The sequence below is a fragment of the Xyrauchen texanus genome, chromosome 1, assembly GCF_025860055.1.
Source record: "Xyrauchen texanus isolate HMW12.3.18 chromosome 1, RBS_HiC_50CHRs, whole genome shotgun sequence".
Classification (NCBI taxonomy): Eukaryota; Metazoa; Chordata; class Actinopteri; order Cypriniformes; family Catostomidae; genus Xyrauchen; species Xyrauchen texanus.
The window spans coordinates 27,211,686-27,281,282 of record NC_068276.1 but is presented as its reverse complement, the minus strand read 5'-3'; the positions used below and the strand labels follow the sequence as shown (position 1 = coordinate 27,281,282).

Sequence of the window (69,597 nt, the reverse complement as noted above, 5' to 3'; positions counted from 1 at the left end):
GATGGAGGGAACAAGACATTGTGTCCCTCCTGCCACATCGCTGGACTACCCGCTGAAATGGCCAGGACGTTCTCTCTCGGCTCCTCAGCACAAGACCTGTTCACACGCCAGATACTTTATACCCGTATGTGCAGGGGAGTGGCATGCAAATACAACTTGCCAATTCCTACTGGCCTTTTATCAAAGATCAGAAGGTGTCTCGGGCTCCCAAGAGTGATCCATAGTGTCACCATCGACACAATGTCTCGTTTTCTCCATCAGGGAACAGAGGTTATGGAAGTAACCGGGGTGTTCTGTAGATAGACTGTGGGCAGTGGAAACACTGGCTTAGTGTCTAGTCTTGCTACACATTCAGGGTTAACTTTGCATTCATTGTAATCTGTTCTTAGTCTGTCACTCAATGGCTCCCTGTCTGCATCACTATTTCCCTCCCTCAATCCCTAATCTGTTGATCCTTTTTATAGGCTACTAAGAATACAAATGTCTCTGTCATCAATTCTACTCTGTAAACAGGCTGATGAAGTCAACTGTATACATACACGTGTTTTTGAATCTGCATTTGAATCCTTTGGTGAACTTTTTGTAATTGAATGATTCTCTGTGAACATACTGTAGCATAACATTTTATTTATAATGTGCATGATTGTTCGCTGCAGTTATGACATCAGAGCTGTTTGACCTCAGGTAGCCCTCAATCTGTCTTCAAGTTGGAGAAACAAGCAGACAGATGACCACGTCCCCTTGCACTAGGCCACTGATATAGCATTAGATCTTTTTGGATGTAATTTAACTGTAGAGGGATAAATCATTTTATAGTTGGCTTTATATATAAAACATCTGACTCTGTAGATGTTGATGTGGTGGTACAGGATATAATATCTTTTAAAGGCTATAGAACAATGCTGGTGTAACAAAACATGTCACCCCAGAAGTGAACAGACCCAAAACAGACATTCTTCTCCATCTAAGCAGACAAGACTACAAAGTATAACAGCCCTTTATTGCACTCATCTCTTTGCTTTTTCAATGTTTTTCCAGAATATATACTTGTAAATGTCTGTTATTGTATAATTAGGCACAATAGTAGTAGTCTATTATTCTAATAAGTAGTCATGTCCTTTGCAATTTAATGTTGATACTGAGAATTTGTGGTCATTTTATCTTACTTCCAAGCGATTATATAACATGGAATTATGTAATGTATCACATATGATTAGTTATTTAAACCTGGCGTATGTCAGATTGTGTTCGCATTCAAGAGAGTTTACACGTGACTAGGGACATGCAGCATCCTGTATGCATGAATGAATCAAAGGCATCAGTGTTTTTGAGAGCTTCTACAGCTGAAATTTGTGATTTTGCTCATGATCTATAGACACAGTATTCCACAGTATTCCATTATGTTTTATATTCCCAGTATTGTGAACATTAGGAAGGTCTATTATTAACTTCTTCATCACTCTTGTTGTTCAGTGTTAAATTGCACACAAACTCTGACTCATCTAGCTGTTAAAGACCAACAAGAGAATTTCTCTGACAGTGACCTAGATGATCATGATCCAGAGAAGCTAAAAGCAGAGTTCTTCTAGATGATAACTGTTTTTCATCTTGTGCCAACAGCTATGCCTTTCTCAATATTAATGTGTGGAGAATTCGGGCTAGCTCACGTACATTTTTAAAATTGCTCTGATATGCAGGAGATACAAAAGTGCATTGAAAAATTAATTTGTTCTGTCAAAAGAATGGTGATAGGCCTTTGCACTTTAAGTTTATTTGGAGGTTCAGAATGTACATTGATGGGTGGGCATGCCTTTGTTACTCACATGCTGGCTTACTTTCTCAGGGACAAACTAACACTTCCAGCTCAGCTCTGCTGTGATGTTGCACACACCCAAAGACAAACCTCCTTGTCACAGCATAAGGAAGAAGCAGGGTAACTCCCTATACTAGTCATATTTTTTATCCAAGTTCCGAATGTAATTTATGCTAAAAATCAAAATATCGTAAAAATAATTTGTGAATAAAGCATCCCATGTGTTTAAGAGACAAAAACGTCACTTCTGGGGAAATTGCATTTTAGAACCCGCAGACCAAATGCTATGAAAAACGCAATGTTTGCTAGCACTTAGCAGCAGATATCTTATGTCTGGGAGTGAAAGCTTGTCAGTAAGTTCTGGGAGGTAATAGTTGCCAATCATTTTGATGACATTGGAATTTCAGAACAACCAGAGCAACTTTTGACATGCTAGGTGATGATATTGATGATATTCTCTAAACTAATTATGTATTCACATGGCTTGTTGAAGCAAAGCCATGTGACTTTTTTATGTGCATCTACAGTATATTACTAATTAAATTCTAAAGAAAAAGTAAATGTGTTTCCACCTTAGTTTGTGCGTTTCTAGTTTACGCCTGCTTATTGAATAAAAAATTATCCACCTTGAGTTTTTTATGTGCATTTCGTAATTGTATTCACATATTTTATGCAATATCCCACAATTCACAAAAAAATATGTGGATGAAAACCCAGCTAATATCTCATGAATATATATATATATTTTTAATACATTTAGAGTACAGTTAGAGATCAGCTAGGAATCATCATTGGGGATCATCATGGAAATGTCAAAACTTTTTGTTCAGTATGTCTGTTGACACTTATCCTGCATTTTATTTTTGCACTTTTTTGATAAGTGATCAGATAGAAAAGACCGAAATGATGGGGGAACAGAAAATGACAAGCCAGATTTGAAGTCACGTTGTCTACATGAGCGCTGCAGGCAAAGTCCGTCTTATGGCAAGTCAGTCCTCTCAGCAGCCATCTTGTGAACAGCTATTTACTCTGTAAAGCATAAAAAGTACAGCTTCTCTCATTCATTTTAATACAAGCGCTCCGTCTTGGGCTAAACTGTTTCTGCTACAGCTCAGTGTGTCAAGGCACATGCACTAACCACTAGGTCACAGTTCTGACAACTTTAACAAGACAATTGTACTTTTCTCTTTCTGTAACAAAAAAACGAGTGCTTTAGGGCTTAATGAGTTCAGCATTTTGAATCATAAAACTTTTAGATTTGCATTAAAGCAGGTAGAACCTAAACACTGTACTTGTACCTGAACACATCTTTTCCCCATCCGGCAATAGCTGTGAAGAGCCTTGGTCCCAAGTCTCTGGCAGGGTTGATGGGATAGCCACAGTTCAGCGCCATGGAAACTCCAATAGCCAGAATGCTCAGGCCAACAAGCAGAGGCTCCATTCCTTTAGGTGCCCCAATATTTTTCTTATCTACTATGGCTAATATGCAGAGGACCAGGGCCCCAGTGCCAATCACCTGTGTAAATAGAGACTAATGATTAGCACAAGCACAACATTCTCTCTTTGTATGTATGTACACTTCCTCGTGCTACCTCATGCACAGAGCACAAGTACATTGCCTCTGCATGTGTGTCAAGCGCAAGGAAGTGTAATCGAGCACCCAGGAGACTGTAGATGTATATATATATTTATAGTAAAACAGGACTTATATTTTGGTCTGTTCTCACCCAAAACCCAAAATCATATTTCATCAGAAGACATAGATTAAACCACTAGAGTCGTATGGATTACCTTTATGCTACATTTATGTCCTTATTGAAGCTTGAATGTTTGACTTGGATTGTACAGATTTATTCACATCAAATCTCAATTAAAATATCTTTGTTTGTGTGAGTTGGCAAAGGGTGATTGAATGATAAGAGAATTATAATTTTTTGGTGAACTATCCCTTTAAAGTTCTTTAACTTGATAGTGTCTTAAAGACATTTGTCAAGCATGTTTACATAGAAAAACAAATGAAAAACAACAGCTTTCAATGTGTCAAAGCCCTTAGAGGAACACTAGTCTCAGGGCTATAAACATGTGCTCACACTTTCAGGATGGAGACATTGTAGGCCTTAAGTTTTAAAAGAGTTTTAACAGTGGAGCACTATTTCATTTAAAATGTAAATCACCGTTGAGATCATCTGATCATATGGTAATCCCATATTTAGATTAATGAAGGACTGGGCTTCCCTCACCTGATCAATGAATCCATTAAGCAATGAAAGATCATCTCGTGGATATGAGGCAAAGATACCTGCTGTGGCATTTGCACCAGTTACAATCAGAGCTCCATCAGCAAAATTAGCAAAGGCACCTATGGACAAGAGACTCTTTTTTTGTGGTTGTATATATTATGCAATAAACCTTGAAAACATTAACTTGATTGCAGTGAGGTCAGGGTTTGTACTTCAACTCGTGTGTGTGTGTGTGCGCGTGTGTGCGTGTGCGTGTGTTTGTGTGTGTGAGAGAGTGAGAGAGTGAGAGTGAGAGAGTGAGAGTGAGAGAGAGAGAGAGAGAGAGAGAGAGACTAATTAAAGTCAGTAAGTAAAAGTGAGGTCAGTATTACAGAGGGGAATCAGAATTTAACCCACTTAAGCAGCTATCACTTATCTTTATTTTCTCAAAAGCACAGAGGTGGGTTGTAACATGCTACATTTACTTTTACTTGAGTAAATTTTTGGAGAAAATGCACTTTTAAGAGTAGGTTTAATAGTGAGTAATTTGTACTCTTACTCAAGTAAATTTCAAATAAAAAATACTTATACTTAATTAAAATGAACAACAATCCTTTCATTACATTATTTGTTTTAATTAAATAAGTTTTAATAAATGCATCATTTATTGAGAGATTTTTGAATGGGACTTTTACGACTGCACTCTGTCACTCGAGTCGAGTTCAATACAGACTGCGCTCAAAACAAGCGCTCAAAACAAACACTTTCTTTCATCGCTCAATGCCTTCATTTTACACCAAGCTGATATTTCAAGATTATCATAGCAGCTACAACTTAAGAGAACTCATTGCAGTGAGTTTTGTCGATTGTGATAACGTGTGGTGATGGTCATTCTCAGGGTGATTTTGTAACTATGAGCTCTTGACCTCAGTCTCTAAATCTTAAGTATACATTTTTATATCTGTGCTGAAATATATCAGTGCCTACTGTATAAATCCATGTAAACATCCGCAACAAGTGTAAATACATTTTGCTCTGCCTATCATGCCTATGCGTGAATACTGGAGTGCATCTCTGCGCATGCACAATGCACAACAAGTTTGCATTTGACAGATGGGGTGCGTTTTCTCATGGACAACAGAGAACAAACTCTGAAATGAACTTAAATAAGCCTAAGACACTTCCAAATTGATAAGGTGCAGTTTACTGTTACTGTACAGAACTAATGATCTGTACAGAATAACTATTTCTACACTGAAAATACTATAACTACTGAAATAAGAGTCCATACAGGACTTTAAAAAACTGTAAAATAGCAGATGTAGCTATTAATAAAGCATGATCAATTCAGTTCACTTCAACATTGCTATGGGAAATGTACTTTCCTTGAGGACCTAAATGATACCCTTGTACAATAACACCAATCTTCTGATTGGCAATTACATTTGAGCCCCGCCCCTTTAGGTTCTCATCAGGTGTATCATTACTTCAGATTTTCTTCCTTTAAGACTAGGAGAACTCGACTTTATCTAGGTAACCCTCTACTGCTTCACGGTCGAGATACACAATCCAGCAAATGCCTATTCTCTGCGAGATGCTAACAGGACGACTCGTCACCTGTACTCCTAGCGCCTGCTGCAAGAATGCTTACTGCTTCCCTGTGTGTTCTGGTGAAGTTTTCTCCACCTCGCCATCGAAGACTCTCTTGGTGAACAGGTTTTCTGTTGCAAACAACATGGCACTCCAGCAAGATACAAATCCACCCCCTTTCTGTCTGGTAGCTCTCTCTCTCTTGGTCTCTGGCGTGGTTGTGGTTGCTCTCTATCACTCTCCCCAGTGGTTACTGCAATTATAAACTGATGTTAGTCATTATCGGGCTCAGGTGTATGCACCCTTAACACTTTCTCTCTCTCTGAACGAACACTCGACCACGCCCCCACTGAAACATATACCCACTGCCTGACTACAGTCTGTCTATCCCCCATTCTGGAAAGGAAGTCCGTGACAGCCAGCTGCGCTCCCGGAGTGGATCACCTCAAACTTAAATAGCTGAAGAGCCAGATACCACCGGGTGATCCTCGTGTTGTTATCATGCGGTGGAGCCATTGGTGTGGGGCGTGATCTGAATAGAGGGTAAAGGCCTGCATCAGCAGGTAGTAGAGGACAGTAAGGACCACCCACTTGATGGCAAGACACTCCTTCTCAATGGTGCTGTTCTTAGTCTCCCTCAGCGAGAGCTTGAAACTAATGTACAGCACCGGGCGCTCCTCCCCCTCCGCCACCTGCAAGAGCACTGCCCCAGCCCACTGTCTGAAGTGTCTGTCTGTAAAATGAAAGGGAGAAAGAAATTGGGTGAATGTAAAAGTGGCCCAAAAGGGAGCTCCGGGTCTGGAGCTCCCTTTTTAGTGAGATCAGTCAGCGCGCTGGTAACATCCGAATACTTAGGCACAAACCTTCTATAATAGCCAGCCAGCCCCAGGAAATGTCTTGCCCCCTTTTTGGTCTTTGGTCTTGGGCAGGTCGCAAATACCGCAGTTTTATTATTTTGGGGACACACCTGTCCTTGGCCCAAGTGGAACCCCAGATACCATACCACCACCTGTCCAATTGAGTGCGGTCTGAGGATTCGGTCCATTCATTGAAACGTAGCAGGGGATCCAAACAAACCAAACGGAAGTGTCACATATTGGTGTAACCCAAATAGTGTGGAGAAGGCAATTTTTTTTCACGGGATATTGGCGTTAAGGGGATCTGCCAATAACCCTTTGTCAAATCCAGTGTTGAATAAAAGCGAGCGGTGCCCAACCGATCGAGCAACTCATCAACACGTGGCATTGGGAAGGCATTGAATTTAGACTCTGTGTTGACTTTTCCTATAATTCCTATAAACTATTGCTCTTAGAGACTAGAACAACTGGACTGGACCAATCGCTGTGGGATTCCTCTATTACCCCCATATCAAGTATTGCATCCAATGCTTCCAGAAGTTTTTTTTTTTTGTGTTCGGGCAGTTGGTACCACTTCCTCCAGCTCAGTCTCGATGTGGTGCTGGATGAGGTTTGTCAAGACCGGCAGATGAGAAAACACATTTGCTAATTATTTTTGTAACATGGCAACCTCTGTGACTTGATACGGTGAGAGATGGTCTCTACAAGTGACCGGGGCGATATGATTGGGTTTTGTTTTCACCTACATTCTGAGCTCTTCCCTCACTGGAACTACCATAGCCAAAGTCACAGGGACCACCTCCCTACACAATTTCAGGAGGTTGAGATGGTATACTTGACATGTGCCCCCTCTATCGGTTCGTTTCACCTCATACTTAAGATCTCCCACTCATCGTGTGACCTCAAATGGACCTTGCCACTCGGCGAGTAGTTTAGAACTCAATGTGGGGATTAATACGAGCACTTTATCTCCTGGTGCAACTTCCCACAGCCGAGTGCCCCATTACAGTCGGCCCTGACGTTCCTGAGCTTCTCCTGTGTTAGTTGAACCAGGGTGTGGAGTTTTGTTCTAAGATCAAGAATGTACTGAATTTCACTTTTACTGGTTGAAGGTCCCTCCTCCCAAGTTTCCCATATGATGTTGAGCATGCCGCGTGGGTGCCGCCCATACAGCAGCTCGAATGGGGAAAACCCTGTGGAGGCTTGCTGGACCTCTCGCACTGCAAACAACAAAGGCTCGAGCCATCTATCCCAATTTCTAGCATCTTTGTGTATGAACTTACAAATCATATTTTTCAGGGTTTTATTAAATCGCTCCACCAACCCATCTATCTGCGGCTGGTAAACACTGGTGTGAATCGATTTGATCCCCAATAATTCGTAGAGTTCGTGGAGTGTCCATTACATAAATGTCGTGCCATGATCAGTGAGGATTTCTTTCGGAATCCCCACTCAGGAGATTATTTTGAAGAGTGCATCAACAACACTGCATGCTGAGATGTTGAGCAGAGGCACTTCTTCTGGATTTCGCATTGCATAGTCCACCAGAACTAATACAAAGCGATGTCCATGTGTCGTCCGTTCTAATGGCCCGACGAGGTCCATGCCAATTCTTTCAAATGGACCTTGATTAATGGAAGGGGGTGCAATGGCGCTCTTGGGGTGGCTGGTGGATTCACCATCTGACATTCTCGGTATGCCGCACACAAACTGTTTCGTCTCTCAACTGCTCTAGAGAGAAATTCCTTTCGGAAAATCCTCTAAGGGCGGGAGGGCCCTCACGTCACCCTGACGTGGAGCTGACAAAGACGGTCCCGGCTCAGCCTCCCCTGCCAAAGCATCGCACATCCACCCTCTGGTATGCTGAAAAATTGTCCTCCACCAGTTGGACGGCCTCCTCCAGTGATGCCGGGCGGTTGCACTAGACCCACTCTGCCGTTCCTTTTGGTAGCCGACGGATCAGCTGCACCAGCATCATCTGGTTGTTCACTCCCTCGATATCGCTGTCCTCCTAATTACCTGCCATTTCTTGACACTGCTTCAGTTCCCGCTCCATTTTAAACCAACTTGGTTCTGTTTGGTGGTATTGAATGCCCACCTCCGACATTGGAGCTGGCCAGTCATAGTGAAGATTTGGGGTTGGCTCCTGGGATGGCCAATGAAGCGAACTTTCAGACAGCACTTTTTTTAAAGGTCATTGAAGTACACTTATATATTATTAAAAAATGTATTTCTTGTACTCTCTAATTTTCAAATAAGCTATAGTTTTTGTAATGCAAAAAGAAAACTTCATGGACATGGACAAATGGTGTGTCCTGACAAGACAAATGTCTGGCAGCAGGCTGGTCTTTGCAAAATACGTTTGTGAGGTTTTACATGTGGTATCTATCTCTTCGTAAGTCCTCTCTGTTTAGAGCACTTTTTATATATCCAACGGGTATAACAGGCTACCAGTTATAATTAATACAGTCACCAATATGTAAGCTGTGCTTACAACACCCCCTCTGAAATCTCTCAAGTACTCCCTATAAAATAAAATCTACTTTCCAAACAGGGTAAAATCACATTGTGTGATCTATAAAGATTCCCAGACTATATTAGCCCCCATATGATATTACCCATGTGGGGTTATTCATTATACTGTGTATATATACACTTAAGGCATATGTACAAGTCATTGACCTGCAGGCCTGTGACTCTTTCAACATGTCCGTATTTAAGTGTTTTACCACTGGGGGTATGACGTCACATTGTGTGGCTTGACGGGTTTCTGTTCCCCATAGCAATGTAGAAGTGAACTGAATCGAAAGGTAACGTCTCTGGTAACCTCAGTTCCCTGAGATAAAGGGAACGTGACAATGCAAAATCTGACCGAACAACTACTTCAGTGATTTGAGGAAAGAGTAATGCCCACTGTCTGTCTGTCAGAAAATCTGAAGTAATGATGCTTGAGCACCTGCTTATATGTCTGATGCGCACCTAAAGGGGCGGGCTCAAACATCATTGCCAATCAGAAGATTGCCATTGTTGTTCAAGGATTTCAATGAGGTCACTGAGGAAAGTACTTTCCCCATATCATGGACTCATTCCCTTGAGTGAATTTCTGTATTTTGTGGAACCCAAAAGATGTTAGACAGAATGTTAGAGACTGACAGTGTCAGTCACCATTTTCTTTTAAAATATGAAGGAAAAAACATGCAGTGAAATTAAATAGTGACTATAAGGTTAAAATTCTGTCTGACATCTTAATTGTGTTGCATTGAAGAATGAAAGTCATACAGGTTTGGAAAACATGGGTGTGAATTATGAAGGAATTTACAATAATAATAATAATTATTATTGTTATTAAATATTATTATTATTATTACTCTTTAATACTTGTTAAATGTGTATTATGTAATGAAATATTGGGGAGTAAACGTCTGTTATGTAACACAACAAGTAACTAGTTATGTGCTACTTGAGTATTCTTTTAATTGGATACTTTTTTACTCTTACTCAAGCAATTATTAACATTATTACTTTTACTTGAGTAATTATTTTTGTCAAGTAATTGAACAGTACAGTTTTTGGCTACTCTACCCACCTCTGCAAAGGCATTAGTACTTTAGGAGACTGCCTCTGGTATAAAAGAGTTCTTGGAAGATATAACATAGAAGTGCCCAGAAAACTTACCATAATACAAACAGTAGACTGCACAAGACCCAGCAAAGGCACCTAAAAATTGGGCTGCCACATAGACAGGGAATTTTTTTATTGGGAGTTTCCCCAGGACAACCATAGCCAGAGAAACAGCTGGATTCACGTGTCCTCCTGCAAAGAGATGTGTATGTGACAGCAATTGAGAAACTGAATTGACTCCGCTATCTGAACTTAGCCTGGATGCCTCATTGATTTAAAAAGGGTACTATGTCCAAACCTATTTGAGTGGTAGACTTTTTATGACAGGAAGCTGGTTCTCTTGCTAAGGTTCCACTTGTGTGTGTTTTTGTTGTTTTTTGTACAGATTATTTATTCATCTAACACTCATGTTTATATGCTTTCTCTGTGTATTATGTAGCAGGGGCTTTATCTACGATGAGGCAAAGGAGACAGTGCCTCCTCAAAATGACTAAAAAGGCAAAATAATCAATGCGACAATGTTCACCCTGTCAATGCAACCATAACCTCCTATCATGTTTGCACAAATATGTCTGAATGGTTCATAATAGACTAATGCAGACTTAACAACTCGGACATAACCACTTTCTCATATGTTCTCTTATATACAGAATTTCCAAACCGGAGCGGCCGGCTCCATGAAACTGCTTCTGCAAAGCAGCTGCACTGGCACCATGTACTTGCAAAACAGCTCTACGACTGCTCATATGTTCTATTATCTAAACTTTTCACCCGGAGCGGTCCATCGTGTGAGCCGCCTCCGTGAACGGGCGCTGCCCTGGCTCATGCCTCTCGAATTCTATCCCAGCTCCATTCGAACATGAGGGGAACAAAGTTGATTTATCATCATTCCAATGCTCCCCAGCGTTTCAATTAGGTTCTCCCGTCAGCCTCAGTAGCTCGCTGCGCAGCCCATTTAGGGTGCAATCCATTCATGATCGTTCTGCCCTCAAAATGCCATCTGGAGTGCAATTTATCCCATTTGCAACACAGGGGCAATCATGCAACAGGGAATTCCTTTCAATCAACGATACTCTAATTACAACTTCTTTTCAAACCAACACATATATTTTAATGTGAACTCGCTGCCACGCAGCATTCGCTCTGAACATTACACAGCATACCGCAGTTTTACACAGCCTCTGTCTGAACAGACATGAGCCAAATTCAGCTCCACAAGAGGCAGATCATGCGCCGTGCCCCAACTCATTCATTATCATTCCAAAAATTTGCCTTGCCTCTCAAACTTCCACTCATCCCTACACTATAACATGACTTCCCCTCCTCCACCTTGCATTATACTCCAATTTTTCAGTTTCTGTAGAATTATTACAAGTCATCAATATAAACCATTTGTTTCATCCTCATCAATCGAGACAAGTCACCCCGTGCCATTTATACCGAGTCATGAAATGATGCGCATTACATTGGAAAGCAAAGCTACAAAGCTCCAAACTATACGCTTAAGTTAATAAACATCAGACCATGGTATTCATCTGGACACTCAGTTTCAGGTGCATTCTCATTTCATGACTAACTTTAATTGATGTTGTTCGTATGCTCACACAAGCATGTTTCCTAACATCATTTCACACATTCCTGACATTTAACCTAGCAAACAATTACATCCAGGTATCTGCAGATGCATTGTTTTCCATGTTACCATATTTTCTAATGGTTCAATATATCCCTAAGCAGCACAAATGTGCTGTCCAGGTGCCACAACAGCAGCGTCTTTCTAGCCATGCAATAAACCCCTACTACACTGCAAAAAGCACACAAGCACCACTACTGGTCACGTGCCACAATCACAGCATGTCTTTCAGATGCATCTCAGCCTCCATTGCTCTGTAACCCATATTATGCCACTCATACAAAACGAACCATCACTCACCTAGCAACTGATAACAATCTGGCCTTTTCAGATCTTCCCTAAACAGCTCACCATAAGCCTGACTCTTCGCACCAATCAATTTAATTCGAACATAGCCTACCATATTTCTTCATGTCGAATGACACGCTCAACCCATTTGTACACCAGAGTGAGTTTTTTGTTTCTTTGGAGTGTAACCTTTTTCTTCCTGTTAAACACTGCACTCGAAGAATCATCCCATTCATACTACCATTGTACACCATGCAAGCCACACCTGCGGATCCAGCCGCTCGCAGCTTCAAGTGAGCTCAGTAAATTCAGTATAAACATTCTCACATGAATCATATGCTCTCCCATTGAATGCCATGTGATCCCGCACCTGAGGATTCAGCCCGTTCATTTCACAATGCCATGCAAGCATGTATCCTGACATTGCCTCACATACGTTCCAGACGCCATAGTTTTTTCCCATGCAACCTATTCTCTCTGCGAACATTGATCCCTCTACCCCTTCCTATCCATGGGCCACTACAGCGGATACCCACGTGAGGCTGCCTCCAGTGGAGAACCCTGCTCCAGACCTATTCCCCTCTTCACTTTTTACCCCTCCTTTGTATCATTCTAATCTCTCCTACTCCGGATCCATTTCCTGCACAAGGCTGCATCTGTAAGCGAACTTCATCCCAAATCCCTCCTCAGCTAACCACAATTAAAGTAGAAAATATTCTAGCTCAAAAAATATTTTACTGACTCTTTCTTGTTTTCCTTCAGAGATCCATAGCCTTGACCCTAGAAGCAATATAATTCGCTAAATATAATTTGAAAGGCTAAGCATTCTACCCTCCGTGAGATGTACCGGCATGTGGAAAAACAACGGAAAACCTACTTTAAACATCAGTGGTGTTTCAAATGCCTTTAACCAAATGGAACTGAACATGAATTTACATTTGACAAAAAACACAAACTCAGAGTTGGGACTTTGCCTCCTCATTTCAGAAGTCATGCCATTGTTTTGTACTGGCAGTGTCGACCATTAATGCTCATCCATCCACCCATACAGTCTTTCTCCCTCTGTGTAATCCAGACTTCTCTTCACAAACACAGTCCACAAAAACCAGATGAGGAAGTCAATTGGAATTGGGTCTGATATAATCTGGCTAAATCTTCTGAGATCACCGCAGGGTTTAGGAGTAACACTGCTTTGACATACGAGCGCTCAGGCCTGCAGAAATGTCTTTCACACCACCTAACACTCAGCACCGGCTTTAATGCTATAATGCTAACCAACTTATTCATGCATAAATGCACTATTCTGACTACTTTTGAACTGCAGAAACCTGGCTTTCACATAGAGTATATGCTCTATTCTCAATAATATAGTAATAACCTTCCCTTATAATATAGTGAAACAAGGTCTTCTTATGCTCAAGACTCATCACCGCAGCCAATTCAGTTGCACGTTTTAGTGAAGGCCTCTTTAAAAGAAAGATTCCACATTCAATACAATTTCAACTCAATCAACAGCATTTTTTGGCACAATTAAAAAAGGCACTAACAATGAAATTGAAAGGGCCAGTTCATAAACACCAAAATAAATATTATTTCAACAATATAGCCACAAGATGTAAACATTATACATGTTAACATGATTTTAGTGTGACATAATTTCTTACTAACCTATGCACAGTCATATCCAATACTAGGATTACAGAGTTTTGTTGAAGTTGTAATATTGTGTATAACTTTACATATATAAGGTTAGTAAGAGATTGTATCACACTAAAATCATGTTAACCTGTATTTTGCTTACAACTTGTGTCTATACTTGTGTCTTAAACTGTAAATGGTGTTCAAAACTAAAATTTGGGAGAATTTTGTCAATTTAGTCTTGTCAATCAAGCCCGTAAAGGGATATCTTTGGTGTCCAGCTACTGGTGGGGGCCCAAGAGAGACTGCCACAACATCTCTCACCATTCAAAGTTCACCTGTGCACATTGCCCGCAACATATACCACCGTGCCAACATATACAAGCCCCTTTATACCTTACCAGACTCAGATTCAGAAATTCATACTACAATACAACTCTTACTATTTCTGCATTTACATTTATGCATTTGGCAGACGCTTTTATCCAAAGCAACTTACAGTACGATTATTACAGGGACAATCCCCCCGGAGCAACCGGGAGTTAAGTGTCTTGCTCAAGGACACAATGGTGGTGGCCGTGGGGTTAGAACCTGTGACCTTCTGATTAACAGCCCTGTGCTTTAGCCACTACGCCACCACCACTGCATTCTGCAGTCAACAGATGCAGCAGAAATAACACGAGAAGTATGATAGCATGCAATTCTGAATTTTCGTTATCTCTCCAAAACTGGAAGAGATGGGTGGTTGCATCTCAGAAAATCTTACCACGAAAACAGCATTGTGCACATACAAGTGCAGAGAGTAGTCAGATGAAGAGAGGAGCTCAACTAAACATTATGGCATTGGTGATGAGGCGTCATTAGCTTCAGGTCCACTTTTGTTCTAATTCAATTACTCATGTCTCTCCCCTCTATAATTATATGAATGTGTGATATGTGAAGATAAGACACGAGCTCTGTTTTCTAGAAAAATTGGATAATCTTGAGTCTATACACCAGAGAGCAGATAGGTTACTCTAAATGGATCAGTGTGTAGTCAATTATTGCAAATAATGTTTTGGCACTCTGTCTTCTCTTTGACGTTATACATCAGGGCTAGTCAACTGGTGGCCTTCCAAGCATCTTTATCTGGCCCTCCAACTGATTTTGGAAAAAAAATGTCCTCGCAGTCTGATACCAAACCGCTCTCCGTGCAAAACTCAGCATTCATAGGTGCCAGAACAGCAATCAGCAGTGAGTTTAACAATGCTGAATGGCACGTGCAACAGCTGTCATCGGTTGCCTGGACTGTGGCGCGCGTTTTAACTTTTCTCGTCATAGATAAGTCACACTGCTTTGCTAAACATGGATCGCACCGCTTAGGTAAGCATTTGATTGTATCTGGAGTGGTGGTGGTGTAGTGGTCTAAGCACATAACTGGTAATCTGATAATCAGAAGTATGCTAGTTCGAGCACCACCGCCATTGTGTCCTTGAGCAAGGCACTTAACTCCAGGTTGCTCCAGGGGGATTGTCCCAGTAATAAGGGCTCTGTAAGTTGCTTTGGATAAAAGCGTCTGCCAAATGCATAAATGTAAATGTATCTTGTTCATTTGTATTTAAATTGTTTAGTTGTGTCGTGTGTGGTCAGATACAAATGTTCAAAATTATCCCCACAGTTGGTACAGAAATTGTGTCAGCTCATTTGCACATGCACGTAAAGTTGTATAACAACGTGATAACGTAAAACTGAACCTGCAAACATCTTGATCATATTTGTTTCTATTCAACTGTGAATCAGCCCTCTCAATCACAAACTGCATCAACTCATTTTGTTCTTCATTTGCCTGTGATTATCTGCACAAATATCTGGCTCCTGCACTTGTGTGCAAATTCACAATATTTGAAGGACTACTTTTCCCTTCTCTGAAAGGAAATTTTTATTTTTTTTCCCAAAAATTAAATAATATTTAAATGTATTCTTAGGTAAAAAGAACAAATGGACATTATTATTATTTTAAATATGGGTTGGTGTTTTGAGAGGGATTTAGCAGATCTTTTTCACCTCAGTTTTCATAAATTGTATAAACGGCCCTAAAATGTTAAAGGGATTTTTTTATGTTTACATGTTACTTGCAATAAAATGCGCTAGCTCAGATAAATTCAGTAAAAATTTGTCCGCAGCAAGAAAGTAGTTAAAGAGACCTGTGCATCTCAATTGTACTATTTTTGATGTTGTTTCTGTTTGTTAATCATTTTACATTCTAAATATATATTTAAAGCTGATGCTTGTATTTTTTATTTTATATAATTTTTTTCATTTAAAATAATTTCTCTTATACCAACTTACTATGCTAAGACAAATATAAGTAAACCATTCGTAGGTTGATTTCCCCGAGATCTGTAAACACGGTGACTCTATGGTACATTCAGTATTGCTCTTTTTGTTTTGAATGGCCTGGCCAGCCCAAAACAACAATGTTAGCTCAACCAATAGCATGAGTTTGGGGCAGAACTATCTGTTAGTAGATACAACTAATGGGTGTATCAGTGAATCTAGAATAAACAATGTTTATTTTTGTAATTCTGTTTGGTGATGCTAGAGTGGCACAGTAATGCCACATTTCAGCTTTAATCAGGGTTCACTGCTGCAGTTGAAAGGGCTCTACAGGAGATTATACGAAATTAGAAGAAATCGGTTGGTGCATTATTATATTAAAAGGCTCTCCTCAACTAATCGTCCAGTACATGTACATTCAGTACAATCGTACGTGTCCAATATGGTATATCAATCCAAACACACTCCTCTATTAGAAACATGCCTCATTCAGTGTTTAAAAGCATGTAATTTACTAATTTCCTCCACCACTCCTACAGTGTACTTATTGTGATTTTTATAAATGCCAGAGTTGGACACAAAGGATCATCAATACAATCAAAATCAATGGATAGAAAGTAGAGGTCCATTATGCACAGAACCAAATCCACCACATACTCTCTCCCTTTATCTCGCCTCTTTCTCCCTTTCTAGAGATTCAGGTCTCTATATTGCAGTGCATTTTAAGTCTAGGCCTTCAGTGTGTTTCAAGGCATTAAGAAAACACTGTTTCACAATGATTAAAGGCCCAGATCAACTCTATGCAAGTATGTAAACGCAGACACATCTTGCTACGCAAGCTCGATTTCATGCGTCGTTGCTTTGTGAAATATGTTAGAGCGCAAATCATAACCTAACGCAAGTACACGCTGTATTCTCAGCATTGCTGCAAGGCACTATAGTGGCTTTTATTTTTTCAAACAACAACTGTTATGGCGGAGCAGTAATTTGAAGGGAGACTTGTCGAACAAGTTAGTTTATACAAACATATTTCTCATATCTTTTCAGTAAATACAAAAGCACACTCCTCAACTGTCAACATCTACATCCGGTTTCGTGGTGTCTAAAAAGTATTTTGCCCCCTTGTGGTCCAAGGTTTGTAACCGCCAGATCAACGCAAGAGCACACGCAGTGTACGTACAACAGGACCACACGTTGGCCATTGATTGGCGAAGTGCTCGTGTCTGCGTTTGCATACTTGCGTGAAGTATGTTTGGGCCCTAAGACACCTTACGGACATCATAGCCTACATGATGTCGCAGCCAACTAATTATACCAATTGACATTTTAAAATCTCATTCATGAGCGAAAGCCAACACTTGACATGACACTGAATGCTCAAGGTAGCCTAATCTTAACTGCAGCATGATTGTTTTGTGAAATATATATAAAAAATAAAGAGTTAGATCCTTCTCTCGAAGGGACTTTCAAAAATCATATTTTTCCATATAAATCTACAGTACCAAGGAGGTCTATAATACAGGAAAAAACCTATCTGATCATTTTTGCAATTTAAATGTTGCTTGCAATACATTTCACTGAATGCTCAAGACATCCTAATTTACACTCCTGATGTTGCTATAATAATGCAAAAAGCCCTTACCAATTTAATTAAAGTGAAAATCAGCCCTCCTTTCCTGTTTAATAAATTAAGCATTCAAGCGGTCATGCAGAACGTCTAGGGTTTATAAATCCATAAGTATCTCTTTCTCGATGTTGATAACGAATGTACATCACTTAAAGCGTGACTGCATCACTCAAGGCCAGCTAGAAAAGGCCTTGACTGGGACTTACCTAAAAGATCACACCCACCAAGAACAATAAATCAATCTGATTTTAGATGCCCATTCAATTGCACTGTTGAGGGATTCAGTGGAAATTATGAAGGCCTAATGGGTTGGAGCTCAAACTCAAGCGCTGCTTCGGCAAACGAGCTCGGCTTTGGCATATGATGTGAAACAGGAGTCCTGCTTCGCTGGTAAGCATCGAGGAATAAATTCTAATTGGATACATTTTTTCATTTTTCCCTATTCTTTTTTAGATTCATTAATTGTGGAAATCGATTAAAAATACATAGGAAAAAAGATGAATGAGAATGACAGGGTGAAAAAACATTTATTTATTAGGCATGTTAGGCCAACAGAAAACGCTTTACTGGCCCTGAGAATTTGCCACTGCTACTAAAAACAGCCCCAATGGATAGCTGCTATATATAACGTTTGACATGAAGTTATACTTTTATTATTTTTTTTTTTGGCTGTCGACTAATGCCTCTTAATCAAATTAATATACATTTTTGAGTCATAGTTTAATGTTCCAGATCTTGGAAGACTGCTTATCTAGGAAGACCGCTAAAATACATATTTGTTGGTGTTTCATTGGTTGATAAACTTATGATCTAAATTTATAACAGCTTAATGTGTGTTCTTAACTTCCCTGAGTGTGAGCAGTTACCTGACACGCCTCCAGCCATGTACACAGCCAGCATCACTCCTAGAGTAAAGCCAAAGTGGATGGTGAGATCTTCTCCATGCTTCCCTCTGCTGAGGACAGACTGGGCCACTGAACCACAACCGAAAAGCTGCAACCAGGGAATGGCCAGACAGTTAGGAAGACAATTAGTGCGAGATGCTACTTCTGCTGTCATGCAGATAAGAAAAGCACTTTTGTTCCATCTAGAGCACTTAAACTAATTAGCAGAGCAGCTTGTTAGAAAAGCACAGCCCATTATGGACAGGGTGGCACCCTAAAGCAAAAAAAAAATTATTTTCACATACTGTAATTAACAGAATACACTGAAAAAAACGTTTGGCCAGTTAAACTAAAAATGTATCAAGTTGTAAAATGAAAAATGTTTTTTTTTTGTTTTAATTCAAGTTAAATATTTTATTTATTTTATCCCCTTTTCTCCCAATTTGGAATGCCCAATTCCCACTACTTAATAGGTCCTCGTGGCGGCACGGTTATGTCTCAGTTGCCTCCACTTCTGAGACGTCAATCCGTGCATCTCATCACGTGGCTCATTGTGCATGACACCACAGAGACTCACAGCACGGGAGGCTCATGCTATTCTCCGCGATCCATGCAAAACTTACCACGTGCCCCATTGAGAGCAAGAACCCCTAATCACAACCACGAGGAGGTTACCCCATGTGACTCTACCCTCCCTTGCAACCAGGCCAATTTGGTTGCTTAGAAGACCTGGCTGGAGTCACTCAGCACACCCTGGATTTGAACTCGTGACTCCAGGGGTGGTAGTCAGCGTCAATACTCACTGATCTACACAGGCCCCAAATAATTTATTTAATATTACTTTTTCTTATCAAACCTGACTGCATTGGGTTGCACCAATGAAAGTAATTTTTGTAAGAGTCAGATCGGGTTGAAATAGCAAAACTGGACCTGTCTGCAGTGTATAGTGTCAGTGAGCAATAACTATCCCCAGGCCCGATTCCAGATCAAAATCACAGAGGGTGCTTTTAAATTGTTTAAATTCTACTAAATCAATGTAAAGAAATTATTTTTTAATGTAGAAACTTGCTTCGTTTTTTTTCTGCGCATGATCTGTTTTTGAAAATGACTGCAAAATGCTGCGCCTCCGATTAGTACATATTGATTTGCAAAATCATACGTTTACCATTTTTGATGCCGGAATTGTGTGTGTTCGCTGGGATTCAAGGAAATCTGCTTTGCCAGTATACAGACTGACATAGCCTATTCCACTGAATAGGGGTGTGCATTTATTTTGGTACAGGGGCCTCATCAGCCTTTAACTAGAAGATGGAGGATAGAAGATAAAAGGTTCTGCACAGTTCTTGCATCTTTTAAGCCCAGAAATAGAGTTGTGCTCTCATTCTAATGCATGATGGACAATTTGTGTATACAGTGTTTAAAGTGTATATACTACATGATTTATGGGACTATTCTGCAGTTGCATGAAGTTTTTCTCACCAAATGATACTTTTCTATCAGATGTTAGAAAAACTGAATACCATATAGCTATACTTCAATGCATTTGATAATTTATTATTAAATTTAACACTCTACATCAGGGGTCGGGTTTACCCCTCCGCGAATGATACGAAGATCTATTTGAATTTCAATAAATTTCATCACTGAAAAGGTTTGCTCACAGACTTACTTGCACTAAACATCACATGAAGACTCATGAATGGACAGGGAGTGTCTGTATCACACATCTGCTTGAGCAGAATATCGCACTACCGACAGTTCCCGAAGATTTTGTCGGAGAGGAGAGAGGGCGCGCACTCATGCATGATTGCCAGATTGCACAAGTTAAGCATGACATTAGGCAGAATATTTCCAAGTTGTTCAATGGCTCAGTGGTTGAGGCTCAGGGTTACTGACCAGAAGGTTGGGGGTTCAAGCCCCAGCACCACCAAGATGCCACTCTTGGGCCCTTGAGCAAGGCACTTAACTCCAGGTTGCTCTGGGGGGATTGTCCCTGTAATAAGTGCACTATAAGTCGCTTTGGATAAACGCGTCTGCCAAATGCATAAATGTAAGTAGAAATCTCTAATTGAGGGGACCTATTATCTGGCAACCCTGGGCATATTTAAAGCTTTTGGGGGCTCGTTAGGTCCCAGAGAACTAATAAAAAAACGTTCAGGATATAAATGCCCTGGTCTGCAACTGAGGGTGCTGTAACGTTGATTTGAGGGTGCTTAGCACCGGTCATTGGAATGTGGACCTGAAACAGTTTAATTGGAAGATTGTTTTGAAATAGGCAAGACTAGAAAGACATCAATATAGCAACTAAATGCATACTTGCGGTACTTTTATAATAATTGATAGAGGTCATAAATTAATCAAAGTTTGAAACCCATTTATATCAAATGAGATATAAATTAACACTAAACTATAAGTAGCAAAAATAGGTTATCACAGATTTCCAGGCAGCTTACTTCTGTCACGGGCATGTAATACCACACTGATGCTGTCTGTGGTCACACATAGGGTATAAAGTGCGTCTTTTTCCAAATGAATGAATGTCAACCTCAATAGCATTCATTTGATAAAGATTTGATTTATAAAAAGAGACTGCTTTATCATATAGCCTACACAACATTCAATCAATGTGAAACTGATTTTGAAAACGTAAATCTGAGACTGTGACTGTTCATCAAATTGTAATGCTTTTACCACAATTAAATTGTGTTGCTAAATAACTTGTTGCTAAAGTTTCAAATGAACTTGTATTGCTATCAAATAAATAGCTAATAAGTGCATGTGTCCTGACAAACAAAATACTAAAACTTACTATTAATACGAATGTCCCCAGCAATTCCGCCAAAAACTCTCTGATGACGTCCCGCCTCATTGTACACATCCCCTTCAATTTTCTAAAGTTTTCCATGTTTTGCCCAACAGCTCAGATCTCTCTCTGATGTCCGGACAGACAATTGAAGAGCTGATCGCGCTGTAGTTAAGTGTCATTAGGGTTTATCCCTCCCCGCCCGTCCTGCTACTCAGATGACATTACACTGACATGACGAGTTAGTGATTCCTCTTTGAACTGAACATCACGCAGTCTTCACGATGAGACTGGCGTCCGAGCATCTGTGATAACTGTAGAAAATGTAGCCGATATTAGGCTATTTCTTATTGAATTATCTAATGTTTTTGATTATTTATTTATCTATTAACAATTAAGGTTAATTGCGCTAGCAAATCCAGACGCTGCCACGAAAGCGCTTTAAACAATTGAAGTTATTTTTAACTTGACACGGCGTCTAAAAAACGCGGGTCTCCTGCGCGAGACGATGACAACAGCGAGACGCGGCAAAGGACGCAATAACGATTTAGGTGTGAACGGCCCTCATTCTATTCAAATGTTAGAACAGTCAAGCAAATACAATAAAAAAAGTTATACATGATTTGTCTAATGGTTTGTTTGTTTTTATATGGTTTAAAAAAAAACAGATGATTTGAAGTTTGAGTTTCTAATGCACACGAGGACTATATTATTAGCCTCAACATAGACTATAATACAGTGCATAGAAATATTGTCTTATCAGGGGTCCGGAGACCCACAGGAGTCCACAAGGGGTTGCTATAGAGGTTCTTCAGAGAGAAAAAAAGTGGCATTATTTGACATTATTACCATTTCATTCTGAAACCATCAGATTAATAGCGATTATTTTATGTCACTGAAATTCATAGCTTTAAACGTTAAGAAATAAAACCAAACTGGCATAGAATTTCTTATTTTCTGGAAATGTTTCTCTTCAGGTTTAAACATCTTACATTTGTATGATAGACAAAAATACACCCTCACTGTCAACTTAATTAAAATGTATTGTTTTCAATAAAAAAGGTAATTCATCTTGAATTAGTGGCATTTATAAAAGCCAATTATTTAAATTTTCAAACAACATGTCTTAATAATATTATGTTTACTTTATTTGTATTATTATTATTCATATTATAATTATTTTGTTTTTCTCAGTTTTTCCCCTCACTAGAAGATCGTCGTTTGGGGTAGGCTACTTGGCATCAAAAAGAAGGAAAAAACCGGATATAGTATACTACATTACAAAAAATAAAACACAATGTAATATGTAATGCAATGTAATATATCGTGCTGTATTTGTAATTGTACAATAGGCTACTATACCAATAGAGAACACGATATGCTATACTAAAAGACATATAGGTAGGCTAAACGTAGTTACAGTTGCTAAATATTGAGGTACAGGTAAGTTGAATTAATCAACAAACAAAATGTTAATGTATGGTTGTTATTATTATTTCTAAACAGGACTCACTGCAGCTGATGATGAACAATACAACACCATTAGGTTGTACTCTGCTTGAAAAAACAAAACAAAAAAATAAATAGGTAAATAGGCCTACTAATAAAATGTATCCAATCACCTATATCTATTGTATAATTTGAAAGGAAAAATTAATTTATGTAAAGTGCTTAGGTTAAATATACAGGTGAAACTCGAAAAATTAGAATATCGTGCCAAAGTTCATTAATTTCAGTAATTCAACTTAAAAGGTGAAACTAATATATTATATAGACTCATTACAAGCAAAGTAAGATATTTCAAGCCTTTATTTGATATAATTTTGATGATTATGGCTTACAGCTTATGAAAACCCCAAATTCAGAATCTCAGAAAATTTGAATATTGTGAAAAGGTTCAGTATTGTAGCTCAAAGTGTCACACTCTAATCAGCTAAACACCTGCAAAGGGTTCCTGAGCCTTTAAATGGTCTCTCAGTCTGGTTCAGTTGAATTCACAATCATGGGGAAGACTGCTGACCTGACAGTTGTGCAGAAAACCATCATTGACACCCTCCACAAGGAGGAAAAGCCTCAAAAGGTAATTGCAAAAGAGGTTGGATGTTCTCAAAGTGCTGTATCAAAGCACATTAATAGAAAGTTAAGTGGAAGGGAAAAGTGTGGAAGAAAAAGGTGCACAAGCAGCAGGGATGACCGTAGCCTGGAGAGGATTGTCAGGAAAAGGCCATTCAAATGTGTGGGGGAGCTTCACAAGGAGTGGACTGAGGCTGGAGTTACTGCATCAAGAGCCACCACACACAGACGGGTCCTGGACATGGGCTTCAAATGTCAAACGTCTTACCTGGGCTAAAGAAAAAAAGAACTGGTCTGTTGCTCAGTGGTCCAAAGTCCTCTTTTCTGATGAGAGCAAATTTTGCATCTCATTTGGAAACCAAGGTCCCAGAGTCTGGAGGAAGAATGGAGAGGCACACAATCCAAGATGCTTGAAGTCCAGTGTGAAGTTTCCACAGTCTGTGTTGGTTTGGGGAGCCATGTCATCGGCTGGTGTTGGTCCACTGTGCTTTATTAAGTCCAGAGTCAACGCAGCCGTCTGCCGGGACATTATAGAGCACTTCATGCTTCCTTCAGCAGACAAGCTTTATGGAGATGCTGACTTCATTTTCCAGCAGGACTTGGCACCTGCCCACACTGCCAAAAGTACCAAAACCTGGCTCAATGACCATGGTATTACTGTGCTTGATTGGCCAGCAAACTCGCCTGACCTGAACCCCATAGAGAATCTATGGGGCATTGCCAAGAGAAAGATGAGAGACATGAGACCAAACAATGCAGAAGAGCTGAAGGCCGCTATTGAAGCATCTTGGTCTTCCATAACACCTCAGCAGTGCCACAGGCTGATAGCATCCATGCCACGCCGCATTGAGGCAGTAATTAATGCAAAAGGGGCCCAAACCAAGTACTGAGTACATATGCATGATTATACTTTTCAGAGGGCCGACATTTCTGTATTTAAAATCCTTTTTTTTTATTGATTTCATGTAATATTCTAATTTTCTGAGATTCTGAATTTGGGGTTTTCATAAGCTGTAAGCCATAATCATCAAAATTATATCAAATAAAGGCTTGAAATATCTTACTTTGCTTGCAATGAGTCTATATAATATATTAGTTTCACCTTTTAAGTTGAATTACTGAAATTAATGAACTTTTGCACGATATTCTAATTTTTCGAGTTTCACCTGTATAAAAACAAATGTTTGGTCAAACCTAACAATAGAGCAATATGTCAGTAAAGCAAAATACCCAATGTAAATAAAGCACCCTCCCTAGTGACGTTTTTAGTATTTAGACATTTTTAGAAAAAAAATTGAAATCCCAAGACTACTGAAATTTAAACCTGTGCTTACTCTTATATGGAGCGACAGTAGACTCAGATTAATTCAAGGCAGTAGTCCTACTGCGTGCATCTGTCCACCAGAGAGAGCTCTTTGAAAAGGTCCGAACCAAAGAGGGTCGGCGGTGCCATCCCATGATGACTGTCCACACAGTGCAGACTGTGAACAGAAGAAGCGATAGGATGGTAACGGTAATGTTTTGCTTGCATTAATCACTGTCACTTGTTCTGGGGTGTCGTCTTTGATGTGACGCAGACACTGTCGGTGCTGTGAAATAGCGGGGCGGGGGATGTGCTGATGGAGAAAAAGCACCCCAATGGGTTCTAACAAATTATAACACCCCGTCCCCTTCATCATCTTAACATCCCCTTCACACGTCACACATGATAAGTGCTATCACGCAGGAAGGCCAGAGATGATTCTTTTGAAATATTTACGTAAGGAAAAGTCTGTAGCCAATTTACGTGTGCATGACGTGTGTATGGAAATTCTTCTCTTTGCATACACATATAGCTGTCCAGGGCACCAAAATAAATGTTTTAGAGTGCATGTAAGCATATTAAAATACTTTCTTACATGTACTAAGGCCAATTATTTATTATTATTTTAATTATCCTATTATTACTATTGTATTTGGCGCAAATGGTTCATAATATTCGACTTTATTATTATTTTACAGTAGATTAGGCCTACATTATAGGAACAAGGACGCAAAACACCTTAAATAAAAGGACTGAGATCCAGTGACATTTATCTGTGAAACGATTCCACATACAGCTCTAACACAGCTTCAGTCATTTTGACGCACTGCATTTAGCTGGAGTTTGTGATTCCTCCACCTGTAGAGAGATTAACTGTGATATAATCACTCCCCAAAATTCTCAGATTTATCTCCACAGAGATTTCTCCATCACAAAGTGGAAGTGTTCGTGCGATTATTTGTTTTATGTATCACGCCGTAATCATAGGTGTTTTTCTTGTAATCCGGCGTTTTGCAGTGCTTCCTTATCCACCAGATACACGGTGGAAGTGTGAAGGTCTGTGTTGGCTTATCCTTTAAACCGCAAACTCTTTTGGAGTGTTAAAAGCCCCTTTAGATGTCTTTAATGTTTATTGGATATTCTAAGGTAAACGCTAACTGAGTCCTGGCACTCCAGGAGGGAAGACGAGGGTTTAACCTGTGATCGCTTGATGTAGCTGAATAACATCCTGACGGTGTTATCTGTCATATGAGAGTCTGTGAGGGGCAATGCCAACATTCGTGTGACACTTTGTGCACCCCAATGGAGAGAAGCATTGGTTATTTGTAATATAGTATGCTGCTATTACAGTCAGTCAAACCTGTTTACAAAATACACATTTTATTGACAGTTTAAAATAGTTATAATAGTTAGGCTATAATAATGCCTCGAATATAAGTATCAAGAACAGTCCAGCAGACCACCAGACTGGCGTGTTATTTAGGCCTTCCTCCCATTTAACGTGGAGTTTTTATTTATTTATATATTTATTTTTCCAAATACCTTATTTCCCCCTCTCGCCTCTCAACACTTTTCTAAACTTAAAAAAAAAGTAAAATAACAAGTGAATTCATGGCTGTAATTCTCCATGTTTAGCTAAATGAACACGTAATACGAGCAATGTGTGTTATTAGTTGATAATGTCCAATTAAGTATGAGAAATTTGTTATTAAATAGAAAACAAATATTCTGCATACTCAATTATGAAGATTCACTAATGCACGTCAGTTGAAATTCTTCCTGATAAATTCAGAAGAACAGTGATGCTTTCTGGAGAGTGAGTGATAGAGAGACAGAGATTACACGACAGCAGAATACCTGAGTACAGTCAGAGACCACAAACTGAGGAAACACATGACGAGGTACAGACTGAGCGACCACAGCCTGGCGATAGAGATGGGCAGATACAGACAGAGCTGGATGCCCAGAGAGGGCAGGTTGTGCCCGTACTGTAACCAAGGACAAATAGAAACAGAGGTGCACTTCTTAACCACCTGCCCTAATTATAATGAAATTCGAAAAAACTTATTTCCCAAATTTGAAATTATTTGTCCCAACTTCAAAAAGGTGAAGAATGATGCACAAGCTCAATATTTACTTGGTGAACAAAGAGACTGCATTTCACTAGCAGCAAAATACATCAATTCCTGCCACAAAAAGAGGGAAGAGTCGACCAAACAGTAATGTGCCCATTTACTCTCTCACACACACACACACACACACACACACACACACACACACACACACACACACACACACACACACACACACACACACACACACACGTTGGTCTACCTATCATTATGAGGACTTACCGTAGACATGATGATTTTTATACTGTACAAACTATAGATTCTATCCTCTAAACCTAACACAACCCCTGAACCTGACCCTCACAGAAAATGTGTTTATTCTCATCGTTTAATATGATTTTAAGCTATTTCAATTATGGGGTCCTCATAAACCCTATTTATAGCATAATACCCTTGTAATTACCAGTTTGTAACCTAACCCCCCCCACACACACACACACGCGCGCACACAAACAAACACCACTGAATGTAAATACACTTATTTATGTATTTATTCCCTATTTTTCCACACTTGTTCAATACAGAATTTGTTCTATGTTCATTTTTATTTTCATGCTCATATAAATACTTTGGCAATACAATGTACAATTTGTCATGCCAATAAAGCTAATTTGAATTTGAGAGAGAGAGAGAGAGAGATTGAGAGATAGAGAGAGAAAGAGAGATAGAGGGAGAGAAAGAGTATGCGCAAGACAGAGAAAGAGAGAGAGAGAGTGAGAGAGAGAGAGTATGCACAAGACAGAGAGAGAGAGAGAGAGAGAGAGAGATCAGTTTATGTAAATGCTCTGTTTTAATTATATTAGGAGGACGTCCCTATTCCCTGCCCAATAAAAATGGACCAGGGCTGACACCTGGATATAAACACAGGAAGGATTGAAAGTAGAAATCACAAATCAGAAGAAAAAACCCCAACCGGCATCTTCAAGAGACGCAATGACCTCCAGTAAAGTTGAACTGCCAGGAGAGATGAAGAGCGACCCGGCTGCGCTCATGGCATCTCTTCATCTGATGCCCTCACCGGAACCCAATCCTGAGATCAAGTACACTAAGGTTTGTGAGACTTTAAAAAGCGCTTTCAAGAAGTTTCAAGTTCCTCAAATGTTCTTAAAGGGAAATGCAAACTTCGATTACATCGCGCATTTATTTGTTATTTCTGCGTGCGCTTACAAAACTTTCTTGAAGAAACGTAAGCTACTTGATGTACTTAAACCCAATCTGCCAGCAAGCTATTCGGGTAAAATAAAAGCTCTTGAGTACGGCACCTGATGACTGAATTAGTTGCTTATATGCATAGATAGAGGCTATTTGTCAATGCGTGTATTGTTTCGCTTTTGTAGTTTTGGTCCTCGCCTTGTCTTTGTTTTGGATCAGAGTATGAAAGTAATGATAGTCTATGCTGCCTGCTTTGATGAATAGAAGTGCATCGATTCTAAACTTCTTAAACATGACATGTTGTCAAGTGAGTTTCCATTGAAATGTAATATTATTATTTTCGGTCTGTTAATTTGGTAATAGGCTAGTTATGGCTTTCACTGGTTTGACGACCTTATTATTAGGCTATTTGATGTAGGCATTTCAGTGCGCTTCTCCTAACTCGTTCAGCATTTTAGTTGTGATTATTTCTTACGAGTCTTTGTCGCCATCACATCTGAAATCTTCCATCGAAAATATTTTTAGTTTTTTCTGTTCTGATTTATATTTTGTGCCCCATTTGCAACTTTAATTATCCAGATATGTCTGGATATTCTTATGTTCATTACTGGGATCACTCCCAACAACTTTCAATGCCAATATGTGCAGAAGTTCAAAAGCACGTGCTCAGGGATCCAATTTATAGTTCATAGTTCTTTAGGGATTGAGTAAAATACAAATTTGGATCACACTTGAAAATTGCTGGGAGTATGCTATAACAAGCATACAATAATAAAAAAGGAGAAATAACGAAAATGTCAGCACATCAAAGTTTGTGCTTTCTTGTTTAGACACTGATTTGGGGCTTTTCATAAGACAGTAACCTACAGAACTATTGTATGTGATATTAATGTAGTCACCACTAACCGTATTGACCTCGCTTAAATTAACCAAGAAGTGCTGATTCATCCCATAAAATGAAAGAGACGGTCTTTTCCAACATTTGTTGTGGGTTAGATCACCTTTAATTCTCCCTATTTTGAAAGTAGATTATTACTGCGAGATGAGAGGATAAAGCCGGCAAGAAGCAGTATAGGGCAATAATCATTGTGCTAATGAGAACAAAGTTCACTCAGAGCAAGAGACGGAGACACCTGTGTCATACAAGCCCTGCATCTCCTGCTCCTTCTCTACTTTTAACCTAATAGCTTCTTTCAAAAGCAGATGGGAGTGTGAGAAAGACGTATTCATCCTTAGGAATTTGAATTATCCAGTGTGTGCTAGTTGTATGGATGTGTGTGTGTGTGTGGGGGGTAAACTCCTTCACATACTTCTCCATCTCCCTCTCGCTCTACATCAACACCCCCACCCCCATGCAATTTTGCTTGTATGTGCCTGGTGCAGCACAGTACAGGCCCTGATGCAAGGGTTCAAATATGCCAAATCAATACTTTTCTTTGAAATGAAGTCAGTGCAGGGCCAAGTCTTTTATTATTTGTGCACGTCTGGGTTAAACCATTTTAGTTGGACTCCGTGGAGACTTCTTAAATTGTACTTTCTCTGCTGTTAATGAGCAGTGCTCAATGCCAGAGGCACTGAGTTATGGAAATAACATTAATGGGCATACCTAACATCTAATTTCTCTATTGCTGTCAAGCAGTTTTATAAATACTAAGTAACCTTCTTCATGCCTCCTATTCAGTTCTGGCATTTATAGTAAAACAATTTATTTCAAGCAAGGAAAGGAAAAGGTTATTGCTATCAATTCAGTTATAAATTAAACAATAATTCTGAATTATATAAAAGTTTATTACAAAACAAATTCTACAGCAATTATTACAAATCTTACATAATGGTGATGACTCACAGGTAATTTATTCAAAGTTTTATTCAAGAATGCATTATTTTATTATAATATCAGCAGTCTGTAAAATTTCAGTATCTGACTCTGTACAATTGGAGTACTCCATTGGACTCCAACATGGATTTATATTATACTGCATTTAATTTATTTATTTTTTGCACATGCCAAATGTGAATAACCTGGATTGTTAGTTTGATTGTTCCTTGCACAGTAAAATGAGTTATGATTGCCAACACACAGCCTTTGTCCTACCTAGGAATCTTTTCACCCTACTGATACACACTCATGTTTGTACTCATTATGTGACTGTCATTACACCTGTACTAGTGTGTGTGTGTGTGTGTGTTACGGATTTGAGATTAAACACAGCGATATGGAACTTATCTTCCCTTTGCTCTGCCATTGAACTTTTACGATTGAGCTTCAACTTATCATTTACCAGTATTTGTCAATGTCTTGTTGATTGGTGTGTAATTACAGACACCTGAGTTAAGAGCACAATAAAAGTTATAGGCTTACAGCATCTCCTAACATACCGGCCGCTTGAGAGGGCAGAGTGTGTGTAAAGGGCATGTGTTTGACTGGTCACGGGAGAGCTAGTCTGCTGAAGGTCTCTCTCTGTTTGCTGGCCCACTGGGCTGATAATGGCACTAAGGAAGCCATAAATTTGTCTACAGTGATGGCTAGTTATTGATGCCTTCTCCTCTATTTTTCCTCTTAAGATGGAAGAGAAAAAAAGGAAAGGCTATGTTGATAGGTGTGTGTGTGTGTGTGTGTGTGTGTGTGTGTGTGTGTATCAGTGAAATTGATTGGGACCCAGGAGTCTTTCTGAAAGAGAGGTGTTGGATTCCAGCAGGCAGGGTGATGATGTGCTCACACCATTCAGCTATAACACATAAGTGAAGCAGTCTCTTGAGACTAAAACCTGGAATAAGCAAAGAAACAGGAGACAGGCTATTACTCTCTTGCTTTCCCTTGTGTGGTGCGCTGTGACTGATAATTACAGATTTGGATTAAATGTGTTTTTTAGTCACTGATATGTCTCAAAGATAGTCAAATTATATGTAAAGTGATTTATTAACACAGCAGTACCAATTATATTTGTCTTGCAGTAAAAAGTCCCTATATATTAAAGACTTGATCATTTAATTGTCTAGCTGATAAACTGTTGTATTGTTCAGTGTCAGAAATAAACGTTTACATTAGGAGGCAATTTATTGCCCCAGGATTAGATTTTCAGGAAAAATTTTACCTTTATGTTAAATACTTCAATTCAATCAATTCATTAAATACAGATTTTCAACATTAAGATTTATTACCGCTTACCCTAAGAATTAAACATCATATATTAAAATATTTTATCCCATAATAATATGTATAACTAAGACTATAATAGAATAGTAAGAACTACATTCAATGTTACAAATAAGAAAAAATAACAAGATTTTATTACGCCTCAGAATTTTAATTTTGGGGTCATTTTTGCCCTGACCTTAATTTCATATGCTGGTGTAATCCACATATTACTAATCATAGCATATAATTCCTTTTTTTCTATTGAATGTGGCTAAATGTTTATGATGTAATATTTGTGGTTTGATTTTATAACAGAATTGGTAGGGAAAGTGAATTTAATACTGAGAACCTCATTGGGACAGAGACACTTCATAGCCATTTGTTGGACATGTCTTTATATTTAAGGGCTTAATCGTCCAGCCAAGACAGTAGTGTGTGCTGAAGTGAGGACTTTTGTAAACTAATCTGGGAGACAGCTTGAGTGAATGAGGTAGGACCCATCAATCCGTCAGTGCGTGAGATAGTACAGATGGGAGTTGGGGGGTTTCTGCTAGAAGCTGTCCAGCGGGGTGTAATATATGGCCCTGTCTCACTGTTAGGGTCAGTGGCCCTGGCTTACGAGAGCCTGTCCCATACCTCTGGAGTTTTTCACTTCAAAACCCACCATTTCTGCACATCAAACAGCACCCAATGTAGAGCATACACTGTGAGTCTTGATTTATGGTAAGCGGCACAGTGAGGACTCCTCTCTCACCCTATTTTGCTTTGACTTATAATACCCCCCCCCCCCCCCCCCCACACACACACACACACACACACACACACACTCACTCTCGCTCTTTTCTTCACATCTCCTCCATTGGTTATCTTTGGCCTTTTCACTGTTTTTCTCTATCCCCTGGGACAAAAAGCTCTATTTGTTTCCATATGTTAGCCATATTATGCACATTAATTCTAATTGTTTTAAAGCACAAATATGCTGATGTCATTTGGTATGTTTACATGCACTTTAAAATTTCAATTGCAGTCTGACTAAAACAATAAATTGTCCTTCTAAAATGTCATGTAAGGACTTTTTTTTTTTTTTTTTGGCAAAGTAGGACTAACAGACCTAGGTAATGTGATTGTAGCTCAGCTTCATCCAGCATACATGTTATACACGTTAATCAATTCACAACTGGCCTTGGCATTGCTCCACATTTCAGAGAGTGCGTTGTTCACGCTGTTCAAAATACAGCACACCATGTATTTAACACATCCTCAGCTGATGTCCATCCTTCATATATTTGAATACGCATTGTGTCATGTGTACTTGGGCAGATAAATGTAGAGCTCGACTCTGGAAAAACCAGCTGTAACTCGATTATAACTGTGTATATATACATACTGACTGGAATGTATAATTTTCTGCTGTTACATGAGTAACGAAACATTACCTTTACATTTTTTCCCTCATGTGCAGGTTGGGCTGGCTGCACCTCTGTTTGTTGGTGGTTCATCACACTTTTCTCGCATCGCACTCAGTGTGAAAGGATCTTTAAGTTGTAAGCTATAACAAGCTGTCTCTCAGTGGCCTGATCCTAGTCCAGACCCATGCGCTGATTTCTTTTACTTTGTAATGCTAACTAAGTTTAATAGTACGGTTGTCCCTGTGCACATATACTGTAGGTTAATATATGTTGTTGTGAAATTTCACATCTCTGCTGTGGTAATTGCAAGGTAGATAGATGTATTAAGCAGTGATTTACTTACAATGGAAGTGAATGGGGTCAATTTTTGGAGGGTTTAAAGGCAGAAACGGGAAGTTTGTAATTTTATAAAAGTGCTAACAGTTTTTCTTCTGTTAAAAGTCATGTATTACTTGAGCTGTAAATTTGTTTAAATCGTTTTTAATGTAATTTAACTGATTACATGTTATGTTATCATGGCAACCAAGTTGTAAAATTTAATGGAACTTCACACAGAAAAAGTTACTAAGCGATTTAACCACTCTAAAATCATGTTAACATGCACATTGTTTACATCTTGTGCCTATTGTTTTGAAACAGTGAATATTTTAACATTTTAACAAGTGCCTCACTGTAACCCAGATTTAATTTTTTTAAGAAAAATTCCAATTAATTTTTTTAGTGTAAATCAACATTATGCACCAAATGATGTCAATTTGAGCTTAACTTGTATTGAACCTGTTTTCTGAATAAAAGTGAGCTGGTCTAGAAAAACGATATGAAACTTCCTGTGCAAACTGAGACCAAGACTGCAGGTGCCCTTTTAGGATCTGTCTGGCTCTGTAATCCTGGCCTATCTTGTGAAAACACAGATAAAGAACACACACATATAAAAACGAGTCATTTTAACAATGGCCAAGAAATGTTTGCCATTAAATATCTCTCATGCGTCTGGGCCATTAGAAGGAGCTGGCGGCCAAACAGATGTTTCACCGGCTGTAGCGTGAGCTCTGGCATCCTCCATCCTAGCTCTGCTTCCTCCTGCAGTTGTGCGAAGTCTCCAGAGAGCTCACTGGTGCAGATGAGAAACGGATCAGCATTGTACAACTGCTAGAGTCATTCAAGTCAGCCCAAAAAAGGCCCATCTAGTTCAACCATTCCCAGAGGAACAAAGTCGACCTCTTGCTTTTGTGGGTGATAAGCCCCTTTCCTGTGTGAAGTAATGCTGCTGATAAACATCTCAGCAATAAGGAGAAGCATAGTGATGCTGTCATTGTGCACTGTTGGTCCCTCTTCCACAATGTGTTTGTGATAGGTGCTGCATATCTCACCATCTAATTATCTTTGCAGACGAGCGCAGTCAGCACCGAGAGACTGACAGCTTGAATAAAAAACATGAGGTGATTCTAAATGTTTGCAGCTGTCTTGTGTTTTGGCCTGCACATAAAACCCCAACCTATCCATGCACTGTCCACTTTCGTAACAGCCTGTAGTAAAATGTGTTAGCGTAGGATGATCTGGCAAAGGTCCATAGAGGCATTCTCTTTCTGTTTGTGTACTGCACCAAGTGGCTGTTTTGTTTACAGAATGATAAACTTTCTGGCCCCACACTGACTTAAACAAAACATAGTTGTCATAGCTAGACAGTCAGTTTTCATGCTAACTGAAGTCATTCTTTTCTTATTGTTTTTAAGCTTTTCGTACCACTCTGCCTGAAACGAAGCCTTGAAAAGAAACAGTGATCAATATGAATTTTTGCACTTTTGCACTTGCGTTCTTATCCCTATTCTATAATCAAAGCCAAAGTATAAAGAAACCTTGAGAGTTGATTTACAGCGCCGGCCTGTCACTCTTTATCAACTTTCTCAATGGGAAGAGACAAAAGTCCAAGAGCCCCCAGAGCTCAGGAAAGACTGGGCCAAATGGCCTCTAATGGTTGTCCTTTTTTAGTAGTGATTTAGATGGTGGCCCAGTCCGCCGCTCACCCAGCATTCCCCTCTCCTCCATTCCGGGGTGCCGTAAGTGTGGGGTTACGAAGAGCATAAAGCTACCCACAGTCTGCATTCTTCCCCAGCCTACTGGCCTGTCACAGTCTACCCCTGATTTAAAGCATTCCATTACAGTGACCTCAATAAATTTTAAAACTAATTCGCTCCTCTATGGGGCTTTCTGTTTTTGTAATGGGCCCTCGGCTTGACGAGGCCACTGACACTTTTATGAAGTGCTTCAAATGAGAGTCAGATTAAAGGTGGCCCCCTTAATGCAAGAGGCCTGTAAGGACAGAGGGAGGAGGAGGAGAGGAAGAATTAGAAGAGAGAGAAGGGAGGCTAATGCAAATGTATAAGAGAGGAATCAGCATGGTACAGACTGATACCTACACCCTGTTCAGGAGTGATTTATTCATGCAAATTTTAGGGGAGAGACAGACAATGATTGGGAGTGACTGAGGCAGCGAATAGAGCTTGAACCGCCTCCATGTCAACTGCCATTTTATACCTGTCCTAAAGTAAACATTCCTAGCAGTTTACAGCCAATTAAATTCTACTTAAGCCTGTAAGTTTACATTAGTAAACATGTTCAAGAGTTAGAGGAGGCCCAGGGCAGTAGCACACTTGAACCCTGCTTTGAGCTTTCTTGGAACCAAACGTTTCCCACTATACACAGATGACAGGAAGAGTACAAGAGTACAGCTGATGCTTGAATAACACCTATCTGTTTTTATTTTTTAATCAAGAGCTTGCAAGAACCAAACATGTCTTTTGATGTGCAAGGTATAAGCAGTATCTGTTAAAGAGAGTTCACCAAAAACATTTAAGTCATCATTTACTCACACTCCAATCCAGGATGAGCCCAAAAGTTTGTCCCATTTTAGGCAGAATGTTAGGGCCTGAAAGATTCAGTCACCATTCACTTTAATTGGATCTTTTTTTCAATACAATATAAAAGTAAACAGTAACTGAGACTACAATTCTGCCAAACAGAACAACACGAGGGTGAAAAAAGTGTGACAGAATTTTCATTTTTGGAAATATGTCCTTTTAAGTTTTCAATTAAATATTGAAATCACACACATTAAACACCTTATTTGGCCCTTTTGAAAACAAAATTTGTGGTTATAGCAAGTATTTTTCTTTCTTTTTTATCGAGCTTGAAATCCATCTTTTGGAATCTGAGGCAGTTGTTTTATGGACCGCTTCTTTTAACGCATCACCAGAGCCAGAGTTCGGCGCGTGTTTTATGATCTCGTAAATGAGCAGTGATGTTGTTAAACGTTGTCTGTGTGTTTCTCAGTGTTTGCATGAATTTGTGCTTGTCCATATGCACTTATGTTTGTGTGTGGATCTGTGTGTGATCTGTGTGTTGTGTGTCTGATAGGGATTTATCTCTCCTTTCCCTTTTCCCCCACCTCTTTCTGTCTGGTTTCTGGATCACGCCCAAGAGAGTGATATTGGGCAGCCCTGCAATAGCACACAGTTCCCAGAGATTCCTCTCAGTCACCACAACCATGAAGCACGCAGAGGGAGAAAGACACTCTCCTATTTCTGTGTTTCACCATGAAGTTAAACAAACTCACTGCAACTCTTTAGAAGTCTAAAGACTCAAAGTTTATGGACATGTTCTGAATTAAAATGCTGACTTGTCACACTTACTGTTGTCTTGTTTTGTTAAACAAACATTTCTCTTTTGACAAACTCTTGCCTTTTTTTCTTTGAAAAGGCCTCACCATTGCAATAACTAAAAATAATCTTTATCTTCTCTCTCTGCAGATTTTTATTAATAACGAATGGCATGATTCTGTGAGTGGTAAGGTGTTCCCCACATTCAACCCAGCTACGGGGGAAAAGATCTGTGACGTCCAGGAAGCAGATAAGGTGTGTATGTTTTCTTAGCATGCAGCATATGAGTGTGCATTGGTGTACAATCAAATTGTCAGAAATAGGTTTGGCACAATTGCTCTGCTGGACAACATTTAGTTGTACAGCACCACTATTGTGCATCCAAAATTGTGTGTGTGTGTGTGGGGGTGCTGTATTTTATTCTAATGTGGTTAAGCAAGCTAGAGGCTGTAGTTCCTCTCTGTAAATCAGGCAGAAAGTGTGGAAACCCAGAATGGATAGAGGAAACAGCGGCCCCCTGAACGTGCAACTGGGGAAGTCATTGAGACGCATCCGGAATAGATGGATTTCATTTGTCCCAGAGGTGGACAAACACCTGTTTGCAGGATAAGGTTATATAATTAAGAGCTCCCCCTCTCCTCTTGTTTCTTTCCCTCTCTGTTCATCCCCTGTTTTCCCCTTTCTTTTAGGCTGATGTGGAGAAAGCTGTGCAGGCAGCACGTCTGGCCTTCTCTCTCGGTTCAGTATGGAGGAGGATGGATGCATCTGAACGTGGGAAGCTCTTGTTCAAACTGGCTGACCTGGTGGAAAGAGACAGTGCCTATCTTGCTGTGAGTACTATGCTATGTTGTAACTATCCAACACTTTTGTCATTGTAGATCAGAAGCATATATGGGATATCCTGCTGAATATAGCAGGGCATACAAACACAATAAAGAGCAAGTTGTCACAATGGAACTTGTCACTAAACCAGTGGTGTTTCATGTAAACATTGGTAAACATTAAACACATCCACCAAAACAAATTCTATGCCTCTCTTTAAATATAAGCCTGCATTAAATATTCTGTTAAAGGCTTTTCAGGAAAATGTAAAAAGTGAAACAATTAAGGACCACAAAATTATTCATTAAACAACACAAATGGAAAAGGTAACGTACACTAATATAAACAAAAATGTTTGGGAAAACTAATATTTCAATGAATAAATAGTATAATGTAAATGTATGACATTTAAAACACATGTGACAACCTGTCCGAATGAAAATATGACAGCATGCCCTGACCTGACTTTCATGAAAAATACCTTTGTCCTAAGAACAAATTTAAACCTTTAGGTAAATATCTACCTTCATAATATATTATACGTTATTATGTATAATAATATATTATGCAATATTTACATAAATAAAGGTAACACTTTACAATAAGGTTCCATTTGTTAACAATAGTTAATACGTTATGTATCATGAACAAACAATGGACAAAATGTTTTACAGCATTTATTAATCTTTGATAATGTAAGTAAATAAAAATACATTGTTCATGGTAGTTCATAGTGCGTTAGTGTTAACATACAGCTTACAACTTTTGATTAAAAAAATGTATTAGTATATGGTGAAATGAATATTAGCCAAGATTAATAAATGCTGTAAACACATTATTTATTGTTAGTTCATGTTAATTAATGTTAACAAATGGAACTTTATTGTTAAGTGTTACCGAAAATATCAACATTTATTAAAATATAATATAAATATTGGAAACCTATAATTCTTAAAATATATACATTTCTTTAAAAGTAGTGAGAGTAGTATGGAAGTATGATAGTTCTGAATATAGCAAATGATTGTTTCCAAGCTGTTTTACCAAACACTGTCCCATGTGTTATTGTTAAGACAATCGTATACTATAGTCCTGCACCAAACTCACACCAATGCCAGAGAGCTACCTACAAGTTTTCTGATTTGCTATTTACAGAGCCTAGTGCTGTCACAGATATTATTTATTTCCCAGAACACCTAATCCCTGGAGTTTCTATTTTATGAATGAAAAAAATAAAAAATAAAAATACACTTACAGTTCCTTAAAAACACTGCATAATGTTTTTGTTTTTGTTTTTGTTTTTTTACTTATTTGATTCATAGATGTTTTGATAATCAGTTCCACAATTTCTGTGGTGGCTGGACTAGATCCAAAATACCTGACCCATGCTCCCTTATTGACATCACTCAGTCTTGATTCCCCCATAACTATCACCTTCACTCACGAACTAGTGGTCCTCAAACTTAAATCAAGTCTCATTCTATTCAGTGCCAGTTTTGGGTGAGTGAGAATCAGATTGAACAGGACAGAGCCATCTAGCCAGACAAAGACGCTCACAACAAAAAGCAAGTGTCTAATGAGTGAGCCTGTCTGGCTCGGGCTTATTAAAGCTTCATGGCAGTGGCTGGAAGACTTTCTTCCTAACAATTTTTATTTGTTCTGCAAAACCATGATGATGACAACACTGGGTTGGGACACATGACCTTTGGGTGCTAACGATCACTTAAGTTAGGAGTGAAATGTAAAAGAGAGGTATTGTGCCATGCCATGATGAGCTTGTATCTCCAGCATTCACCCACCAAGGATTTCTGCTTTTACTTCCCACTCATGGAGATGTGTCATCAGTTTCAAAAGCAAAAGTGCTGTGTTTTTGTCCGTGTGTGCGGCTCTTCTGAGTGCGCCGTGACCATTTAGAATAAATCTCTTTCATGTTGCAGTTTAGACTAAGTCTTTAATGGACTGAATCAACAGAATTTCTCCATCAAGATCTGAACAAGTGTCAGAGCAAATTGCTTTAAAGAGAAATGTGATGTCCATTTGGTTATGAATGATCATTCTTTATTTCAATCTAAACCCACAACAATAATAAATCATGACTGGGGAGCAGAGGTAAAGTGTGTGCTTTAGATATGCTAAGTCTAAATGCAGTTTGGGGGGGTGTCAGAATTAATCCCAATGAGCAATTTTTCATCACACACCCAAGCTCTCGATCCCTCTCTCATCTGTCATCTCTCCTCCCCAGACCCTGGAGTCTCTGGACAGTGGGAAACCTTTCCTTCCCTCCTTCTTTGTGGACCTTCAGGGGACCATTAAGACTCTCAGATATTTCGCTGGATGGGCAGACAAGATCCACGGTTCCACTATTCCGACTGGTAAGCTAACACTCATCTTGGCATAAACCCTCAACGTAGAGTTAGGTAAAGTACATATCCAGAAGGACATAATGCATATCACTTATGTAAATAAGACATAATAATTAGACATCCAAATAATGCAATGGAAATAATCGCTATCAAGACTGCAAGCTAGTAGCATAGTAATGCAGAACTATGACAAGCTGAACTTGATGACTTTTAAGAGGATATGAATTATAAATATCAATAATAACAAGTAAAATGCAATGTTTGATATCAGGAATTGAATTACTACTAGGGAAAGGGTTAGGGTAAGTTTTTTTTTTTTTAAATTTTACAAATCAGAAATGTACGTTTTAACTAGTGAAATTGTAATTTCTGATGTTAAAAATTAGCACTTTCACAAGTAGTAATTCCATACATGATAGGATTGGCATTTGAATTAGTGAGAATTGATGTGATTCAATTGCAAAACAAATCACTATATGAAAGCAACCAAGACCCTTAGGTGCAATCCCATCATAAAATACACATGCTTGTTCTCAGATCAAGTTGGCCTTGAGCAGAAAGACATCAGATACGGCGAGATGCTGGTGTAGGAGTAGAGCTGTGTTTTCTCTGAGGCCTGCTTAAGAAGTTGTGGGGTTATGGAGGTGCACTGAGGGTAAACAGACAAGGTCCCATAACAGTTATAAATCTGAGTGCTAATGGCCGACCTCCTGTGGAGTGCTGCCATCGGTGGAGCACAGTGACAGCTATGGGGCCGGGGGGGGAACTACAGGGCACGGGGGGGCACTGGGGGTCTGTTCTGGCTAATTTAGTTGTTTGAAAGGAACGCGGCAGGGAGCCTGGAGACTACGGGACAGCAGCAGACTTGCAACTCTGATGTCACAGTGCAGCCAGTAGTGTGCAAGTATGTGTGCGTGTGTGTGTGGCCCCCCCCCCCACCCATATTGGGCACATAGGCTGAAGGAAAGAGAGGAGCGGCAGAGGAGAAAGAGGAGCGGCAGAGGAGAAAGGGGTGTTCACTGTTGGGTGTCTGTGTAATTATTGTGCATTCCAACACTGTCTGTCGCCATCACACTCTGACTGTCTCACTCTTGTAGCTTACACTGTCTTGCACTCTGCAGAATCGCTCATATTGTACTGTCCTCTATTTCGTAAGCCTAATTTATACAGTGGAAGAAGTCTAAATTGTCTTCCTGTACAAACTTAATCACACTAGATGAATGAAGCCTGCACTTACACTATGTGTGGTGTTTTAAATAGGAAGTAATGCCAATAACGCAGTTCTATTGCTTCTTTACTTTATTTAACTTGTCACAGAGCCCATTATACACACGACAAGTTACCTCATCTAATAAAACACATACATTTCTTTAAATTCTTTATCCTATACTGTCTCACTCAGTCTTGCCCGCTATACATAATACATAGCAAACTCCTAACCATCTTTTATCTGATAAGGTCTCCCTTTAAACTCTCTCTCTCTCTCTCTCTCCCTCTCTCCCTCTCCCTCTCCCTCTCCCTCTCTCTCTCTCACACACACACACACACACACACACTCTCATCTTAAACAAATAAGCACCCATTATAATACGATTTTCACAGCAGGAACAATAAAAATTAAGAATGGAGGGGGAAAGAACTGTAAATCCCCCTGTCAGCGCATGAGCTCAGCACCGGGCCTTTGTTGTGTTGCTAAACCAAACTTACGACGCGGGAACTTGGAGTGATTTGCTTTATTTCATTTCCAATCTCATCTGTAATACAATTACAGCTCAAACAAACAGAATGTGTTTTTGGCATTCTCTTATCTGGCCACCAAGTGAGATGAATCATTGGCGTTACTCTCCTCCAGATGCTTTACGCCAGATGCATTTTTCCATGGCAAGGGATGGAGTGATCGAACTCTTTTCCACGTTGCCCTAAAACAAGACCGGTCTTATTGTAAACAGTGATATTATGTAGAATCTTTTGTTCTTTTCAGAGAAATGTCACTTAGCTCCAGCATGTATGAACCCATCTTCTGTTCTGGAACTGTTGTTCTTAAAAAAGTCTTTGTGAAGGTTTTCATTTATCTTGGATCATTGTAGAATGTCAGGTTGAATTCTTTTATTTTGAATTATTTGAGGACATCTTGCTTCTTGTCTGAGTAACTTCATCAGTTAGTGATTTATTTGGTGAATGTTAAGTATATACCAGGAACCGTTCAAATGATTAATTTGACAACATTCTACTCTGTGTTGATTGTAACATTCTGGTCCCTTTTGTTCTTTCTATCACACAGATGGAGAATATTTCACCCTCACAAGGCATGAGCCTATTGGAGTGTGTGGACAGATCATTCCTGTGAGTTTTTACCAAGATTGTTTATGGAAATAGGAAATTAAAGAGAAAGGGACATAGTTCCTTTCTTAATATTCTAATAAATAAAAATAAATAATTGAATTCATTAATACTGTATTAAAGATAGAATGCTAACAATAAATAAGAAAACGGGAAGATATTCTTTTTCTTATTATTCATTAATCATCTATTTTTATATGTATTTATGTACAGTATTGTGCAAAAGGCACTTGTTACAATGTTGCATAGTGAGGATGTCTCCTCAAATAATGCCATCAATATTTTTAATTTATCAATGAACATCATACTAAGTCTAGTAAACATGAAAAATAACTAAATTAATATTTGGTGTGGCCACATTTGCCTTCAAAACAGCACCAATTCCCCTAGGTACACCTGGACACAGTTTTTCTGTGGTTGTTGGCAGAAAGGATGTTCCAAGCTTTATGGAGAATTCGCCACAATTCTTCCACAATTCTTCCGTCTCAGTTGCTTCAGTCTCTTCATGTAATCCCAGAATGACTCAATGATGTTGAGATCTGAGCTCTGTGAGGGACATGCCATCTTGCTCTTCTTCTATTCAAATCTATTTGCGAAATCTAAAATGTATATTTCCTACTGATACATTAAAAGCAGAATATACCAAATAACCATATTAAGACAAATCTTTTTGCACAATACTGTATGTACTGTAAATGCATTTTTTTGGCAACATGTACCAAAGTATGCCAATAAAGCAACATGAATTGAATTGAACTAAAATAACTCAATAAGCAAGCCCAAGAACTGAGGAACATTTTTCTCAGAAGAGATTTTGAATTTTCTTTGGTAATTACGCATCTATCATCACCATTACAGACCTCTGTATAAGAGAAGAAATATGAGAACTGACTTGCTTCAAACACACCAAATACCTTTAGCAGGTCATTGACCATTGAAGAGAAGAATGACAGGCATGCAGTTGGGCTGAGGTGATAAAGACGATTGTGTGACTCTGTTTTAGAAACAATTTGTTTATGAATAAGTGTGTGAATGTGCATTGCTGGAGTCTAAAATCATTAGTCAAAGAGTTTTGTTCTTAAGAAGCAAAGATATGGGGACATGTGGATAAATTCCTGACCTATGTCTGTACAGTGGAACTTCCCACTGGTGATGACAGCATGGAAACTGGGTCCAGCACTGTGCTGTGGGAACACCGTTGTCATGAAACCTGCTGAGCAGACCCCTCTCACCTGCCTCTATATTGGTTCTCTGATCAAAGAGGTACAGCAAAAGTATTGTAATATACACATACACATCACAATTAAAATATTATTGGGATCAAAGAGACATAAAAGACAAAAAGAAAGCATTAAGATGTGGGAGTGGTGGTGGCTTAGTGGGCTAAAACACATAACTGTTAAGTTCGTTCCCCACAGCCACAACCATTGTGTCCTTGAACAAGACACTTAATCCAAGTTGCTCCGGGGGGATTGTCCCTGTAATTAGTGCATTGTAATTCGTTTTGGATAAAAGCATCTGCCAAATACATAAATGTAAATGTAAGACATTATGCCAAACCAATAACGGCAATAACATACCTAGGATAATCTACACTTTAAAAAAATGTTAACCTAAAAATGAGCTTCATCAAATGTGTTAACATCTAAACTGGTTAACTGGCTTACCTGGTTTATTCAAGTAAAAAAAATTATAAACAACATCACTGAATGGACTACTTGCACTGAGCCTCATAACGTACTTCTGCTTTGAATAATGGGGCCAGCTAGTTTCCATTTATGTGTTTACATGTGCCGTAGTTGCCTAGTTCCTGAAACGCTATGAGTATTCGGAAGAAGATTTTAAAGTACTGATATTTTAAGAGACAGGAGAAGAAATATTCTGAACATTACTGTGTACAGATTCTTCAAAATTCAGTGGAAGAACAGTCTTCAAAGCTTTAATTCAGCCCGAGCCGATCTGAGAAAGCAATGAATGGTAAAAACTCCAAGTGCATTTATTCGGTTCTTCTCACACGGAGACCTGTAGCAGACATTTATCCACAGATCATCTTAAAGGGATAGTTCACCCAAAAATGAAAATGCTCTCATCATTTACTCACCCTCATGTTATCCCAGGTGTATATGACTTTCTTTCTTCAGCAGAACATATTTCAAGAAAAATACATCAACTCAGTAGGTCAGTAAGCTGATGGTGATCAGACCTTTGAAGCTTCAAGACAGTCAGCATAAACATCATCCATATGACTCCAATGGTTCAATTAATGACTTCTAAAGTGACATGATAATTTTTGGTGTGAAAAAGATAAATATTTAAGTACTTTTTAACTATAAACCATGGCTTCCTGTCAGCAGCACTTTATATACATTTGAGACATCACGTTAGTGCCAAAAACAGGATTTATTGTTTTAATCAACTAACAGCCTTAAAAAAGAAATTATTTGCCATCCCATAAATAAACCTCTGCATGAAGGCGCTGAACGCTGTAACCGGAAATGCCTGAGCTGCACTACATAGAATGCGGAAGCAGTTGTGCAAGTAGTCCATTAACCTGAATACATTAAGTTACACCAACAAAACTAAATTAAAGGGTTAGATTTAAAAAAAAAAATAGGTCCTAAAAGGTCAAGTTCACCCAAAAATAAAAATTCTGTCATCATTTCCTACTTTCTGTCTTTTGTGGAAAACAGAAGGAGATGTTAGGCAGAATGACAGTCTCACTCATCATTCACTTTCATTGTATCTTATTTCTATTCACTAAAAGTGAACGGTGACTGAGACTGTCATTCTGCTTAGCAAAAAAGACACATCATTGTTGGAACAACATGAGGGTGAGTATATGATGACAGAATTTTCATTTTGGGGTGAACAATCCCTTTAAGCTGGGTCAGGGACAAGGATGCAATTTTTGTCGTTTCACCATCCGACAGTGGGGGCACTAGGAAAATATAGTGGGGCAACGCCCATGCCATTAAGGTAAAAATTGGTTACCACATTTTACAGTGTATGCTGACCACATCACAATCATAATACAATAGTAAAATGATCAAAGTGAAACAACACAAACATCATTACTCATGGTCATGCAAACGAGGGATACCGTGACATATTGTTCTTTTCTCTTTCTTTCATTCTTTGTTGTTCTCCATTGCACTCAAACATTTGTTGTTCTGCCTCTCACTTTCTCTGGATTATGAGGCCTACTTTCTTCTCTTCCTTTTGATGTTCTGTCCATCCTCTCTTCCACAGGGCCTGTAGGGATGTCGGAGTGGGTCTGGATCCCCCTACACAGCCTGTGGTGTTCTTGGCTCAACTCTCATCTAAAGTTTTTCCCTCTCACACTGTTTTGACAGGCTGGGTTTCCACCAGGAGTCGTCAATATTTTGCCAGGCTACGGGCCAACCGCGGGAGCCGCAATCGCTTCACACATGGGCATAGACAAAGTGGCATTCACAGGATCGACTGAGGTAATGTTCCTATCAGACAAATGGAAGAATCACACCAGCGTCCCTCATTCTCCTTTCCACTCATGTAACATAGTGGCCAGTGTGAAGAGAACCAGCTCTGGATGAGTCAGGGATTAGCACGTTTATGCATCCTGGCTGTGGAGGACTCCAATGACAGTTCTGAGGAAGCTGTGCATCTTGTACTTTGCTTTCAAAGGGATAGTTCATCCAAAAATGAAAATTCTGTCATCAGATACCTCAATACCTCTTACCTTCATGTTGTTCCAAACCTGTATGACTTTCTTACTTCCGTGAAACACAAAAGTGGTTAGCCTCAGTCACCATTTACTTACAATGTATGGAAAAAAGATGCAATAAAAGTGAATGGTGACTGAGGATAACATAATAGCTAACCTCTCCTTTTGTGTTCTATGGAAGAAAGAAACTCATATGGGTTTTGAACAACTTGAGGGTGCGTAAATAATGACAGAATCAACATATTTGGGGGAACTGTCACTTTCCACATTTATTTGTTTGGAACTAAAGCGGGGTAAATTCTATAGTGGCTAATATTATTTTTGCATTCCCATTTGCTCCAACACCCAAAAAAAAAAACACAAAAAAAATCAGACATATTTATTGTCTATTACATTAAAATTACATTCCAAAAGAGTACAAAAAAATAGAGAGTGGAGGATTATGGCAGTCAGAACAGAGAAAGATAACAAATTTACTGACACTCCCCAACAACTGTATTTGAAACCCCATCGCACAATGCAAAGTATATCAAATATATTTATGTATTTTATGCATATAAAATATGCTCATTTTACACTGCTAAAAAAGACTGTGCAAGTCTGTGAAAAGGGTCCATACAGAGGGGACTGTCTGTTCTGTCACACTACACACACACTTATACAAGGAAATAATTAATGGACCACCTGGCTTTCAAACATGTCTTATAATAAACAGGTTTTCAATGGATGTGAGGGTGAGATATTAATCCACAGGTGGTCTATCATGAACTCAGAACAGAAGAAGTTAAGGCTATTTGTATCATGCCAGACTGGTTGCCCCCTTCCCCACGAGACACCTGAGTTCCCTTACACACAAATAGCTGTATAAGTGTCCTTTGCAAAGACTACCCTTCCTATTCAGCTGTATACAGCAGACATGAGAAAGTTACACTGTGGCCCTGGAGGAAAAAAAACTCTTTGAAGGCAATTGTATAAATGTATTAGAAAGAGAATGACTGAAGAGGGGCACACCATGTTAGGCACAGAGCACCGGAATTTTTACAGCAGGCCTATTTGAGAGCAACACAACTTATGACAGCTTTTTAAAACAATGATTATTTCTAGCCTTACTGCTTAGAACCCTTTAAGTTTTTTATTCAAATACAGCATATCATAAATCTCAATATTTTAGTGTATGTTTTGATCATTCCCTACACATTTAGCATGCGTTTTGTTATTGATTGAAGTGGATTTGGTGATGTTTAAAATAGTGCTAAGGTTTATGATGACATTAGCTTGATTAAAAAATGTGTGTGTGTGTGTGTGTGTGTGTGTGTGTGTGTGTGTGTGTGTGTGTGTGTTTACTTAGCAAAACTGTAGTTTGGAATGTCCTCATTTGGAAAACCGATCCACACATAATTTAAATAATGTATTATTATTATTATTATTAAAATGCAAGCACTTTTTCTTTGAGGGTTAGGCTAGGGGTTTGAACTAAAAAAGGTTACCTAAAATATGTGGTAACATCTAAATGAACTGATTTGATTTAATAAAAAGAATGTTATTTAACATCACTGAATCAACCTGAATACATTCGGTTACACCAACAACATTTTTAATGGTTATACCAGGTCAAAATAACTCCTTAAAGGTGCTGTAAGTGATTTTGGCTGTTCTTGAATTTCCACAAACTGAACCATTGGATTAGCCATGCCCTCCAAAGATATTATTGAGACCAACACCAGCAATCAAAATAGCACCCTCAACTAACATTTGTTATGAGCAACATGCCATAAAAATTTCATTTAAGCCTCTATAATTTGGTGCAAAAATGATTGACAGGTAGAAAGCATCAGAGACTACGGCCCGTGAACACAGATTTGTTAGCAGTTTACAGAGTCTAGAGCTGCCACAGAGACCAGTGAGTTATCTCAGGACACTTGTTTCATTAATATCTTTCAGGGAGTAGGGAATTGTTTTGCATTCTTTCCATGAAAAAATTGCTTACAGCACCTTTAATGTATCAATTGCAGATAACTCTTTTAACAGTGTAAGTCTGTAGTAATTAGAATTAGCCTTACAAAAAATCAATAGAAGTCTATGGCATATCCACATTTAGATAGCTCAATAAACATGTGTGGATGCAAGATTTCCATTATTTATAAGAATGCAAATAGAAGTGCTGTTTGTACAGCTTATCCCCTTGAAAATATTTTTTTGGAAATGCAACAGATGTTTCTTTTTTGTGAGAAATGACAGTTAGCTCATTTGTCAGTAATTTTGTTGACCGTAATGACTGTTTCCTTCTTTCATATCAAAATGTGACTGAGCCTTGGAAGGAAATGTGCACATGCCACACATATCCTCACATGAATGTGTCACGACCTCGGTCTGACAGCCCTCTCCTTCTTATTATATGTTAATGTGCTGATAAGATTCTGTTTTGTGTTTGAGTGCATGGCTCTGTTGTATTTTTTGTCTGCCATGTGCTCTTCTGACCAGCCCCTTGCCACGCCTCCTCGTTTAGTCCTTGTCATGTTGATTGTCGGCACCTGTCCCTCATGTGTCTTCATCTAAACTCAGCAAAAAAGAAACATCCCTTTTCCAGGACACATTATTTTAAAGATAAATTGGAAAAAAATCCAAATAACTTTACAGATCTTTATTGTAAAGGGTTTAAACAATGTTTTCCATGCTTGTTCAATGAACCATAAACAATTAAATGTACATGCACCTGTGAACCGGTGATTAAGACACTAACAGCTTACAGACGGTAGGCAATTAAGGTCACAGTTATAAAAACTTAGTACACTAAAAAGACCTTTCTACTGACTCTGAAAAACACCAAAAGAAAGATGCCCAGGGTCCCTGCTCCTCTGTGTGAATGTGCCTTAGGCATGCTGCATGGAGTCATGAGGACTGCAGATGCGGCCAGGGCAATAAATTACAATGTCCGTACTGTGAGATGCCTTAGACAGCTCTACATGTAGACAGGAAGGACAGCCGATTGTCCTCGCAGTGGCAGACCATGTGTAACAGCACCTGCACAGGATCAGTACATCTGAATATCACACCTGCAGGACAGGTACAGGATGGCAACAACAACTGCCCGAGTTACACCAGGAATGCACAATCCCTCTATCAGTGCTCAGACTGTCTGCAATAGGCTGAGAGAGACTGGACTGAGGGCTTGTGGGCCTGTTGAAAGGCAGGTCCTTCCCAGACATCACCGGAAACAATGTCGCTTATGGGCACAAACCCACCTTTGCTGGACCAGACAGACTGGCAAAAAGTGCTCTTCACTGACGAGTCGCGGTTTTGTCTCACCAGGGGTGATGGTCAGACTCGCATTTATCGTTGAAGGAATGAGCGTTACACAGAGGCCTGTACTCTGGAGTGGGATCGATTTGGAGGTGGAGGGTCCTTCATGGTCTGGGGCGGTGTGTCACATCATCATCGGACTGATCTTGTTGTCATTGCAGGCAATCTCAATGCTGTGCGTTACAGAGAAGACATCCTCCCTCATGTGGGACCCTTCCTGCAGACTCATCCTGACATGACCCTACAGCATGACAATGCCACCAGCCATACTGCTCGTTCTGTGTGTGGTTTCCTGCAAGACAGGAATGTCAGTTTTCTGCCATGACCAACGAAGAGCCTGGATCTCAATCCCATTGAGCACATCTGGGACCTGTTGGATCAGAGGGTGAGGGTTAGGGCCATTCCCCCAGAAATATACAGGAACTTGCAAGTGCCTTGATGGAAGAGTGGGGTAACATCTTACAGCAAGAACCGGCAAATCTGGTGCAGTCCATGAGCAGTACATAATGCAGCTGGAGGCCAAACCAGATACTGACTGTTACTTTTCATTTTGACCCCCCCTTTGTTCTGGGACACATTATTCCATTTCTGTTAGTCACATGTATGTGAAACTTGTTCAGTTTATGTCTTAGTTGTTGAATCTTTTTATGTTCATAGAAATATTTACACATGTTCAATTTGCTGAAAATAAAAGCAGTTGAAAGTGAGAGGACGTTTCTTTTTTTGCTGAGTTTATATGTTGTGCCTTCTTCCTCTTGTGTTTGTTGAATCATTTTGTTTTGTCTGTTCGTCTGTTGCTGGTCTGGCCTAGTCTTGTTCCCGGTCAGTTCTTGTTATTATTTTTATTCTGGTTTAGTTTGTTTTCTCTCCCCCATGAGAGTTTTGTTTTTGCCTGCTTTATTTTCTGTTTAATAAAATATTTGTATTTTCATTCATTCCTGCATTTGGGTCCTACTTCCTGTTAGCACTCCTGACAGAATGATTCGACCACTAATGGACCCAGCAGGATATTTTTTTCTGATTCTGTGGTTCACCAAAGAGCTGCCAAATCTCCACCAGGGGAACCAGCCAGTGAGGGAGTATTTGCTGGAATTTCTATTGTTGGCCTCTGGTTTGGGCTTCAACCAGAAATGCCTCAGTGATCTCTTTGTGGCAGGCCTGGTTGAGCCCATCAAGTCTTGTATTCCTGTTGGGGGTGAAGAAGGGAGTCTTACCGAGACCATAAAATTGGCTTTAAAGTGGGATTATTTTATCTTAGCCTGTGTCTCGGAAGGCTCTCTCTCTTCATCCCAGCCCAAGGACAGTGATGCCCCCTCACCGACGGTGTGTGCTGCTGCTCCACTTCCCATCACTCGGAAGAGATGGAGTTCCACACCTGAGTCCATGGTTGACCACCAGGAGGCGGCAGCTATTCTCGCTCCCGGCCACAGAGGCCGTTTCCCACTTGCTGCCAGTGCTCCTGGCCACGGAGGCCGTTTCCTATCCCTTCCAATGTTCCTGGCCACGGAGGCCATTTTCCAGTCCCTGCCAACACTCCCGACCATGGCGGTCGCTGCACAGCCTGTGCAGTTCCCCATGGTCATCGAGTTTGTTCAGTGCCCTATGGCCATTGATGAGCCAGTCCAGTTCCCTGTGGCCATTGATGAGTCTGTCCAGTTCCCCGTGGCCTTCGACGATCCTGTCCAGTTCCCCGAGGCTGTCGACGAGTCTGTCCAGTTCCCTTAGGCTGTCAATGAGTCCATCCAGTCCCCAGTGACAGTCGACGGGCCCATAGAGTTCCTGGTGTGCAAGCCTGTTCAGTTCCATGTAACCATCAACTATCCTATCTCAGACTTTGTCTTGGTCTCTGGGTTCCCCTCCAGGTGGAGGAGGACAAATCTCAGTTGCCTCTGCATCTGAGACTGTCAATCCGTGCATTTTATTACGTGGCTTGTTGAGCGTGTTACCACGGAGAGTGCATGTGGAGGCTTTATGCTATTCTCCACGGCATCCACGCACAACTCACCACACGCCCCACTGAGAGATAGAACCACATTATAGTGACCATGAGGAGGTTACCCCATGTGACTCTATCCTCCCTAGAAACAGGGGCAATGTGCTTGCTTAGGAGACCTGGCTGGAGTCACACAGCAAGCCTTGGATTTGAACTAAAATATATTTATGTTCACTCATTCCTGCTTTCTGCTCCTCCTCCTTGCTAGCACTCCTGACAGAATGTAGCATCGCTCTGAAAATAGTCCCAGCCCACCTGCCTTCACCCACCCTTCCACTGAGTGACTTTCACAGGAAACTCATCACCATACACCCCACCATATCACCCATCCTGTTCTCGGGAAGCGGCTACACAGGGATTTGCTCTTCTTCTGGCCTGCAGCACCACTGCTGCATATATTACTGTGCTCTAATCTGAACTTGATTAGACAGCAGAGTTCTCATGATGTATGAGTGTGTACATGCACTGACTCTGAATCACTTTAACCATGTGTTTGTACGTAGAAGGACTGGGCTTAGGGGTTGGAGTGACAAGGGAGCATCTCCCTAAAGGAGTGAAGGATTCAGGGGTATTAAAGAGACACTGTAAGACCTGTCCATTGTGACAAAAATTCAGTGTGATGTCATTTTTCATCTTGTGCACATTTAAAGCATTTTTATTTTATTATAACGGGCTGGGCCAACATGTATACTATTTTTTTAGTAGTTCCTTAATGTGGTTTTTGTTGAGCAAGGGGACCTGAGTTCAAAATTCAACCTAATATATGTTTTTTGTTTGTTTGTTTGTTTAAAGCTAAACTTGACAATTATAATACATTTTCACTTAATGGAATAAAGCAGCTTTGAAATTTTGGAAATAGAGCTTTTTGTGTTCCATGGGGTAAAAAATCATATAAGTTTGACATGAGTGTGGGTATATGATGAAATTTCTTTTAAAAGTAAATGACCTGTAAAAGATACAACTTTTACCTATAATAATGTGCTAGCTAATAATCAAAGATACAACATTTTTGGGGGAAATTGCATTCAAAATCCACTCGTCTCCAAAATCTAAGGGGTATGACAATTTTGCCAATGGAATACTGCTCATTACAACAGACAAACACAGAAACATAAAGCATCTATGAGAGGAAGAATTCTAACGTATCACATAGTTTGTGTGAAATACGAGGATGCCATTTTTCCACTGAGCAAGGGTGTCAGAGGGAAATAAGCAGGGTTGTTTTCCCACTGTGTTCTCTCCTCTCCACTTATCTCGCTGCAATCTGATGGAAAACAGATAAAAGAAAATATTCACTGTCGGTATGTTTGATGGAAAGGAAAAGTTTTACAAAGGTTTGTTTGTGGTTAGGAGTGCTGCTCACCAGCCTCTCTGAGTGCTGAGCTGGCTGTGAACAGCAAGACTCTTTTCTCTAGCCCTAAAGAGCATGTAAGACCAGAGCCAGTCCTCATGGACACCACTAATGAGAAACTTTAGGTGGAGACAAGTGTGAAATCCAGTTTGGAAGAGCTGCAAACGACATGGAATTATTAAACTGTAGACTTCACACACCAATAATTCGTTTCACTGCATACTGCACACTTACATACATATGCTTTCATTTATGCAACACAAAGGCAATAAATGCTTTATAAAGGTCTTGTTTCACTGTTATTTTGTGGCCCCAAACCATATTGAGTATCCTTTGCAAGCCTGTGGTCAGCTCTTCCTGTTCTCGATTAACCAACAGATACTGTTCCATGTAAGCGGGGCATTCCATTCTCCCTGGCTGCCACTGTGAGCACTAATAGATATTTAAGATGTGATGCCTGGTAGTGGTGGTGCTTGCCTTGTCTAGGAGCTCACTGTGCAGCAGGATTTATTAATGACAGCATCCCACTGATGTTGAGATTTAGTATGTCTCCTCACTGGTGCCCAGGGTCTCCCAGTGATTAAAACAGCTCTCCTCTCTCTCTCTCCACAGGTAGGCAAGCTCATCCAAGAAGCAGCAGGAAAGAGCAATCTGAAGAGAGTCACGCTAGAGCTCGGGGGAAAAAGTCCCAACATAATTTTTGCAGATGCCGATTGTAAGTATTCAGGCACTGTTTTATGGCAGCTCTCCTGTTGTCCTGGCGCAACAGTTTGTGCACAGGTGCTACTCCAAAGAGCTTCTCTGTCACTTGTTGATGACATCAAAGACATTTTTACTTTATACAGTACCTTATGTTTTGGAGTGGTCCATATACATGCAAATGAGATTATCTCACTCCCCAAATCCTTGATTATCACGTGATGAATGTTCCTTCGTGCTTTTAAGAAGCTCACCAAACATTTAAATGCTTTAAGCAGCCGTGAGCATGCCCCCCGTAAATCAGCTGAATGGGCCCTGCCCGGACGTATTACACCACAACCGTAAATCTAGTAGCTCCATTAACCCTTCACATGCCACAGCCTGGCAGTCCATCCTTTTTCCCAGGTGTCCAATATCCCACGCAGATGCACATGCACACATGAACCACAACTGCTTAACAATAAACTTATGGCCCCAAGTCTATTACTAAATTACTTTGAAAGGATTATTGGTATTTAGGGCATATATTCCTGATTTATCTATAACCTGTTGTTTTGGGCTTAGATTTTTTTCTACAATAAAATTACATAAATTACATATGATCAACATTTTCACGTAATCCCAGTGTTTCACACCTTTAAGTAATAATGCTTTTGCACCATGTGTAGTGTATGGCTGGCAGCTGTTTATTGATGTGGTTTGTCTATGTGTCTTTCAGTGGATCTGGCAGTGGAGCAGGCCCATCAGGGTGTGTTTTTTAATAGTGGACAGTGCTGCACGGCTGGCTCCCGTATCTTTGTGGAGGAGCCCATTTATAATGAGTTTGTGCACAGGAGTGTTGAGAGAGCTCAGAGAAGGACGGTGGGAAACCCTTTTGACCCAATGACTGAGCAGGGACCTCAGGTAAGATTATATGCAATTTATTTATATTATGAATTAATTTATATTTAATTTATATATATATATATATATAATTAAAATGTCATTTAATTAATAATTTCGGGAATTTTTTTATTTTTATTTCTATCACAATTAAGAAAGAAGAAAGGCTTTAAAACATGAAGAGACAAAATTCTTAAATCAATTATTTAAAATATTAAATTGTTTGAATAATTATTAAATGTAATTAAATAATTAAAATTTTTATATTTTTATATATAAAGAAATAAACAATCTGTGTTACATGTCCAGTTCATTATTAAAAGTCTGATGATAATCCCAGTAAATAAAGACTAAGGATTCTGTCATTCAAATTTAGAGAATTGAATTGTCTAAGTTTGACTACTAGATCAGTGCAGAGCAGCAGAGTCGTGTGCTGGAGCTGATTCAGAGTGGCATTACTGAGGGTGCTAAATTAGAGTGTGGCGGCAAAGCTGTTTCTTCTAAAGGCTTTTATATCGAGCCCACAGTCTTCTCCAATGTACAGGACCACATGCGCATTGCCAAAGAAGAGGTAAATCCACCTGTGACATTCATGACATACTGTAACAGTATCACTGACATTGTTATACTTAATAAGACTTATTGTTTTTGTACCAATAGAGCATCATGGAATGGTTGACAAATTAAGCTTTTTTTTAGCTAACATAGTGTCTGAATAATAAACCTATTTTTGGATGTCGCACACTGCAATTTGTTGTAGATATTTGGGCCAGTTCAGCAGATTATGAAGTTTAAGACGATTGAAGAAGTGATTGAGAGAGCCAACAACACAGAATACGGGCTGGTAGCGGCCGTCTTCACCAAAGATCTCAACAAGGCAATGACTGTCTCTGCAGCTGTGCAGGCTGGCACCATTTGGTAAGCTATATTACACATTAAAAGAAACCCATGCAAAATCAAATGCAAAACAACTGATATCAACTTGTTTTGTGTAGATTCCAAATATCATTGGGTGATATGTGTGACTTCAATATGGCAAAAACATTTTCCCAAACTTCCAGAATAGTCGGTCACTGGTTGTCTCAACGTCATTGCTTATTGGGGGTGTAACGGTGTATCGTGGCACGATACATCGCAGTTCAAAATTTGATGATACGCATCATGGAGATTGGACTGTTATTTGTTTTTTATTTTATTAATTTTATGTTACAAGTGTCTGTATCCAATATGCGCAAAGTCCTACGCCTTAACACCGGCCTGTCTAATCACAATTGATGCCGCATTATTAAATAAACAAGTCCAATCCAGGCGCAAGTTCATTTATCAAATAATTATTAACCGACAGCAGCTTTGAATGCTTTATAACCGAGTGCAGAGCACAACTTTTGTGTCGTGCGACTCGAGCCTGTGAGCAGCCAGTGGAAAACAGTGGCTGAGTCTTCGGATGACAAGCATATAATAATATCTCCGTCTCCGTGAGTTTTGAAACGCACGAGACACAAGCATGTTCAGTCAAAGCCTTTCTAGCATGTCCGTCCACTGTCGGCCATCTTTGGTATGATCACGGGAGGCTTTTTCCAGTAATGGCAGTTCAGCTCCTATCAACTTGAATGGGAAAAGAATGAAATCTCCTAACGGTTGGTCAAGATTATGATCAAAGGACATATTTCTTAACTCTGCAGTAAAATCTGACAACACCAATATCATAAAATGTGCTTCTTTACCTTATATTACGCAAAAAAAAAAAAAAAATGATTGGCTTGTATAGCGCTAATTTGCATGCATGTTGTCGAGTTGATTGACAGATTGACAGGTGATTGGCTCTTTTACCAGTCAGGCGGGATTTCCTTTCTACATCTGTAGACCTTAGGCTACCATTGGGTGTTCCAATTTCTCACATTCACAAATAGAAGTGGCCCATCTCTGCTAAATAGTCTCTGGTACAGTACAGCGTGGCTCTCTCGCATTGAACGACGTGAATGACAACTAGTTCAGCGCAGATTTGCCAAAAATGCGGTTGTGAGTCCTGAAATGAATGATGGTGCCATATTAATCTACTATACTCTGTATAATGCTGAATATGTATAATGATGCTATGCTATGTCAAATATAATTTCAGTAGGCCTATAAGAAGGGACATTATTTAACTGGATAACATGCACTACCACTAAATATTTATTTTTGAAAATAATATTTAAACAAAGGCTAATCAGAGACAATATTATTTTAGAAAATACAGCTTTAATTTAAAATGTATTTTATTTTAAATATATGTAATCAGTGACAGTATGTTTGAGAGACAGAGACAATCTAACATTATTCCATATTTAAAATTTCCAACATATAAAATCCATATTTTCTGCAAAGCTAATTATTAGCTAATATTTACATTTGGTGTCACCATTGCCCTGTTCTATGCTGATTTTTACAGGACAGATCATAGTCTAAATATCTCTGATCCCAGTATATCTCTGATGGACCTTATCGCACTTTTAATAACAGTGCTACATTTTAAATTGCATATGTCTTATAATAATAATAATAATAACTTTTCTTGATTTGTAAACTGAACCGCAGTGCCACCACTCCCTATAAAAAGATTACGCAGCCTGCGCAGGACACCAACTCCCTAGGGGGGGCACCATCTTACCCTAGGAGGGCACCACAAAGTCCACCAGTTGCCCTTACTTGCACGTTATATGTTATTCAAGTACCCAAAAGCAATTGCTGAACACAGATGATCACCTGAAATCACTGAAATTGTGAAATGTAATTTTGTGTGCAGGATTAACTGCTATAATGCCCTGAGCTGCCAGTGTCCCTTTGGAGGTTTCAAAATGTCTGGAAATGGTCGTGAACTGTAAGTGCTTATCAATGATATAATATCATGATCATGTTTGCTTACAGTTCCCTGCTGTTCACACTGACAATGGGTGTTTTCCTTTTTTTAGGGGTGAATATGGACTGAAGGAGTATACAGAGTTGAAAACCATTACGATGAAGATATCAGGGAAGAACTCTTAAAGCACAAACCTGTGTGCTCCTAGCAGAGATAAGTCTTCCTCTGAAGTTAACCACTAGCCATCATCCTTTGGTTGTCTATAGTGGTAAAACTGCACACACCGTAACCATCCATCACTTCTGCATGGGAGCACCTCTTCTGCTGCATTCTCATGGGCTGTTATCATGGACTACCCAACCATCTCCGTTAGCTCTACTAGCAGTTTCCATCTCCTACGCTGCCATTAACTTCCTACACCCATTCCAGTCGTGGCCTCCTTTCGTCGACTCCTCTAACCATACTAAAGCACTCGGGGTCACGGTGAAGGAGGGCTACGCTTTTGCCCACTGCACCTGCAATGTGCAGACACTAACAGACTGCGACTGCTCTCTCTGATGACTCGACTTCGTCTCCTGCATGACTTGTGTTTTTACAAACCACATTGCTAGAGAAGCTCTGATGTCTCTGAATAGAGAGGGATGGAATTCTCAAACCTCATCATTAATTTACCTTTCCACTGGGTATAATTCTAGCAGGCATATTAGTTTGTACTAAGACCACTGAATCTCAGAAAAAAGAAAACAGATTTTTGTCTTTGAATGAGTATTAATTCTAAAATTTATGTAATTGCTTTTGTGTTTTATTCTTTTCATTGTTTTAATGTTTTTACAATGTATAACTTTGTCGATGTCTTGACCAATGTAAACAAAAATGATTTACCTCAACAACAAAAAAGAAAAAAATCTGTGGTGTTCATTTTTGACAAATAATTCCTCACTGATACCCATATATTGTCAGATTTAAATAATTATTATGTACTATGAATATAGAAGTTAAGCTATAGAATGATTTCTTCACTAAAATGTTTTAATTAAAGTACTTTCTTGAAATCAGTTTTCAAAAAATCAAAAGTGGTGTTCAGTATCAATTTTTAATCAAGTTCAAATTTACTTGTTACAACATTATGATCTTACCTGACTTTGACAAGAAAAAAAAACATATTGGTAAAAAAATAAACATATTCACGTATGACTTCCCCTTCCAGAAATAGTCTCTGAACTTGCATTTGTAAGATTCATTTTGATTCTGAAATTGTTCTGCTTCTGATGTTACAGATCAGTGCATCAGAGTTTTCAGATGACTATGAGTATTTATTCTTATATCAACCAGGGTGATAAAAGACTGAGTCAGAGATAGAACAAGTTGTTTGGTAAAAGATCTTCAGAAATGTGGAGTTATCTAGATAAAAGAAGCACCCAGTAGTGCAAATTCCTTAGAAGTTGCATTCTCAAAGAAACAGTCACAATGGATTTTCCCAGCAGCCTCTTGCCAATCGATATCTTCAGTCCAACAAGAATGATGAAAAGAGTTGTTTTTGTTACACAGCTCTGGTATGCAAGACCAGAATGGCGAAAGCTTTTCTTGATTCTAATTCAAATGTTTTGATGTGACTTTTCCTTATTGCTTAGCATTATATGGCTATGAATAAAAACAAAAACTTTTTGCCTCACCTGGAATTTGTCTAAGACATCACCTGTGAACCAATCAGGAAAGAATAAAATGTTGAGGGAATGCAGTTGAAAAATATTGTTCAATCTGTTTGACATTGTTGCACGATGTCATTGACCCTTTCCCTCCTTAGGAGTCTGTCGGATTGTATTTATAATTCTCTGGAGTCTCATATGATTAATGTGTACCAAGTTCACACAGATATTTCTACATGACAGTAGTGTATAATAGCTGCACACATGCTATGTAGTTATAAAAACATGATAAATAAATAAATAGTGTTATTATAGACTTCATTAAATGAGTGTGGTATTTACATTTTTATGACTTGTAGGTATTTACTTCCTTTTCCAAAAAAATATTCAGTAAGACATAGTTGATTAAAATGAATATTAATGTTTGCACATATGAAAGAATCGCCATGTTCTCCAAAGATTTAACAATTTTTTTTATGCATAATGAGGTGCTGATCATACGGAGTTAAATCAAGTTCTACCAAACCATTTTTCAAAGTAAAAATAAGCTCAGTGATCCCTCCTCCTTCCTTTGGGGTTCTTGACGCATCAACTGATTTCAACCATCTTGGACTCTGCCCAAGGTTAAATGGCGACACATCCATCATAATCTGAATTCCAATATCTCTCCTCAGAGTAATACATTTATTAGATAAAGCACTTATGGAGGCTGATAAGTATCATTCACTGATCATTAGCCTATGCTCTTTCAAAGGATTTACAGCCAAATATATCCATTTAACTTTCACATCCTCTGAACCTGAGGATGGATTAAACATGCAATGATCTCTTAAACAGGCTCTGGCATACGTTTCCAATCAAATGAATCTTCTCTAAATATGTATGGATTTTCCATATTTTGCCAAATAGTTATTAAAACTAATGTGTCTCATGTATAAATGGAGATGAAATGGATGTTCTAAAATGAAATTGCACCATTACACCCTAGAATGTGTTAATTTGTCTTCATCAAGATAAGCAGACAAAGCTAAGCTGGTGGGAACCAAAGAACTGTGAACTGGCTGATGGCCTGCAGGACAAAAACACACACAAAAACACAAACACACACCAGCAGCAGTAGATCACTTTTGTTTAAATCTCCTGCTTTTCATTTTTCTCCTAAGCAAAAGACTGCCATTATCTCACATGCATCTCCTCTAGAGTTTCAGAAGAAATGTCATAATGCCACAAACTGCATTACTAAAACTTCAATATCTGTGATCCAGAGTCAGATATTTCAGAATGAATTCATTCTTATGGTCTAACAATAATTGCCCTGTTTGTATCTATTTGCATTTCACCAAAATCATTTTTGGAGAAACCTCTGAGACTATGTTGATTCTCAAATACAACTGAGCTATTAATTCTTGCAAGCTCTGAGCAAAATAATTTTCCTGTGTTCTTTCTGAAGATTCTGAAAACTTGTTTCTGCCCTGCAGTTACCATACTGAAAATGTGCTTCATGTGGTAAAATCTAAATTAAATTATGTTTAACATCACTGAATCAACCTGAATAAAGTAGGCTATACCAACCAAACACCTTTTTAGGGTTAGATCAGGCAGAATCATTTCCTTAAAGGTTTTGTTCACCCAAAAATGAAAATTATCCCATAATCTTCTCACCCTCAAGCCATCCTAGAGGTATAAGACTTTCTTCTTTCAGCCAAACACAATCGGAGATTTATAAAAAAATATCCTGGCTCTTCGAAGCTTTATAATGGGAGTGAATGGTACCTTAGATTTTGAAGCCCAAAAAAGCGCATCATCCATCCATCAAAAAAGTAATCCATACGGCTCCAGGAGGTTAATAAAGTCCTTCTGAAGCAAAGCGATGCATTTTTGTCAGAAAAAATATCCATACTTATAACTTTATAAACTATAATCACTGGCTTCCAGTAACAGGCGTCTGTGCATTCACTGGATTCCTCTATCCTCTGCACTTCCACGTTCATCACTTCTCACCGGAGCTTACACTACGCCTACGTCATACGCCGGAACTCAATTCTCTTGTGAACGCGCGATCGGCCATTACCGGAATCCAGTGATTGTAGTTTATAAAGTTATAAATATGGATCATTTTCTTACATCGCTTTGCTTCAGAAGGCCTTTATTAACACCCTGGAGCCGTATGGATTACTTTTTGGATGGATGGTTGGATGAGCTTTTTTGGGCTTCAAAATCTAAGGTACCATTCACTCCCATTATAAAGCTTGGAAGAGCCAGGATATTTTTTTAAATAACTCAGATTGTGTTTGGCTGAAAGAAGAAAGTAATTTACAACTAGTATGGCTTGAGGGTGAGTAAATTATGGGATCATTTTCATTTTTGGGTGAACTAACCATTTAAGGTAACAATCGCAAGGTGTGTTATCCAAATTGAGTGACCAAAATCAGGTCTTTTAGACTATGATCTGTCCTGTGATAGACAGGTTTGGCTCACTTATGATCAGATTTAGAGAAAACAGAGTAAACATTGTAGACAATCCAAACAATTTATCTTGGTTTCAGTGTTGTGTAGTTACTGTATTGTGGCTTTGTATGACAGATTTGTTCCCAGACTTTATTCTTTAGAAGTAATCCATCTTTCAAGAATTCCTCTACTTGAAAACACTAATAGATCAGGAAGAGAAAAAGCTAAAAATGTCACATATGTCTTAAAACCCAATGTGACTGCAGGTAGCTCAGCCCTAACCTAATCATCTGCCATTTCTAAGCATCTCTTCCCTTTGTAGCAAAACTAATTAGCAAGAAAAAATGATTGGGTAGAAAAAAGAAATATACTTAAAGAATTCTGGGATTTAGCCAACTTCAGCTGGACCTCTGCTCCCTTAGTTGGGAGTTAGCTAGTTCCTCTGACATCACACTGCAAACCTCAATCAACAATAATACGGCCACAATTTCATGACATTATAGCTTCCTTGTTTTTTAACATGAAATAACATGCACATGGGAGGGCTGGAGCTGAGGTCCCTACTGACCAGACACGATGTGCTTAGTTCCCAGCTACAAGCTGCACAGCTGCTGTTCATGGGAGGAACAGAAATGGATAAAGAGATTCCAGTCTGTTTTGGGGAGAGAAAAATAGGTCCTAACAGAGCACTTCCCAAACTCTGGGCAGTCGATGTACCACTGTTAAAAATGTGATGCAGCTGTTTTGTTCTCCCAAAGGCATATTTTACACTAAAAGTACACAGACAATAAGGGCACCTGCTCTGCCTGATGTGAAATTAAAATCAGGATTCAGGAAACAGATGTATTAATAACAAGTGATTCACGGGCCAACACGTGATTAGTAGCTGTTTTTTTGTTTAAGCATATTCATGAAATTGTAAGTTATGGAATTTATATGAATTACTATTAGCACTGCATGTTTGTGTGCAAAACGCTTGAAACTTTGGGAACATAATAAAAACTAAATCACTGTGATCACTAGAGATACAGGAAGCTAAATTACAATCATGATTGTTGTCACTGATGTTGTTTTTTGTTATAATAGCTGCAGTTCACAAAGCTATAAATTCAGACAAGCTCTTAAGGGTTCATTTCTAAATCCCCAAGGAGTCTGGTTTCTCAAAAATTAAGTGCATTGTTTTTTAAAATTAGTACATTTTGTTGAGTACTTAGAACTTAATTGTTGTTTTAGCTTATTTGAGGAAAGCAAGCCAAAAGTTTAAGTATGTGCCAGTACATGTGCGTGCGCGCGCACGCACGCACGCACGCACACACACACACACACACACACACTTGTTTTGATACAGTTGTGGGTACTCTCCATAGACTTCCATATATCCACAACCTAACCCTCACACAACCCTTTTTGCATTTTTACATTTAAAAAAAAAATAGCTAGTATGTTTAATAAACCATTTTCCTCGTGGGGATCGCTGGGTGGGCCCCACAATGTAGGTGATTTCAGGTTTTAGCATACTTGTGGGGTAATATATATATAGTAATAACATGTACACACACACACAGCGATAAAAAAGCACCTTGTGTGTGTTTTTTAATGTGGTCCAGATGATCGTAAAGCACATGGAAACAGGTGATGATAGAATTAGCCTGGGATTGGACACAGATGTAAAGGGGCTTGATTCTTGAACCTATTCCTGTATCACCACCAGGGTCGTAAATAGTTATTTTTTTCCTCTGAATGATGAAAATAATTTCAAAGTGAATTATGCTAGGTCAGCTCTCTAAGCTGTGTAAACTCTCCATACCAAAAGTCTTCTCTCACCGTTCACTCTCTTCATTCATGTCTTTCCTCATCACATTCTCACTTTAAAGATGACAGACAGGCTTGTCCATGAGGGAGAATTTTTTATCACATTTAGGAGGTCTGGTTTGAAAACAACTTGATTGATTTTGCCAAGATTTTGGTGTGACAGTCTGACCTGACCAAAAACGCTGTTCCTATTATTTGCTTGTAAATAGGCCCATGGACTGCTTTTATTTTAGTTCAGTACCCTGAGGAGGCATCATATCTATATTTTTTAGTTTATTGTTTATTAACATGAAATAACATGCACATGTGCCTGTGTGATTAGGACACAACCCTGCTCTATTTCAAATACAGCTCTTTTGCCCTCGTTAAGCGGAGAAGTTCAAAATCATGCCTGCAATACAGACGATGGTTTCCAGCCTGATGAAGTTGGAAACAAGCTTTCTGGGTAGTTTTAAAACTAATCAGCTCTGATTGGATGGCTGGTGGGTCAGTAAGCCACAACATGTGTAAAAGCATCAAACACTCAGCATAGATTGGAGATGGACATTGAGCAGAACAGAGAAATATGTCCAAAATGTGTAATTGCTCCTCTCAAGAGACAGCAATACTCTTGAACTCTGTGAGAAGTGTGAGATCTGAGTAATTGTGTTTTTGTTAGGCTCTTTGAGTTTTGTTATAGCATTACATAAAGATCCTCTTTATAACATATGGTTAATATAATTACCTTATTTCATTTACACGTAAGGAGAGGAATGTTAGATTCTCTCAAAAAAATTATTTATCACCAATGGCAATTTGCTTTGGAAAAAAAACATGTGTACAATGTAGAAATAGATTTGAAATTTAGCAAATCTTCTTCACAACTATTGAAATGACCAGTTCATTGTATTGTTCTATCACTGCTTCCAGGAACCCTCCCCCATATCACCTCAAAATTAAGCCCCTATCCTCACACCCCACATGGGCAGATCAACAGTAAAACCATCCTTGAAAGCACCCAAATGGGGTAGCACAAAGTCTACGTGACAGCCATTTGGGAAGAGGGTCGTTCACCGTGATGGATGCATAAGAAAGCAACACGTTGTCCCAGCAAGGTCCCATGGAGCTGCGCTCTCCTTTAGCCACCTCTAAACTGCTCTATCGCAGTGTGAAATGATTCATTTGAGTTGACAGACGGCCGTATCCATGGCAAGGGAGAAATCCCTACTCTAAATCTCACACCCTTTGTTATATGTTTATGCAGCTGGATTGTTTTATTGGGCCAATTAAATGAAGTTGTGATAATTGAGCATAAGTATCAGGGTGGGGAACAGGGGCATTCCAGCTGTCAACTGCTGGGCTCAATGAAATGCTTAACAAAGCTATATGCTTTATGATTGTCTTCACACTTGTATTCTTTAAACATTGCAGCTGTGTGATTAAAAACAACAGAGAGACTTACCAGAAGAGAACACAAATGTTGATCTTGAGTCACAGGCAATACTCTCTGTTTTTTTTATTAGTTCTGTTCTCTTTGAACACACCCTGCGTAAGCAAGGAGGGCGCTTCTATAATTTTGGTTTGAGGGGCATGAAAGCATCAACTCATTTCCTGCATGTCTCCTCCTGATCATATCCCAGCAACCCCATGATTCAGCCTGCAAAGACTTCACGGACCACCTGACTTCCCACCGGAGCACAGAAAACTCACACAGCTGCATGAAAGTGCACTAATTGTGCTTTCTGTTCCCTTTCGGTTCATTATGAGTTATAGGGATAGTTCACCCAAGAATGAAAATTCTGCCAAACCTGTATGACTATTTTTCTTCTGCGCTGATCGCTGATTTCTATACATTAGCAGTTGGTAGTGACTCACATTAAAGCTTAAAAAGCACACAAACACTGTCATAAAAGTAGTCCATGAGATTTGTGCATCATGTTCCAATTCTTCTGAAGAAATATAATTTATTTGTATGATGAACAAACTGCACTATAATGTTATTCACTCTAAAATCAAATCCGATCAACAACCCAATAAAAAATGGTGACATGTCAGTAACATCAATCCTCATTGATTTTTTTCTTAAGCAATCAGGTACAGGGCCATGCTATATTATGAATATAGTCAAGAGTTTGTGAAGTACCTGAAACCCCTTCAGCTGTGACTATATTCACAATATGGAGCACTGAATGCCTTATTGCTTACATAATGCAATAACCACATAATAGGCTACCACAAAATAAATAAAATATAAAAGGACACAAATTTTCATTAAAATGTATTAATTTATTAATTTATATGTAGCAAATTGGAGAATTTTCATGTAATTTAACTAGTCAGAAATTGGACGTGGCCCCTTTAAGAACCAGAGTTTTGTGATATCTGCTTTCCGGCACTGTTATGTCTGAAAACGTTCAGTATTGTTTCCTGTTGGACTCAGTTATGTTATGCACTGCAAGTGACAGGTTACGGTGCCTTTAAGGCTTACGGCAGTGATTTACGACAAGGGTCAACAAATGTTATGTTTTTGCGACAGTTCAGTAAACACAACATGAACAGAGCTACACGGTGTGGTTATTGAGTCTTACACAAACACAACAGGCACTCTCTCATATTAGAGACATGAGAAGAGACATTGTGCAAGAGAGCTCCCAGTTTTGTTCATCTTTTGAGAATGACTTGGGTAAATATAACATTTCTACACAAAATGCTTACAAAAAGCATTAAATATGTATTCAGAAGAGTTGTATGTTAAAATTGAGTGTTTGTTATTGATAATTTTTGAAGGATGCATATCGATTGCATATGTGGAATTTGACCACATTCTGTGCACACGTGTAAGAACTGGGTATGTAAATAAAAAATGAATGATATCTTATTGAATGTTTTATAGCCCTGAGTGGTTTCCAATTAAGTGAACATATGTAATGAGACTTTTGTTTTAAACTTTTATACATGTCATTAAAGCCTGGTTAAAAATAAGTAAATGCATAAATGGATAAAATACTGTGAGTGTTTAAGCATGTGTTAAATGCCTAAGATGCTTTGAGTGGTATGAGCAAGTACTGAATTGTATAAGCATGTATTAGCATGTTCCGGCTCGGCGATCCACTGAGGGAGACAGGCCCTGATCAATTCTGGTGAAAGATCTTGTGTTACCTGTGGCGAGGAGTAAAGGAAGGCTTTTTTGGAAGAACCACATCATTTTCTTGTTACCAGACTTTGCAAACTTGTCAAGAGTGAAACTTGATCAATTCATGGAATGCAAGAAACTTTTACATCAACGGAATGTTGCTATTGCACTGATATTCAAGGCCAAACTGAGAACATATGCTAAGGATGGCTGTAAAACATTCACATGCCCACAGCAAGCGATGTCCTTCATAAAGTCATTAGAGTGAGTGGGTCGCTGTTGTGGTGCTCATGTTGCCGCCAGTTGGGCCGGTTCACCGAACATCCACTTGACTGTTTGAAGATTCTGCGCTCTTTTTGTGCTGGTTCCACCTAGCGGCTAGCGTTTATTTTGTAGAATAATACACCTTTAGGACAGTTATATGAATGAAGCTACATGCTCTTTGTTGTAACGAATGAGGTCGGAGTCAGACAAGGGATGAGGATCCAAATGCGGGTTTATTGATTAAAGGAAACAAACAGGCATGAATAAACAAAACTACCACGATGGGCAAATGAAAACAAAAACACAGGAACTGGAACACAGGCATGGGAGGCTGAGCACAAACTACGACTACAACAGCATTCAACGACAGACAAGGACTAAACCAAAAACCAGGATATAAATACAAAAACATGGGAAAAAGGGGCCAATGAACAAACAGAACACAAACTAGGTGACAAGGTGATTAACAGAAACCAAAGGCAAATTAACAAGGGCAGGTGAAAACAATGAACAGTGAACACGAGGGAAAACAAGACTATGGAGGTACAAGGGTGACAAAAGTGAAAACTAAGGAATAACAAAAGTGACAAAATTACAAACAAAGGGCAACAGTGAGACAAGACAGGGTAACCGTTACATTTGTGTTTATTCTGCCTATAAGATGGAATTTGTTTTATAGATCATCTTTTGTTGTGTAATTCTGTCTCACAAAATTTGTATAGACTCACCAGACTTTAGCAATCTGATGGCAAAGTTGTCACGGAGGTTCTTGTAGGCATGCATGGACTGTTTGAGTTTGGAGGGATGGACGCCAGTTGCCACTGTCATGCACAGGGTTAATGTGCACATTTTTTTCATTCCGTTTGTTTGGTTCTTGTTTGTTCGAGGTTTGACTTTTGCACTAATGTTGGAATGTGATCTTTATAATGCTGTTTTTGACACATAATCTTTTTTTATATATACTATTTCTTCAAAAAATTCACAATTCCCCACAGGAAGCTGAAAAATTTGGAAAGATATTGTCACGATTCCCTTGTTGTCTGCCCCGTGTTTCACTTGTCTTTGTCTAAAAACTACACTTCCCACAATTCCCGTATCTCATCACTGCCATCATTGTGTCATTGTTCGCACCTGTTTGTCGTTTGTGATCCTCCTGTGTCTGTGTATATAAACCCTGTTTGTTCTCCACTCCTTGTCGTTTGTTGAATGTTGATGTTTCCATGTTTGCTCCGTGCCTGTTCCGCCGTGTTTCCCTAGTTCCGTGTTTCTCCGTTGTGTTCGTGTTTTTGTTTCAGTTTTGTCCCCCGTGGACCAATTGTTTTCCCATTGCGGGTGTTTCCTTTGTTTTGGTTTTGTTTGTTTAGTTTTCAACCCTTTCAATAAAGCTAACCCTGCACTTAGATCCTCGCCCCTCGTCTGCCTTCCTGCTCATCATAACAGATATAGGGTTTTTATAGTGCTGGCTCGAGTAAGAGCAGGGGAGTCATTCCACTGATAAGTAAACATCAACAATTCAGGAAGAGTCATATTTGTTTTAGCTGAAATTCAAAGACTTATTTTTGTGAATATTTATGCACCTAACGTTGATGATCAGGGCTTTTTAATAGATCTTGAAGGTATGTTGCAAGCCGCTGGCACCCCTCATGATATAATATTGGGAGGACACTTTAATCTTTTGATGGACTCAATCTTTAATCATAGTGAAGCAAAAGTTTGCAAGCCCCCTAGCTTCACAGGATATGTAAAAATCTTGGTCTTACAGATATTTGGAGACTTTTGAACCCATCTGGTAGGGACAATACATTTTTTCTCCAGTCCATATATATCTAAGTCCCTCATTTCTTCTGTTGTTGATTGCTCAATTTGAATTTATTTTGTCTCAGATCAGGCTCTGGTGAGTTTAGAGGTGTTGCCACATAAGGAGAAAAATAAATCATATAGTTGGCGCTTTAATAGATCCCTTTTGTAAAATCCTCATTTCCAACAAATGTTAAAGGCTGAAATCAATGTTTATATGGAGACCAACTGGTCCTCAGTATCCTCTGTGTGTGTGGCTTGGGAGGCAATTAAGGCGGTTCATAGGGGTTGGATCATACAGTTTGCCTCATTCACCAAAAAATCCAAAGCACAAGAACTCATGGAGTTGGAAGGGAATATTAAAAATGCAGAGCCAGTGCTGAAGTACCGAATGATGGCTAATGGCCTCAGAGAATTGACCCAATTGAAATACAGATATAATACCATTTAGTCACGGAAGGTGGAGTTTTGGCTATTCAGGGCAAGACGGTCATACTTTGAGTCGGGGGACAAAGCAGGGAAGCTTTTGGCTAGATATATAAAGCAGAGAGAGTCTTTTTCTACCATTCCCTGAACGGAAATCTGCTGGTGGTGAAATATTTACCTCTGCCATTGATATTAATAATGCTTTTAAAGTATTTTATCTTGGTCTCTATAGTTCCACATATTCGTCTACTGATGAAGATATTAGAAACTTTGTGGAACCATTAGATCTTCCTAAACTGACGACTGAGCACAAAAATTATCTTGATTCTGAGATAACCTTGGAGGAGCTTAACAAGGTAATTAAGGCCCTGCCTACAGGCAAGTCTCCGGGGCCAGACGGCTTTGCAGCTGCATTTTTTAGATCTTATGCTACAGAACTGGCTCCACTTTTGTTAGAATTTCATACGGAATCATTAAAGAAAGGAAAGCTTCCGCCAATCACGACACAAGCCCAGATCAGTCTGATTCTTAAAAAGGAGAGTAAGAGTTAACGTTCAATTTCCCTGAATTAGATAGACGTTAAAATATTGTCAAACATATTGGCTAACTGATTAAGTAAAGTTATGACATCTCTTATAAATAGAGATCAGGTGGGATTTAATTGGGGCTATAGCTCTTCTGATAACAATTTAATTTATTTCAATGTTGCTTCGATCATGTGACTGACCCCAAAATTCTGTATTAATAAGTCCCCTTTCTGCTGGTCTGACTGGATTGTGAGGGGGGTTACTACACTCGGTAACCTATATGAGAGTGGAGTGTTGAGATCCTTTGAAAATATGGTTCAACATTTTGGGATCCCCAGTTTTCAATTCTTTAGGTATTTACAGCCGCGTCACCTGCACTGCAGTGGCGGCTGCTGGTCTTTCAAAGAGGGGAAGCTCATTTTCGGCCTACATTATAAACTTATTTACCCTATTTTTTGCACTAAATCAATCTTAGGTGTTGATCTGCCCTGCTGTTTAATTCTAATTTTTTCCTCGTAAGGAAGACTTTCAAATGGCTTCGCCAAAATCAGGTCGACAATATTAGCACCGTCTGCCATCGTGCGCAGTTTCACCCGTACGACGCTAGCCTAGCCTACTGTATGAATGAATGAATGAATGAACGAACGAACGAACGAACGCTCTAAAACAAAATATATTAAACTTGGTAAAACTGAAACAAGGAATGTGGTGTATAATTGTGTGAAATGTTTTATGCAAATTGCTTGCAATTTCGCCAAACAAATATAAAGAAATAGGTTGCAGCAGTTTGTCTTTCGACTACACTTGAGAAATCCGCGATGGGACTGAGCGCGAAATAGCTTCAGTGACTTCTTATAGTACAGATTCACTGTCAATCAAAAAGAGATGCAGTCTTTCGACAGATCCTCCAATCATCATGCGGAAGCCCGGAGTCCGGGCCAGCCCACTCCTCATTCACCCCCAGAGACGCTGAGCGTCCGTGGGCGGGACATAATCACAGCATTTATCCAATGACCGTCTATTTTCGGAGCACTGAAAAAAACTGTTCAGAGCAGCCCCATTGAAGTCAATGGACGCTCGGCTTCAACAGGGAAATGCACTGACGCTACGGGAATGTATG

General features: G+C 39.2%; 2 protein-coding genes across 2 annotated transcripts in view; one reads left to right on the top strand and one right to left on the bottom strand.

Annotated features, from left to right (window-relative positions):
• The window catches only part of LOC127644659 (aquaporin-9-like), a 22,564-nt gene extending 1,135 nt beyond the window's left edge, over positions 1-21,429 (bottom strand). Inside the window, exons 1-5 of the mRNA XM_052127966.1 lie at positions 21,296-21,429; positions 18,469-18,595; positions 10,155-10,292; positions 4,054-4,172; positions 3,112-3,329 (exon numbers count right to left, since the gene is read on the bottom strand). Coding sequence (XP_051983926.1) covers positions 3,112-3,329; positions 4,054-4,172; positions 10,155-10,292; positions 18,469-18,595; positions 21,296-21,391 — 698 coding nt within the window. The 5' untranslated portion in view covers positions 21,392-21,429. The remainder of the gene's footprint in view (positions 1-3,111; positions 3,330-4,053; positions 4,173-10,154; positions 10,293-18,468; positions 18,596-21,295) is intronic.
• A 6,243-nt stretch (positions 21,430-27,672) lies between these two features.
• On the top strand, positions 27,673-58,392 carry LOC127649938 (retinal dehydrogenase 2-like). The gene is made up of 13 exons (XM_052135109.1): positions 27,673-27,847; positions 36,304-36,408; positions 36,843-36,983; positions 39,218-39,347; positions 41,620-41,681; positions 42,813-42,941; positions 45,032-45,145; positions 52,638-52,740; positions 53,443-53,627; positions 54,013-54,177; positions 54,367-54,524; positions 56,392-56,466; positions 56,558-58,392. The coding sequence occupies exons 1-13, from the start codon at positions 27,731-27,733 to the stop codon at positions 56,628-56,630; spliced, it is 1,557 nt and encodes a 518-aa protein (XP_051991069.1). The 5' UTR covers positions 27,673-27,730; the 3' UTR covers positions 56,631-58,392.
• Positions 58,393-69,597: the final 11,205 nt, after the last annotated feature.

Bases quoted from the DNA above. Each gene is read 5' to 3' on its own strand.
- LOC127649938 (XM_052135109.1), top strand. From the start codon at position 27,731: ATGACCTCCAGTAAAGTTGAACTGCCAGGAGAGATGAAGAGCGACCCG. The intron at 54,178-54,366 runs GTAAATCCACCT...AATTTGTTGTAG, and splicing joins TGCGCATTGCCAAAGAAGAG to ATATTTGGGCCAGTTCAGCA. The intron at 56,467-56,557 runs GTAAGTGCTTAT...TCCTTTTTTTAG, and splicing joins TCTGGAAATGGTCGTGAACT to GGGTGAATATGGACTGAAGG.